Source organism: Vigna umbellata, chromosome 6, assembly GCF_029865625.1.
Source record: "Vigna umbellata cultivar VRB3 chromosome 6, Vumbellata_1.0, whole genome shotgun sequence".
Taxonomy (NCBI): domain Eukaryota; kingdom Viridiplantae; phylum Streptophyta; class Magnoliopsida; order Fabales; family Fabaceae; genus Vigna; species Vigna umbellata.
Window position 1 is genome coordinate 22,925,286 of NC_142170.1, and position 72,089 is coordinate 22,997,374.

General features: G+C 33.1%; 1 protein-coding gene and 4 pseudogenes across 2 annotated transcripts; 3 read left to right on the forward strand and 2 right to left on the reverse strand.

Annotated features, from left to right (window-relative positions):
• Positions 1-5,307: 5,307 nt before the first annotated feature.
• On the reverse strand, positions 5,308-8,558 carry LOC124838882 (protein LIGHT-DEPENDENT SHORT HYPOCOTYLS 10 pseudogene; annotated as a pseudogene). Its single transcript, XR_015780252.1, has 2 exons — positions 7,872-8,558; positions 5,308-5,497 (listed from the first exon to the last, which is right to left on the reverse strand). The product of XR_015780252.1 is annotated as a protein LIGHT-DEPENDENT SHORT HYPOCOTYLS 10 pseudogene (transcript).
• Positions 8,559-23,471: 14,913 nt separating this feature from the next.
• LOC148197005 (uncharacterized) lies at positions 23,472-26,651 on the forward strand (annotated as a pseudogene).
• An 11,940-nt stretch (positions 26,652-38,591) lies between these two features.
• On the forward strand, positions 38,592-40,711 carry LOC148197006 (uncharacterized). The gene is made up of 2 exons (XM_088093569.1): positions 38,592-39,034; positions 40,645-40,711. Exons 1-2 carry the CDS (start codon positions 38,592-38,594, stop codon positions 40,709-40,711), a joined length of 510 nt encoding a protein of 169 aa, XP_087949695.1.
• Positions 40,712-49,223: 8,512 nt separating this feature from the next.
• LOC148197007 (uncharacterized) lies at positions 49,224-50,196 on the forward strand (annotated as a pseudogene).
• A 3,240-nt stretch (positions 50,197-53,436) lies between these two features.
• On the reverse strand, positions 53,437-54,224 carry LOC148197008 (uncharacterized; annotated as a pseudogene).
• Between the last annotated feature and the right edge of the window lie 17,865 nt (positions 54,225-72,089).

Genomic DNA, 72,089 nt, shown 5'->3' on the forward strand with positions numbered 1-72,089 from the left:
TTCACCGGAGAGATACAAAGACCAATGAGATATGAGTCTAAACATATACGGGATTGACACCACTCTCTACCCAAAACCTTAAGGCAATGGGTTAATGAGTCTTTCATCTTTATATAGTGCTCTACTTTCTCATTTCAATCCAATTTGGGACTTAGACTCACACTTGGATTCCCAACAGCATAGAACTTAGTTTTCTTTTAATTAACATATATAGACACGTATGAAACAAGCACATGCAACACTATTAGCACAAACATGTTTTTGCCCTCCAACCGTGACTTGTCGAGTCTCACAACGAATTTTAGAGACTTTATGGAGCCTTTGTTAGTCCTGTATTTGTTGAGATCAGAGTGTCTCCTATGATTGTTCCATCCAACCATCATCTTAATATATGTAATATGAACGTTCACTTAGTTACATGATCAATCACTATGTAAATTCGTGAACGAATCACCATCAAGATTGAACGGTTATAAAAATGGATCATTAATCGTAAGTCAGAACAATTAATTTTAATATTAATCAACTTAGAAATAAAATTTGATTAGATACAATTACATAGTAATTAAATCGATATTAATAAAAAATTCATCTTAAAATCTATAAATATATATTTAAAGTAAGGAGATAACTTATATAAATTTATAACACTATTAATACTTGAATTATCAATGTTGAGTTCACTTTGACATTCAAAAGTGTCTTGATATAAATTTATAACACTATTAATACTTGAATTATCAATGTTGAGTTCACTTTGACATTCAAGTGCCTTGATATAAATTTATAACACTATTAATACTTGAATTATCAATGTTGAGTTCACTTTAACATTCAAGTGCCTTCTCGATATATTTTTCAAATGATTTAGATGAACACTTATAAGAGAAATGAAATATCTTACGTAACATTCAACAGTTGACCTCGACCGTACAACTGTATATATATGTATACCAATATATAGTGTCATTCTCTTTCTCTTATCTCATACATATACCACATTACTAATATGATGTAGCAGATGAGATTATACTGATATGCTCGAAAGCAAGGAGCTTGTGGATTTGGTTCGGGGTGCATGAAGAATATCCAAACTTGTTCTGAATTCATTCTGAAGAAAGATTTCATATACTTGGCCTTATGGTCTCTCCTACATACTGCTAAATAATATTCTGATCGATATAATGTACCCATTGTTCATTCATGACACTAGCTGTCAATCACAATCACAATAATTGACAACAACTTATCTTGAATATCTGATACAGCCTTGAACAGGTTGGATTGATTCTTAGGAGGACTATGACTTGACAACTGGGGAGAGCCATCTCAATGGGCTTTACGTAGATGATGTATAAAATCATTGTCAAATCATTCTATCATACTCTTATTCTAAAGATAATGAAAATTCTATATTCAGAATTTTGTAGCAAACTAAATTATGCTTAACAATCAAACAATGCTAGACAATCACAATGAGATGACTTTAGGTCCATAATTTTCACACAAACCCAAACTAAAGAAAAACAATAAAAATTGAAAGAAAAGGCAGAAATTTGCTATGAAGTAACGGAAAATAAAAAACCAGCAGTATTTTTGTTCAAGAAATATAGCCTATAGTAATTAAAATTTCCACCAGTTGAAGTTATGGAATTGCCTTGTTCATTACAGAACGAGAAAATGGGACCTCAAAGGACCACCATGCACCTTTAACTGGTAAACATCAACCACGAACATGTTCAAATCCTTATCAGTAATATCATTGGTTTTTTCCTCAAGTAATGCAAGTTCATGTATTTATAATTCAAGTGCAAGTTCATTGTTCGAGCAAAGAAATGAGGAGGTACTTACTTCACAACACAATATTATTGGCTTTCTTCATTCTGCGTATAAGCTTCTTCTGCATCTGCAACCCTACAACGAGATCAAAGCTGTGTTCAGATTGAAATCTCAGGAAACTATGCGTGAGAAAAAACACAAAAAGAAGGCCAACTGATATATATTTATATATAAAAGTAGACTGATAATGTAAATATAAATAATAAATAAGACGATGTGAGGTGAAGAAAGGTAAGATTTCCACTGAGTTGAAACAGGAAAAATGATGATTGGGATGAGGAGAATTGCTGTAGTTTCGAACGTAGGAAAAATTCTCAGAACCATTGCCTGAATTATGAATCAGAGATGACTAACCTGTTAAGCCATGGAAGTATATATTAGTAAGTGGGATGGTGTTGTTGATTCTGTCCCAGGCATTGCTTTACCTCGAAAGAATATTATAATTGATCTTAATATGCTAAGTTCCTTTTCTTGATGTCAAGATTCCTGTGCCAAAATTGACATTTCTAGTCTCAGTTCCAAGCATATATGAACTTATACACACACTGTGATGCTGGAGACAATCAACTCTCAAAATTATAAAACAAAAGCATAAATAAAGTTCACCATGATTGCTCTAAATTCCATTGTAAAAATGAAGGTAATACACGTTGTCCTGCACCAATCGTTAGTGTAATCCTTCATCCTGAAAAATCTACTATAAACTGTAGAAATTTTCAATTGGCTCGATACAGAAAGCATTTGAGAGAATCCATGTCAAACTTTTAAAAACATCCCTACTTGACGTGAGTTGTCCCTGTCGAACACCCCTCTTAAATGATGTGTCCGTGTATCCGACTCATAGAAAATTGAAATATGTACTGTACATATTTGGTAAAGTATCTAATTTAAAGGATATTTTTTTTAACACAGTTTCAACCTAATATTAATAAAGACAAATACATCAATTTTCCAAAAATTCATAAATTTTTTGAATAAGTTTATATTATGATTCTAAACATAAGTAACAAATCTTATATATCAACATGAATATTTTGATTATATATGTATTATATATAATGTCTTTATTTATTCTCCTGTCATATTTTTATAATGTGAATTTTTTTAAAGCTGCTGGTAATTTGTCTGAATCTTGATTAAAGTGTCTTTTTCAATTATAAAAGAGACGAAATGTATTATAGATTATTTTCGTACGAAATATTTTCCACTAGTGCATTATATTGACAATGTAATGGACTTTAAAATGTTTGATATACCTAAAGAGATTCATTTTATCAAGTAATTCTTCACTAATTTTGTAAGAAGAGTTGAAATATTTAAGATCAATTCACAATACGTGCAATAAAAAATGAAATTGTGATATTGTAAAAATCATGGTCAAGTATAAAGATTTAAAGGGGTTTTGGAGAGATATTTGGTGTTGTTAATGTTGAACTTGAATAGAAGTCTCTTTACCTTTCTTTGAAGTGTTGTTGGAATCCTTTCACAGAAGGTATTTACAGGTTTATTTTGTTCCGATACAACTACTATATAAAAGAAACTTAGAAGAATATTTTTCAAAGAACAAAAGATTTTACTGTGTACATAATCGATTAAGATACTGTATAATCAATAAACTATTCATGATCAATTACACAAATTAGCTTTTCCATATATAAACGTCGGATCATAGGGCGATGATAATGATCGTGTACATAATCGATTAAGGGACGTATTACAAAAAATAAAATTGAAATAAATATTAGAATTAGCTAAGGTAACTCTAAGGATTGCAAAAGATTTTTTCTATTTATTTTCAATGAATTAAAAATTTACAATAACCTGATATTTTTAAAAGTTTTGTTTTTTTTATTATTTAAAATATTTGTGTTAAACTAACTGACTCTAAATGTAAGAAAATATTTAAAATAAAACATTTTGTTTCGGTTTAACAAACACAAATTTTATATTAATTTTATTTCATTAAATAAAAAAGTGATGTCAGTTTAAAGCGTAGGGACAATTGTGTGTATTTTTATTTTTTAAATATATGAAAATATTTGTAATACTTGAGGTTAAAAAGAGGTTTTATTTAGCTATTTCACAGTGACAAATTTTTTTATTGTAATCCAGTTCTAAATTATAATTGTAAGGTTAATTATTTATATGTTAACTCATCATTTTATTTCAGTAGTTATAGTTTCTATCTATAATGATCTTTTTTAAATGAAAATCTATGACAATAAAAATATACGGTGTTATTGAGAGGAGTTAATATTATTAAATATGTTTGGATAATTTTTTAATTTTATATTTTTCCTTTTCAATAAAGCTTATATTTGTAAAATAATTTTTTTATTGAGATTTAAAATAAGGAAAAAAAGTAAAATTTTATTTTAATTATATAATTTGTGTTAAAAACAGTGAAAAGAATGGTGTTACAACGCAATAATAAAAGAATGACTACATTGACAAAATATAAAATGCTACTTTCTGAAAAATAAAGGAATACAGAGAGAACTTTCCGAGAATTGATGATTAGAACAATCATTGTAACAAAATTTTCAGTAACAGAATAAGATTATATTTATATTTAATCTTTATATAGAAAATTTAGTACTTTCAATACTTTATTAAACTTTGGACTTCAGTAATGTATAATATAACTCTCAATGCTCACAAAATATTCTCAATCTGACCAGATATAAAACTTCGTTTAGCAAAGGTAAGACACAGGCTCAGGTTGATCAAAACAATAAGAAAAGTAAGATTTTCCTTACCATTGGCACACTGAGACTTTGCTAAAACCAAAACTTACCTCTAATACATAGAATCACCCGGAAAACCTAAGCTTTCTATCAATCAAAATATATATATATATATATATATATATATATATATATATATATATATATATATATATATATATTATTTTACTTTAAATTGGTTTTGTAGGTTTAACTTAGGTTTAACTTAGGTTTAAAGTTTATTTTTTAAAATAATATTAAAGTTATAAGTTTGAGTCTATTTTAGTGAAATTTTTGTTTTTAAGAGCTATTCTCTTCTAGTTATTGGAATATTTGTTATTTGACCATTATAGATCATTCATTTATATTTAGTTTCACGCTTGAAATGTATATATGTCTGAGAATGTTATATTATATAAGTAAATGTAAATTTGTAATTATGTTTTATGGATTGAGTTCAAGAATTCATGTTACCACTCCAATTTTGTGTTAATCACAAAAAAACGCATGACAGAAAGTAAATATTATATAGATAAAAAAGATTAACAGAAAAATTATACATTGAAGCCAAATTTATTGAAATACGTCTTACATAGTGCAAGTGATGCATGAAAAGGGGAGCATCTACATAAGTAAACATGCAAATCATGTTTGAATATATATATATATATATATATATATATATATATATATATATATATATATATATATATATATATATAAAAGATACGCTGAGGCATGAAACAACATTGTGTCACGATCGAGCTTTCGGTTCTGCTAAGAGCTTAATTACAAATTCTCGGGTAAACAAATTAAACTGAAAATTTGAAAGTACTGAATGCCAAGAGCATATATAGAGACGAAACCTCCCAAGAACTGGCCTTAAAAGTAAGAACTCCTTCAATTTAATTTATATAATATGCCACATTATCCTGCATGGAGATCAAGGAAAGCGTTTAATAAGCAGATACACTTTCAAAAGCATAGAAGAACTTAAGAATATCCAAATAATCAATTAAGTAAAATAAACAATTTACACTGTATATATATAAGTTACCAAATCTTATGAAATATATGAAAACCATCATGCATTTAAAAGAAAAGCAAAAGAAAACTAGAAGGAAAACACAGTTTCCACAACAAGTTCATTGATGAATATCGAAATGCTGCATTAGTTAGAATGATTATCGTCGAGGTGAAAGGTTTGAAAAGGATATGGACTATTACTTTACATGGTACAGCTGAGCTTATCCGATAAGAACTCTACATGGTACAGCTAGCTGTGTAATAGTTCAAGTGTTCAACTAATAATTCAAACACATGACACTATTTTTAAGCAGTGAAGTGTTTGATGAGGTAGACTATAGAGCTAGCTGGTGTTGTGTGTAATTTGTGAAACCTATGAACATGATATGTGTACGTGAAAATGTAATTCATGACTTTAACTCACGACTAGAAAAAAAGGAAGAAAATGGAACAGAGAAAAAGAGAGAAAGTTGGCCCCAACTGAAGCAGAAGCAGGCCAACATGGCAGATATATATAATCCGATTCAGAGAGCACACAAGTGAATGTTAATTACTGTGTCACCAATAATCTGTGACTCACAGCACAAAAAGCTGTCAACAACAGTTTCATATACTTTGATCAGAAAGACAATCTTGAAAACCCTAACTTGCTCTAAGCTGACACTGAGCAGAGGCTACACTTGATTTCTGCATTATTGTTGTCTTAGAGGAAGCATTAAACTAAAGAAGCCCCTCACAAAGTAATTAAAAAGCTCAATAAACTATGTGTGTATGATTTAATTATGATTAAGCTATAAAAAAAATCAACATGTGCAGTAAGTTTTGACAAATTTGAGTAGAATAATCACTTGAAACCAAGAGCTTGTACCTTCAATAGCATTCCATGTTCTATTTTAATATATAAGATACAAACGTGTGTCTATTCAAAATGCCATTGAAATTCCACTTGGAACAAAAGCCGACAAAAACATGTGAGATGACGGGCAGCACAAAGCTTAAGCATTCGCCTAACCAACAAAATATTTGCTCACAAAATACATAACAAGTACTCAATATATTACAAAACTAACTAGCTTTTTGATAAATGGATAAAATTCTCAGTATCAGATAGTAGCCCACATGATCAAATCAAGGTACATATGGTGAAATTAATAATTAAACACAGTGAAGAAAAGATGAGTAAGGGCATATCAGATCAACTCATCTTGTATGGATATTTTAAATATATATTACAATATAAGTGGGACATATTATATAGAATTGAGGATGGTGGAGAAATGTTTATTCTTAGAACAATACATTCAATATTTAATTAGCATTAGCTTTATCCAACATCTATCTGAAAGATTCCATTCAATCATGTCTTTCTTAGAACAAAATTGTAAATTAGAAGAAGACTTGCATTCCAAAAAGTTTCAAATTTGACATGTTTTATTTGAAACCTAGAACCTTAAATAATCATATATGTTAAAAAATGTTTATTGGATGCTTGGTATAACTTGATAAATTACACACACACATATATATATATATATATACACACACACACACACGACACATCTCACTTGATTACTGCATGTGTCAAAAATCTGCTTAATTTTTAAAAGGAAAAATTAATTGGGAGAAAGTAATCATAAAAGTAAGGAAATCAATTGATGTGCCATAAACTTTGTTTTTGTTGGAAAGCCAACATGGTGATTAAATTAATCTTTTGTGGATCTTAATTACATACAGTCGCCTCTAATTTCGCAACCTAATGAACACGGCATTTGAAATACTTTTGTCCGTATAATGTACCAACACTTAAATAGTATATATTGCAAGCCATCTGGTTCGTGAATAAGAAAAACTATGTATATAAAGCATTAGTTTTTTGGTCCCAGATCCATCCATCAGATTAAAAATTCTAATATCAGTATCAAACTACTCAATAAGTTTTACTTCTTTCTAGCTATATCTCTTGACATTCAAACTCGTAGTACTTATTAATAATAACACACATAAGCTATATGGGCACCCCCTAATGCTTCAAAACATTGTAGTATAGTTTAGGTTGAGATATATGTTATTACCATAACTTGACGGTGGCCATGGCTTACGCATCTAACCAACAGCAGATGACAGAAAAAGAAGCATCATCTGGTTGGTGTTATGATGAAGAATTTGGATAGTTTGTGTGAAATTTTAGATTGAAAAAATTGATTGTTGTTATGTAAAAACAGGTACGTTGAAGATTATACTCGAGCAGAGATAAAGTTGATGATAAAATAATATAATTACCAATAGGTGAAACACAGATCTTCCAGAGGAAGAATATTCAAGAGAAATGGATGGAGGAGGTTGATGATTCTTCAAGATTTCCCTTAGGGGTCTTCTTTTTCTTCTTGTAAGGTATACCTCTAGCCTTAGCTTGGCACTCCCTGACCTCCCTAAGGTAGACACGGATGGAGCCACTAGCAAAAGGGTTAGTCTCTGGAGAGCCTCCATTTTCCTCATAGGCTGCTCTAAGCCTGCCTATGAGGGCATCGAGACTCCCCCAAGCTTGTCGGAGAGGACAAGTGCAGGGTGCTGGTGGTTCAGGCTGTCCAAAGAACATGCACCCTTGGAGGTGAACCTTGGTCTTTCCGAACTGGTCGAGATACCTTAAAAAATCAAGGACATGGTTGCAATTGCACTGAGAGAGAGCAACTGGGGGTCTTTGGTTCTTCAAGTATTGTCCAAAAGTGTTCCAGTCCCTTCTCTTCTGAGACTCATAGCGGCTAAGTGTGACTGGACTCTGCTGCTGCAGCTGTTGGTGCTGGTGCTGATGCTGGAGGTGGTAATCTAGAGGGATGATGCTTGATGAACCTTCTGCACTGTGGCTGCCACTGCTGGACATTGTTGAAACTGTGAAATGGTGAAAGGATGAATGAAGAGAGAGAGAAGGAGGGGTTGGAGTTGGGGCTGGTTTTTTCTAAATAAAGCCAGGGAAAGAGGGAGGTGAAAGGTGAAAGTGAAAGGAATAGGAGAGTGGAGGAAGATAGAGTATTGAGATCACGTCACTGGGCTACTGAGAAGACATTTTATGGGCCATCTTGGTTTATTTCTGTTCATCTCTTTTGTCCTCTTGCATATGGGAAAAGTTTGGTATACACCAAACTCTATTCAACATAAATTATTAGACGCTTTAAGTTAAATTATACTCCTAATTAATCCATATCTTATCGATCATCAGCTTTTTAATTGACCGGAAAGAGTTAATGAATCTCAGTTATACATGTGTTAGGTAAAGCTTGCCCAAGACCATACTGGTTTTAGATTAAGTAGTTATAGTTTCAGTTTTAATCCTCAAAAGATGCAATTAGAGAAAAATAAAGGTGTAATTGATGATGTAACAAAAGAAAAGAGAAACTAGAGGAATTATAATGTGTTTATATATCATTTTCTTGTTTCTCTGAAAATAACATTAACTAGAGAGGGGAAGTCTTGATACTATATATCATGATAAAATTGATGAATCTTGTGACCTAAAAGTAATGGCTTCAAATTTTGAAAGTATTTCTTTATTTGGGGAGATAGAAAATTGTGTCTTTATCCTCTTCTGGACCATACAGGGGAAAAACGTTCTTTCTACTGGGTTTCACTTTAATTACATTAGCTTGCATTAACTATGCGTGTTTTCTCTATAAGCATACACAATTATTGTGTTTTGCCCTTATTCATCCCTAAGCCTTATCTCCTTAACCAAGCCCATTATCATTATTGCTCTCATCAAATCATTCCGATATATAGCTATAGAGCCCGCTATTTAACATGTGTTTAAGTACTAATTATACAATTAATTTTGGCTGGAATTGATATTGAAAGAAATTATGTTCAAGTTAACAGTGAAACTCACTATACTTTGTTCTACTCAGTTAAATTAATCCATCTAATAAAGTTGTATTTTAGCTCTAAACCCTAAATCCACCTAAGTTTTATTAAATTTTTAATATCGCTCACATACATGTAACATGTTCATAAACCTATCTGTGAAAAAACTTGATTTTGAATTAGTTCTATGAAAAGAAACAGTGAAAACTTTCATGTTATTTTCTTAATTTAAGAAGAATGTGTCATACATAACTTTCATTCTAACGCGTGTCACCGGTTGCTATATGCTAAAAAGCATCCTTTGCATTAGTTGATATTTCACTGTGATTAACATATTTGAATCTAAATATTGATAATCTAACACATATTTGAAAAATATATTACAATTCTAAATCCTCTAGCGACATCAGTTGTTTCAGGGTATAGAAATATCACAATTGATTTTATCTCCTACCTAAAGTAATTTTAGTAAAGATATACCTGTTTTGTTTTTGAATAAAATTGATTCTACCTTCAAACAACTTGTCTAAAAACATAAAAATACATAAAAAAAAAGTCAAGGTCAATTTATAAAAAGTTTAAACATTTTATAATATAAAAGATTCATAAATTCATTATTTTAATTAGAGATAATATTATTTTATATGGATTTAATTCCAGTTTCATTATTTGCATTGTGTATCTTAAGTTGAATGTCTATAAAATATATATGGTTAGAGATGATAATAATGGGTGTATCATGTAGGATGGTATATATACAAAAGAAATAAAGGAAAAAATAAATATTTTAGCCTGTTAATCTACTTAGTTCCGTTTCACATAATTTGATTCGGCAAGAGCTGGTTAACATAACTTATTATTTCAATTTAACTACTTCTACTTATTTTAAACTTAACAAGAATTTATATGGATCTACTATATCTCACTCGTTGTCACTTGTATATTCCTAGACACATGAATAATCCTTATATTACATGTCGGTTTTGTAGGCTTGCTCATGCTAGTGTTGTAGGATAAAACTAGATTTAAATCCAGCACTTAATACATTACTTATTCCTCAGCATAAAAAAATAATCTAAATTTAAAAAAAGCTACTTTCTAGGATTTGGAAAGTCTTATCCGAAGAAAGAAAAGACTTGAGTAACATATTTCAGGTGAAGATAATTATTAAGACATCTGGGTGGGCATTATCGTTATAATCCGCAACACAACACACGCCATGTTATAAATTAGAAATACAGTATTACGCATGTTGTCTTCCAGAAACAGATTTTATAACCGGTTATTAGGGAGCACCTCTCTGGAACTTTGCATGCATGCCACAAGATACTTGGTCGTACTCTTTTGGAACATGCAAAGTCTTTTTCTCATCAAATATATCTTTTTTTACCCTACAACCTTCAGTTTGTTTTTAATGTCTTCTATTAATACTAGGTACATATTTTCTGTCTGTACATCTTTCCACATCAGGCATGCCCAACAGATTACTTGTCCAAATGCTTCTAATTCACTTCAAGATATTAACTCCACTTTTTAACTTTCTTAACATACTTAGGTTTCTGGATTATGTGATATTCTCCACCTAGTATTCCTATTAATTACAATTGTTTTTTCTTTTCGGTTAATGTTCAAAATTTTCAATATGCTTATATTGTTAATTAATTAAAATAGTCACATCCAATGATACTTTCACAATTTATTGTTTCACCTAAAACAAATCATTATAATTTGATTTAGACCATATATATATATATATATATATTGACAATTAATTACAATTTCTTTTAGACCATATATACATACATACAATTAATTACAATTTGTTTACATGTCTTTTTAATTGATGTTTTTATGTTAGTCTCCTTGATATTTCAATATATTGACATTTTAATATGTGCAAAGTTCATATATTTTAAAATTTGAGGTGAAAACATAGTTTATATCGCATTTATGATAATCATAATAAAAATATTGAGTTACTAAATTAATTACAGTATATATATCTCAAATACAAGTATAATAACATCTTGGAAAATATGAAATCAGAACTCTATTTAGTGCCATGAACACCTCAATAAGTTAATGAAAAAAACTATATTTATAAATTATTCTTAATATTAACTTAAATAACTCTATTAACAAGTCATTATGTATGTCTATGGCTTGATCGGGCCATGAGATTTTGATTAGACTATAAAAGTACGTTCAAGGTTGGAGTAGGAGAAATCTCTTTTTGATTAATCATCTAGCTAATTTATTATTTGTAGCAAATTTCGGAAATTATATTAGATATTAGTTAAGGTAAGTGGGTCAATTTTGGCATTAATCCTATTGTGGTTTATGCGGTGACATATAATAAACAGATATTTCTTTTCTCACTTGCCATGATTTTGTAGGGAAGGAAACTGAGGTGGACATCAAATTTGATGGAGATGACAACCGACCAATGTTGAGAATTGGGCCCCTTGTAGATGCTCTTGTCAAAACTCTAATAAACTAAGATTATATTCATTCAATCGATAATTAGAAATTATCAAACAGTTTGAATTAACTCAAAATATATTAGACTCACCTAGAATTTGAGTTTTTTTCCATCTCTACTATTTCCAAAACGCCTTTCTAGAGCCAAACCCCAGCCCTTTTCACGTCATGCCAAACGTTGAATTTCTCATTCATCAAAATGGGGTCGTCGTATAATTGTAGGGTACCCTAAAATTCGGAATCCTATAGAGTACCACAAGCATATCCATGGAAAAATTCTAGTTCAAAATATTTGTTTCATGACAAATCTTTTCGTCCATTGATGCTTACAACTCAGCCCATTAGAGCATTACATCAAGAGCAATTTAATTAGAGTGTATGTGTTTGCTTATCAAAAAAGGTTTATTTTGTGTTTGATATGATTTTGGACCGTTTCCAATTATAGAAAATTATTTATATAAGTAACTATTACTTATAATTGTTTAGTATTCGCATTAAATACAAAATCTTGAAGAAGGAGAGAATGGTTATGAATCAAGCAATTTGTCAATAGAATTTTCCTAAACAAATGTGATTATTGGGTACCTTAAAATTGAGTTGACATATGAGTTGTTTGTGAAAGCATGGATGATGTTTTTAGATGTATAATTAAAGTGAAACAATAACAATCCATAAATTGTAGCATGTCATGATTGAGAATTAAATAAATTTATTACGTTAATTAAGATTTTTTCTATAAAAAACTATACTTAAATCCTTGCAGTCGGTGTCTCTTTTACGTGTTCTACGGAAAAGACCCTTATTATAGGTAGTGCTAATAATTCGACGAATTATGTTCTTTTTGTTTAAATGGTAATTGGGGAAAAATGTATCCTATATTCTTAGGTATGTAGGCAGAAGAAAGAGAGAGATAAGAAGAATTTAAAAATAAAGTAAAAGAGAAGGAAGAGATAAAAGAAACAACGACTCCTTAAGTCAGGGACTCGATGGATATACATTACAACGACGTGTTTTCAGATTGAGAATCAACAAAATTACTTTGACTTTGGCTAACCTAGTTAGTTTTTTCCCCCTAAAAGTTTATATTTAATTTAATCTCTTTATTTAATTCAAATCAAATTTGTGTTTTATGTTTATCTTTATTATGTAAATTTAAAAAATAAGTATTTTATTATAAAAAGCTTTCAACATTATAAAATATAATATATATATATATATATTATATATATATATATATATATATATATATATATATATATGAAACAATATAAATTAAATTATAGTTTCATAATTTTCAGTATAAAATATAAAGTAAATTAAAAGTATTTTAATAATTTAAAATGAAAATAAATATGGCGCAATAAAACGAATATGAATACACTCATTTAAAATAGGACTTCATAATTGTCCAAAGCAATATAACCGTCATGCAGAAGGCTGTTCATAATTGCCCTGGTTAAAAAAATCATTGCAAATTAATTAAAAATTATTATTAGAAATATAAAATTAACTTTCAAATGTTATATCAATCAAATTCTAATACTATTATAGTTGGTTTAATCAACTCTAACGTAGAGAAAAAAATAATTTTAAAAAATATTAAAAAGTGTAAAATTTTATTGTTTACTATTTAAAATATATTATCCCCATAAACAATACATAGAATCACTACAAGAATACTCATACTAAAAATGGAAGGCCACGAGCCAAAACCAACGCTAATAATAAACTTGTGTTGGTTTAGCGACAACAACATGAGCAATGCTAATATCACAGAAACAAACTCACTTTGCATCAACTAAATGAGAACGAAGAGTTCCTGTGTACTTATCATTGGCTAGACCAACGTAACACATAAAATAATTATCACACATAATCCATGTCCAAGATCTTATAAGTAGTTAGAAATTAAGTTACATGGTCATTACATTCTAAAATACACTTCATTTCTATTTTATTAGAAATCTCAATTATAAACATAGTTGTTGAAAAGAAAAACTTAAAGACTAAAACATTATCCCAAACTTTTCTTGATATTGACCCCTACCTCAAGCGTCATGCATATTTTTCAATACTTGTACCATCATCTGCTCTCATAAAAATCATCATTACAAGTGGAAACGACCACATAAAAAAAGTGAGTTACCGTAAAACAAAAATATTTTATTTTAAAAAGTAAAACTTTTTCAATAATCATTTCTTTTAATAAACCAATAAAAAAAATACAAAATAAATCAATTCTTTATGAAATCAGAATGCACAAACAAATTCAGAGTACATATCATTGCAACACATTGTTCATCTGTTTTTAAAGTTCATCATTCAAAAACACAAAACTTACCTCTACGACAGACCCCTCGATAGTCTCCCTTGTGATAATGGTAGTCTTTGTCATGCAGGGACACCAGCCACCCTCAGGTTAAGCACGCCTTGCTCACGACACTGCAAAACGACTGTAACAAACAGACGTTCCACGACTGATGTGCAATGGAGAAAAGGGAAGAGAAATGTGCGATTGGGGACAAAAAACAATCGAGATTGAGGAATGACAGACTTTAACAACAATTGAGGTTTGGGTAGACCGAATATCAATGGTGGTTGGGGCAGAACAAGAGGTTATGAACCAGGAGGGGGAGATTAGGAAGAAAAGAAGTAGGGGAGATTGGGGATGAAGGGTTTTCGAGAAACTGAAATTGGAGGAGGGAAATCCTAATTTCTAATTTTGTAAACTCCAAACACATACTAACAGTTACAGTCCCTCGATAATGACTCGTGTCCTTTACCGACAGTATTACCGGCAAGTATATCTGCCGGTAAGTTACCAATGTCATTACCGATGACCATAATCCCATGAGGAATATTCTTTACCGAGGGCATTACTAACGAAAATATCCATCGATATGTAATCATTCCATATTTTATCGGTAAATTCGTCGTTAAATGTGTTTTACTGAAGGACCAGTATCCGTTAGTAATAATTTCTCGAAAATTCACGTTTTTACTTTACCAAAAGTGAAATATTCGCCCAACGGGCAACCTCCCCAACTAAAAAATAAATATATCACCCTCACATGGTAGCCTTTTCTTGGCCAAAAGTGGAACACATCGTTCTTTCATGGGAGCCTCCCTGACCAAAATGGAACACATTGTCCCTCAAACAGCAACCTTCTCGTCCAAAAGTTGAACACATTGTTTTCACATACCTGTCACAAATAACAAAAACATACTCACCTTCACAAAACGCATCCTTTGAATGCATGTACCCATACTCATGCAATTTCATAAAATCTCATCTTCATAACTTTAAACAATGCATTGAAAATACTCATCAAACTTCAATACATCATTCTTCTTAAATTCAAAACACATAGAAAATAAGAAAACAAAAACACAAGAACACAAAAATGTAAGTTCCCCTAGTTCTTTTTGTTCAATTCTTCTTCTTTTTTCCTTTTTGAGGCTCAACCTTTATCCTTCTTCCTATATTTGAATCTTACTCTTACTTTTTCTTCAAATCTATTTAGTCGTGTTCTTTCTCACCTAAATGTAACACCAACTCACTTGTTTAATATGTATATTTATGGACTTCACTCTCACATTTAAAACCAGAATACTTTTAATTAATAGATTTTAGGTGATCTAATAACCATAAAATATTAAATATAACTTTTCATACCTTTTTATTTTTGTTTCTTAGATAACCTCTTTAAATCTTTTGTATATAATGAAAAACACATAATAATTAAATTTGATATATTTTTAATAATTTCGTTTAAGAAATAACTCTCGCATATAACTTGTTTATATTATAATTACTACTTTATCTATATATTTTAGGAAACTTATATTATAACTAGTTAGAGTAAACACATGTTCTATTGTGTGTATGCATTTTTTAAATATCTATAAATTATTTAAATTTAAAACATAATAATTGAAAGTGTAAAATTGAAAAAATAAAAGGTGACTATAGTTATAGATACATAGTTATAGATATATAGTTATAAATATAGCTATATATAAAATATTTTAAGTAATATTATGTAAATAATTATTTTAATTATGAATAATTATTTAAATTCAAAAAATTAGTTACTAAAATAATAAAATAATAAATAATTCTTTCATATTGAGTAATCATTTGATATATCTTTTAAATAAAATAAGTGTCTTAAATAAACCATAAATCTTTTTAAATAAATAAAACAAACCACCTTAAAAATATATTTTTTAATTATTATAATTTTCAAGGTTTTATTTTTAAAATGAGTTTAAACTCACGAGTCAAATTGAATCTCCACGAGTTTAAGTGAAGTTAAGTTGAAAAATTATATTTTTAATATAGGTCAAATAAATCTAATTCACTTAAGTAACAAAATAAAAAAATTTAAGTTAGATTGAAGATAGATCGACTTACAACAAGAACACTTTATCATTTTTTATTATAATTATTTATTTTAATTATGTAAATTGACAATTGAATTTTTTTTAAATACTAAAATGGTATTTAATTATGTTCAAATTATTTAATATTAATTTATATTTTTATCAATTAAATAGGTTAACATTTTAATTTTCACTATAAAAATGTTTGGTAAAATAAGTAATTGATTTGATTATACTATTAAAATATAATAGTGAAATCAATTCACTTTTATTTCAATTTAATAAATATATAAAATGTTCAAATGAATCAACTTACCTAAAACACGAAAGATGAAAACCGAAATAGAAAATGTTTTACTTAAAAAAAGTAAATTAAGTTGAATTAATTATTTTTAACTCAATCTATATCAGCCACTCAATCTAATATGATATTCCTTCCTCTTCTCTATCATATAACATGTATGAATTTTATACTCAAAAGTAAGAACGTATTTTAATGGCGCTAATTAGATTTTTCTTACATGATAATAATCGATCAAGAGACAAAAGAATATTATGGAGAATTGTCAAATAAGGCAATTTCTCAAACAATTGGATCGAATAAATGAGTTGAGTCAGTATAAACACTACTTCTCAAATTCTAAAGATATTTTCTCCCTTTTACTGCATAACATTTTGTTTGCAAAACATAACTTCACATCATTCTACTTTCCTAATTTGTTGGAGCAACTTTGGTCCCAAAAGAGTTCATTCACCTACTTCAGCCATAGGAGTCTAACTCTAAAACTCTTATAATGTGTCATAGTATGTTAAGGTGAAAATCATTGTTGTAAGATATATTTTTATCTTAATATCTGTTTTTGTATCTTAAACCCTAATAATTACTCACAATCTTATTTGGAAATTAATGGTCTCACAATTATATATAACATTTAAATTGAAATCCATAAATTTTTAATTGACTACATCTTACCATAAAAATGACACAAATAAAAACTTTATACACAAGACATTAATTAATAAATAAATAATAGCGTATCATAAACGCATATAAAATCTCTAAATACATCATAACACTAACCACTTGTGCATAATAGGCTTTCAAATTCGCACAATAGGCTTCGGTTTATACAAACCCGGAGCCTATCAAAACGCGGTGACATTTTCGTAGTTTTGGTGAACTTATATGCTTCAGTTCATTAGGAACCTAAGCGTAAACCTTATATTACCTCGGTTATAAACCCAACCAATGCCTAAAACCCCATCTGTCCCTCTGCAAAACTGCTTTTTCGCTTGACAACGTTAGTAAAATTATGCTACTGCCTCGGTTTGTCAGAGAACCGAGGCAGAAAGACCCTAGAATCCTCTACATCTCTGCAACTCACTAAGATAACAGTCCTGTCAAGTTATACGACATTGGTTCATTGCAGAACCGAGGCAGTAGGTCCAGTCTAAGACCAAACAGTTCTGATTTTTGAGCGTTCTAATTCGTTTTGTCAACCCTTTATGCCTCGATTTATTGAGACCCGCTGTCAAAAACTCTTTTATGCCTCGATTGGGCTGCGAACTGAGGCGTATAAGTTGAAAATAATTTCTTTTAATGCCATTTTTTTTCTATGAGCATCTTAGGCATCGAGTTGTTAGCCCGTTATATTGATAATTTACAACTTATCTCCTGGATTTCGCATGAAAAGAAAGTACATGATGTTGTCAATGTTGATATCTTGTCCAAAGTAGCCTGGAAATGACATAGATGTTTATCTCAAGCCACTAGTTGAAGACTTGAAGTTGTTGTGGGTTGATGGGATTGAAATATTTGATGCCTTTGCTTATGAAAATTTCATGATGCATGTCATGTTATTTTGCACCATTAATGACTTCCCAACTTACGGTAATTTGTCGGGGTACAACGTGAAGGGTCATAAAGCATGTCCTATATGTGAAGAAAACATTACAGCTCATCAATTAAAACAGGGAAGGAAGACAATGTATATGCGTCATCAGAGATTTTTACAATCTAATCATCCATATCAATGGTTATAAAAAGCATTCAATGGACATAAGCGAAAGACGATGCACCAATTCCATTTACTGGCCTTGAAGTTCTTGAAAAAGTTAATAAAGTGCATCATGTATTTGGGAAAAGATCCAAGAAGTCATCTGTAACGACCCATTGGAAGAAGAAATCAATATTCTTTGATCTTCCATATTGCTCAAAGTTAGATGTTAGACATTGCATAGATGCGATGCATGTAGAGAAGAATGTGTGTGATAGCTTGATTGGTACACTACTCAACATTCAGGGAAAAACAAAAGATGAAGTGAATGCTCGTTTTGATTTGGTTGACATGAAGATCCAAGAAGACTTGGCACCAAGGGAGATTGGTAAACATACTTATTTGCCCCCTGCATGTTACACAATGTACAGACAAGAGAAGATAAATTTTGCCTTTGTTTAAAGAGTATCAAGGTACCACAAGGGTACTCTTCAAATATCAAGAGCTTAGTGTCAACGCAGGACTAAACGCTTGTTGGACTAAAGTCTCACGATTGCCACGTCTTAATGCAACAATGGTTATCGGTGGAAATTCGTGAAATTTTTCCCCAAAAAGTTAGGCAGACCATAACTCGATTATACTCATTTTTCTCGTCAATTTGTAGTAAAGTCATCGATCGTACAAAGTTAGATGAACTTCAAGGCGACATTATTATCATCTTGTGTCAACTAGAAATGTTTTCCCTCCATCTTTTTTAACATCATGGTGCATTTACTTGTTCATTTGGTCAGAGAAATCAAGTTGTGTGGACAAATATACTTAAGATGGATGTATCGTATTAAGCGTTATATGAAGATTTTGAAAGGGTAGGTCAAAATTCAATATCGTCCAGAAGGTTCAATGATTGAAAGGTATATTCTTGAAGAAAGTATCGAGTTTATTCTGATATTTGACTAAAGCAAATCTGATAAGAGTTTCTCGGGCATCATGGTTGAATATATGTTCTACAAGTAAAAGCATTTGAGGTGTGAATGTGGTGACGAAAAGTCGTGAAGAATTGATGCAAGCACATATGTACATATTAAACAAAAATGATGAGGTGATTCCGTTTTTGCAAGCACACAAAGTTGTTGTGAAGGACAAGTATCCAAGACAATCAGAGAAATGACAGTTGATGGAGCATAACAGAACATTCTTGTCCTGGTTCAAATATGAAGTTTTCATCTTATTTATTGTGACAAATATATGACTGAGGCACCACATTCAACAGGGGATGAAACACTAGTAAACAAAAGAGATATTACCACGTCCGTTATACATCGGTTCATCAGTAACCGAAGCATAAAATGGCGTGGTGACATTTTTTGAAATTTCTTGACAGTTTAGGCCTCGTTTGTTTCCGAACCGATGCCATAGAGGGTATATGGCCTTGGTTGTCTACAGAACCGAGGCCAAAAACCACTGCAAGAAATTGACAAACTAGTCAGTTGTCTGATGAAAATTCCTGTGCAGAGCTTTTGGCCTCGGTTGTCTGCATAACCGAGGCCAAAAACCACTGCAAGAAACCGACAAACCAATCAGCTATTTGATGAAAATCCCTATGTAGGGATTTTGCCTCGGTTGTCTGCAGAACCGAAGCCAAAAACCCCTGCAAGACTCCACATCTGCAATCTGTTGTCATAAAGGTGGTAGTCAGACCGTCAGGGATTTGGCCTCAGTTCTCTTGAGAACCGAGGCCATAGAGCCTCATCTGAACAAATTTAAATCTTTAAATAAAATTTAAATTTTAATAGAGGATTTGGCCTCGGTTGTAGCGAGAACCGAGGCAAAAAAGTTGAAAAATATTTTCAAAATTTCCATTTCATATTTATTTTGAATTTTTTTTAAAGAGAATAGGCCTCAATTATGCGGAGAACCGAGGTTGTATCCCCTTTATCGCCTCGGTTTTAGTGGGAACCGAGGTCATATCATTTAGTAGGCTAAAAAAAAGAAAACGCGAAGGAACAGTGTCGTCGTCTTCGCGTAAAACAGTTTCAGCGCATCCTCTCGAGAGCTGCCATTGCCTTCTTCTTCCATCTTCACTCATTTTTCACCATTTAAATTTGGATTTTGTTGTTGCCATGGCCATCGTCAAAGTTTAGGAAGCTTTTTAATCGATCAAAATCGTTCCAAACATCTTTTTTGTTTGGTTTTTACGATTCTCTTCCTTAGAGGTAATTTTTAGTTGGTTTTTGTTATTGCGTTTTGATGTTTGATTTTGTTCGTAAAACTAATATTTTTTTTTGTAGGTTTGAATTTTGCAGAGTTGAATTTTCTACCATTCGCGGGTGATCCTTTGTTATTGGCCTTTTCACACTATCATGTTCTTATATTAATGTTTAAAGTTTACTTTTTAATAGGATCATATAATTTTGTATGAATGTATGATTGAATATGTGATTGGATGATCATATAATATGTGTATAATTTTGTAGGATTGAAAAATTTTGTATGATTGCATAATTTTGTATGATGGTATGATTTTAAAGTTTAACTTTTTAATTTTACGTAATGTTATTTTTAAAATTTTTTATGTTGAGTATGAGATTATGTCAATGCTTATTAATTCTATGATTGTATGATTGAATTGAATTAACCTTAATTTGTTGTTAAATGATCAATACAAAATTATTTTTTGTATTGTAATTTTGTAGAATATTTCAGAATATTTACGTGTGGATCGTGTGGATCGTTGATGACAAATTTATGAACACCGAAAAATGGCACCACAAACTTGTTGAACAATCGGCAAGTGTGACCAAATCGTTTCAAGTAATAAACTCGGTAAGACCAAGTATCGTTCTCCCAAAGGACTCACGACCTAGTTTAGTTATGTGATTCGTTGATTATTTAAGACTTTAAGAACGAAATAAGTGGAGTTTAATATGCAAAACAGAAAATAAACATGTATGCATGAATGTGATCAATGGCTAAAACAAAATACAAACACTTCAATGGAATATATGGATGAGTATGTTGTTGGGGTTATCAATTTCATCTTATCCACTCTCATATACTTTAGGAATTCAACATTCTTTTCATCATTGTTAATGCCACTCTCTAAATTACCTTGCAAGAAGGCCTATCCCTAATTACGAGTTCATACGATTCCTAGCATTCCTAATAATTAGTTCTTTTAGTGCAGGAGCTTAACGACAACCAATATACTATTGGGAGAAATTCCCCGGATCTAGACTTCCCCGTACGTTCCCGTATCGACAAAATCAATAATCATGCATTGAATGAGTTAAACAAAGCAAGCATTGAGCAAAGAGGAAAAACCCTAACTAATGATGAAAGAAAGCATGTATCTCAAATAAGATGTTTAAACACTAATTCCATATATGAGAGTTTCACAAGACTACATTGATTCCCCAACAACAATACAAGGTTTAGTTCACCATATTCATGGTGAAACTAGATGAATAATAATGAAAGAATGAAAGATAAAACCCTAGAAAGGTGAAGAGGTAGCCTGAGCATCCAAGATCCTCCTTCAAAGGGGTCGAAGAGAGAGTGTTTGCTTCGTTTCTGCCAAAGATACAAACCCTAGGACGTCCTAAAGCTTATATACTATTCTAAAATTACAGAAAATTTAGGCCCAAGCCCATAAGTGTGCCGCTCAGTGGTAAAGTACCGCTCAGCGGTAAGTGCGTGAGTTGATTTCTTCCCCTCAGCGGCCATTTTGCCCCTGAACGGATCCCCCGTGAGCTTCTGAGTGCCGCTCAGCGGTAAACTGCCGCTGAGCGGTAGTTGCGGCTTCTCCTTTTGCACTTTTTGATGTCTTTTCTGATTTCATCTCTCTCCTTCTTCACTTCTTTCACCAAATTTACCTTAAAACCTGCACAAAAACACGGAAATCAAGCATGAACCTGTCCAGCTCTCTTATTTCTGAAAATATGAATAAAAGCATGATTTCAAGCTAGTTTCTAAGTGTTAAAGGTTGCTTTTAGTTGATAAGTGTGAAAAGGAGTTATTTTTATACTTATAAATGAGCTCAATCTTGTAATTATTCATGTTGTTCCTCATTGAAAAGTTGTAATAGGTAGTAGATTGTTATGTAAAATATTGTACAGGAAATGGTGTATTATTTAGACTCTGTCAGCCAATTTTCGCAAAGCGAAAGCCAAAATTCGCACTGTCAAAAGAAGAAAATTCGCATAGCGCACCAGTACCTGTGCGCTGAGCGAATAACATCAGTTAAAGTGCATCAGTTAAGAAAATTCGCATAGCGCACCAGTACATGTGCGCTGAGCGAATTAATGAATTTAAGTGGCTTTAAAAGACGTGACAGAGCGACAGAAACAGCTCTTCTGATAGAAGTTCCGGACAGAAGAAAGAAACGAAAAAATCTCAGGAACTTTCGGAGACTACTTCAAGGCATCAAGACACCATTGTTGCAAGGGATTGCTTCAAATGTGTACATTTTAGATGACTAGGAGTGGTTAAATTTCTCTTTCGTTGGGATTGGATGTAATGAACTCACTGTGATGCAATTTTCCTGTTCAATATATCGTTGTTCGTTCATATACTCTTTCTTGAATTTATTATCATTGTATGAAAATATAATGTTATTTGAATGTTTTGATTACTGGAAAATAACTTTGAACATGAACGAACGTAGATAGAGCACTTAAGTGATTTGGGATCTAGGATAGACTCAATAACTTGATCATTCGTAACATCGGACTTAATGCAAATTGTATATTAAATTGACTATGGGATTATCATTTTAATATATTAATTTAGAACTAGTTGCTAAGGAATTAGGACTAGTATGCCTTGATGTGAATGTTTGAATGAAGTAATGAAATATTGAACAGAGTTTTATATTCATATGATTCATGAAACCCAATTCCAACGAAGTTTCTTTTAAATATAAATTTCTTGCACACCAACTGTTTGATAAAATACCAAAAATAGTTTCTTGTGTTGTTTTGTGCATTTTGATGTCTAATTGAGTTATAAAAGGAAGAATTGTCATGTGTTGCACAAGTCCCTTGGGAGACGATACTTTTACTTATTCACTGTATTACTTGGAACGATTTGGTATACTTGCCAAAAAGTTATCATTAATATCAATTTCAAGCATGAAAATAACAGTTTTTCAACTGTTATCAATCGTATGGATCGAAATTAGATTAATTTACCACACATTAATGCTAAGTACGAGAGAGGGGTAGAGGAATTTATACAATTTGTGCAACGTAATGAGGGTAGAAGTGATGATGATGTGAAGTTTAGATGTCCTTGTATGATTTGTTTGAATGGGAGAAAGTTGAATGCAACCCAAATTAGGGAACATCTTGTCTGTGATGGTTTTCTACGATGCTATACAACATGGATATGGCACGGCGAAGAAATACATTTTTCGATTGTCTCCCAAACTAAAAATGTTATTGATTCCTCCATGGAAGTAGATCGACCGGATGTAGAAAAATTAGAGGACATGATCCGCAATGTTGGCACAGCAAATTTTGCCAAAGCTCATGTGTATGAGACGATGTCTACTGATGCGGAAACACCTTTGTATGTCGGTTCAACTAAGTTCACACGGTTGTTAACGGTGTTAAGGCTCATGAATTTGAAGGCGATCAATGGATGGACTGATAAGAGTTTCACAGAATTGTTGATGTTGTTGAATGAAATGCTGCCAGATGAAAATACACTACCCACTCGTAATTAAGATGCGAAGAAATTCTTTGTCCGATGGGTATGGAGTATAAAAGGATACATGCTTGTCCCAATGACTGCATTTTATATAGGAAAGAGTTTGAATTTTTGAAAAAGTGTCCAAAATGTGGGTTATCACGATACAACTCAAAAAACAATAGTGAAGATAATGGTCAGATAGAAAAAAATGGATCTGCTTTGAAAGTAGTTTGATACCTTCCAATTGTGCCCAAACTTAAGCGTTTGTTTGCGAATCCAAAAGATGCTAAAACCCTTAAATGACATGCAGATGAGAGAAAAATTGACGGGCTACTTCGTCATCCAGTTGATTCAAAGCAATAGAAAAATATTGATCAACAATTCCCCCAATTTGGTCAAGAATGTAGAAATCTTAGGCTTGGTTTAGCCACTGATGGAATGAACCCATTTGATAATTTAAGTACCAATCACAGTTGTTGGCCAGTTATTTTGATAATTTATAACTTATCTCCTGCATTGTGCATGAAGAGGAAGTACATGATGTTGTCTGTGATGATATCTGGTCCAAAGCAGCCTGGAAATGACATTGATGTTTATCTAAGCCCATTAGTTGAAGACTTGAAGTTGTTGTGATTTGATGGGGTTGAAATATTTGATGCCTTCGCTTCTAAAACTTTTGTGATGCGTGCAATGTTATTTTGCACCATTAACGACTTCCCAGCTTATGGTAATTTGTCAGGATACAGTGTCAAGGGTCATAAAGCATGTCCTATATGTGAAGAAAACACTGTATCTCAGCAATTGAAACATGGACGGAAGACAGTGTATCTACGTCATTGGAGATTTTTAAAATGTAATCATCCATATCGAAGGTTAAAAAAAAGCATTCAATGGATATCAAGAGAAGGAAGAAGCACCAAATCCACTTACTAGCCTTCAAATCCTTGAAAAAGTTAATAAAATACATCATGTATTTGGGGAAACTTCTAAGAAGTCATCTGTAACGACCCCTTGGAAGAAGAAATCAATATTCTTTGATCTTCCATATTAGTCAAAGTTAGATGTTAGACATTGCATAAATGTGATGCATGTAGAGAAGAATGTGTGTGATAGCTTGATTGATACACTACTCAACATTCAGGGAAAGACAAAAGATGGAAGGAATGCTCGTTTGGATCTGGTTGACATGAAGATCCGAGAAGATTTGGCACTCAGGGAGATTGGTAAACATACTTATTTGCCCCCTGCATGTTACACAATGTCCAGACAAGAGAAGATAAGTTTTTGCCTTTCTTTAAAGAGTATCAAGGTACCACAAGGATACTCTTCAAACATGAAGAGTTTAGTGTCGATGCAGGACTTAAAGCTTATTGGCATGAAGTCTCACGATTGCCACGTCTTAATGCAACAATTGCTACCGGTGGCTATTCGTGGAATTTTGCCCAAAAATGTTAGGCAGACCATAAACAGGTTGTGTTCATTTTTCTCGTCAATTTGTTGTAAAGTCATCGATCCTACAAAGTTAGATGAACTTCAAGGCGAGATGGTTATCATCTTGTGTCAGCTAGAGATGTTTTTCCCTCCATCTTTTTTTGATATCATCGTACATTTACTTGTTCATTTGGTTAGAGAAATAAGTTGTTCGGACCGATATACCTAAGATTGATGTATCCTATTGAGCGTTATATGAAGATTTTGAAAGGGTACCCCGAAGGTTCAATGATTGAAAGGTATATTTCTGAAAAAAAGTGTTGAGTTTTGTTCAGATTACATGACTTGAACAAATCCAATAGGAGTTCCTCGCACATCATGGTTGAATAAATGTTCTACAAGTAAAAGCATCCGAGGTGTGAATGTGGTGACCAAACACCGCGAAGAATTGTTGCAAGCACATCTTTATATATTGAACAACACAGATGATGTGATCCCTTTTTTGGAAGCACACAAAGTCATTGTGAAGAATAAAAATCCAAGACAATCAGAGAAATGGCAATTGATGGAGCATAAGAGAACATTTATGTCTTGGTTTAAATCTGAAGTTGACAAAGAGCCATATTCTTCTTAAACTTTGTTGTGGATTGCAAATGGTTTAATGTTTGATGTCATATGTTGTACAGGTTATGAAATCAATAATTGCACATTCTATACGAAGACTTTAGATGATAAAAACATAGTACAAAATAGTGGAGTTAGTCTAGAAGCTGAGTCGCTCCAATTTTCCACATCAAAAGATCAAAATCATGTACTTGGATCAATGAGATATTATGGTATAATAGAAGAGATATGAGAGGTTCATTACACTAAGTTTTCTGTTCCATTGTTCAAATGTAAGTGGTTTGAAAATAAGAGTGGTGTGAAAATAGATGAATCAGGTATGACACTAGTTGATTTTCGAAAGATGGGTTATCGAGACAAACCGTTTATCATGGTACATCAAGCATCTCAAGTTTTTTATGTCAAAGATCCTGCGTTTGATCATTGGTATGTCGCTCTTCAAGGCAAAAAACAAATTGAAGTTAACGAAGACAATCTGATTAATATTCAAATTGCTGACAACCATTCATTAAAAACAACCACAAATTTGGATGACCACCCTTTACTTGACGATGTACATGCAATTCGGTCAGATCATGATGAGAGGATATACATATGACCAATCCATTTATTTATGTATGAATTTCAAATTTGTGTATAAGTTTTTTATTAATATTACATAAATCTTTTATTAATATTTCATATGACCCCTATTACATGTTTTGTTGAATTATATGATATTACATAAGTCTTTTATTAATATTTCATGTTGTTATTTATTTTGACAGATATATGAATGACTACCCACATTCATTAGGGGATGAGGCTCCCTCATCCAAACCTATTAGAGGAGCCACTAGCTTGGAACAACTGATTGTCAGAAAAAATAGTGGTGAAAGGACACCTGTGGATGTTAATGTGATCACAGGTGTGACATCTGGCCCAAATGCAGATGCCTTCAGATCATACCTTGGAGTACTGGCCTGTGATAGGATTAATATGCTTACTTCAGCTTTTGAACATGTGTCGGAGGTTGATGGAACATTATATGGAATGATCTATTTGTACTGATACAACTTTATTATGTTTATTGTAGACAACATTTGACATTCCAAATGTCACAACACTTAAAAATAAGTGTTTAACATCTATTGCTGAGAAATTTCGGGGTTTTAAGACTAAGTTGATATCAAGATATATATTTGGAGTAAAAAAAAAATGAGTCTCCATGTAAAAAATATAAGGCCATTGATGAGGAGACTTGACGCCTCTTTGTACAGAGTCGGACATCAAAGGAATGGCAGGTTAGTATAGTTGATATTATTCAATTCCTCATTAACAAATATATATCATATGAACTAATTAATTCAATATATGTGACAGACAACAATAAGCAAAGCACAAGGAATAAGTGCTCAAAATAAGAACCCCCACCTATTATCTCGTGGTGGGTATAGGAAGCTTGAGGAGAAAATCCTCAAGAAAAAGGCAAAAGGTAGACCATCATCTGAGGGTGGTAGCCCCTAGCCTCCTTCTCCACCTTCTCGACATGAGAAGTGGAAGTTGGCTCGTTTAAGATCATCAGGGGACTACTCTTCGGAGACTACACGACAAATATCTGAAAGAATTGTAAGTTATCACTATTCCTAAAACAATAACAGTTTCATTATACATACTACATTGAAATTTTTAAAGAAAAATGGTGCTTTTTTATTTTACAGAACTCCTTGGTTGAGCAGAGCTCCCAAGGTCAATTCACTCCAGAGGGTCGCCAGGATATTCTTACCACTTCAATTGGACAACCTGAGCACCTTGGACATGTGCATGCGACTGGTAGTGGAGTAGGCATTCGAGATTATTTTGGGAGTTCTTCGCGTCAGACTTCATATGCATACAGCGAAGAACAAGAACAAAGGCTGACACAAGATATCTCAAAAAAGTTTAGGGCGGAGCTTAGGACGGAGCTTAGGGCAGAGCTTAGGGCGGAGCTTAGGACAAAATTGTATGATGAAGTCACTATAGAAGTGACTGACAGAGTTGTGCGCCAGTTCCAGCAGCAATTTGAGAGTTATGGGATGCGCCCGCAGCCATCTCTAGTACAGGAACCTATTGTGCCTCCTACAGGTAAAATCAATAAAAATTTATGTTCAATAATTTATTATTTTTATAATCTAACCTTTACTCTAACAAGGAGAAGCGGGAAAGGAAGTTGTTCAGCACCAGCCATCCAAGGGGATGACACGGACGATGCTAGTCCATGTCTACTAGTTGGAGCGACGAGGAGTGACGAGGTTAACACAACTTGTACTTAGAAGAAATGTAGGTGAGAGGACACTTTTCATTATTGACGTAGTTACCAGAGGAGCTTGCGACGGGGAAAGAAGAGATTAATATTACACTCGTTCAGTTGTGGATGATGTAAGTTTATGACCACTTATTTATATAAAATTGATTTATCAAGTTACCTATATCAAATCATTTCTTGATTTCAAGTATATGTTCGGTGTAGCTAACAACATGCGGCTTAATGATGTATATGGGTTCATTGACCCCACATGACTCATGAAGGAAATAAATTTGATGACATCCAAGCATACATCACCATTTGTTTTGCAATAGGAAGGAGCTATATTTCATCCCTTATATACTTGGGTAAGTCAACTTTGTTAACTTTAAAGTTTCACTTATGATTTTAGTAGATAAAAATTAAGTTATTACCAATTTGAGGCACCATTTCAACTCTATAATAGTATGTAGATATTAGGATATAGTAAGTTGTTAACTTTATACATTGGATTGATTTATGCTTCTAAGTTCATTTATGATTACATTGAATTGACTTATGCTTCTAAGAAGTTGATTTATGATTACTTTGAATTGATTTATGTTTTAGTATAATTTTTATTGAAAATATATGTTTTTGAATTGTTTTGCGTTGTTAGATATACGCAGGTCTGGTTCTGCAGTTGGGAATGTTGCTGAAACACATCTGTTCTTAAAAAAAAAGGGAAATACGCCTCGGTTGTGACCATAACCGAGGAAGAAAGCACTATATGGCATCGGTTCAGGTCAGAACCGAGGCAGAAAGGTTGACGAAAAACAAAAAAAAGACATTAAAAACACTCTACTGCCTCAGTTCAGGTCCCAACTAAGGTAGTAGCGTCCAACATACTGCCTCGGTTCAGTAGGAACCGAGGCGAAAAGTCTGTCCAAATAAAAAAAGTTAAAAAAGGAAAAACTCTACTGCTTCAGTTCAGAATCGAGGCAACATCTACCTTTTTTGCCTTAGTTTAGAACCGAGACAAAAAGCCTACCCCTTTTTTCCTCGCCTGTATATACCTCGGTTGCAGAATCGTTGCCTATAGGAGAAAATAATCGCTGTTGTTTCCCTTTAGTATACTAGTGAACATAAAATCATTGAGCTGACATTGTACCTAGATGTATATATACATAAATATTGAAAAGTATTTGTTCCAAATGAATTCCACTACCCCCACAAATATGCAAGTTGCTTACATATTTCAACTCTAACATAATCACTATGTCAGAAATGTCTTGCACTGTCATGGAAAATGCGACATAGCCACGAAATGTAATGTAACCAAAATTATGTATTCAAACTTGTGAGAATTGTTTAAGAACTAAAAATTAACAATTTAATTTGACTATTGTACTAAAAGTAGCACTACCTCCTCAATTGATTATATCAAGAACCTCAAACATTACATTATTCAAGAAACATATCATGAATATAGATAATTATTTTCTTCCCTTCTACTAATTAAGATTAAAGTGTATTCCCTCGTAATTTTTAAATTTATCTAGCTAACATTTGTGAATTAGGTGAGTTTTGTATTATTCAATACTATCTTTTTTATGTCATAATAGCATCTCTAAAAATATATTTATATCAAATTTTAATTTCTAATTTTCTCTATCCTACTATTTACACTTTTTATTTGTTTTTTTTCTCTTAAATGTCTATTTTCCTGTAAACATATATATTATCGAAAGTGATATCTTTCTTTAAATGTAAAAAGAACGAGACTTACACTACAGGAATAATATATTATAGAAGCGGTTTTCTTCTGGCGAAATTTAAAACCCATATAACTCTAGGCGGTTTTAGATGAAAACCATTATTTTTATTTTATTTTTAAAATTTTCTTACGGTTATAAAGAAAACCGCAACTAACATTTATTACTTATTTATTTAAATAATAAATATTGCATCCCGTAATCATATATTCATATTTTAAAACTTTGTCTTTTTAACTTATCCCAAATCTCTTAACAAAGCAAAAAAAAAAAACCCTAGCCGCCCTATTTCTTTCTTTTCCTCTATCTTCCAGCTTCTTCTTGCCGTGGTTGTGCGATTGAAGATCCTTGCGGCAACTCTAGCAAGCCAGAGCCCTTGTGGTTTCATTCGTCGAAATGGAGATGATAACGCGTGCCTTCAGGTTGCGCCAATAGATGAAGAGAAGACCACTGTATACTGGCGACGGAAGCGGCGAGGGAGGAAAATAGGACTTGCATTGCGACCAACAAATATTGCCGGACGGGAATAGGTGGCGGTGGCTGACTTTGGCCGGCAGACAATTACTTTCTTTCTCTCTGTTTCTATTTCTATTTTAACCTTTCATCTCACCACCATTATCATTTACTAACCTTTCTCTTTTTCTTTCCTTCTTCTTGATTTTTGTTTTTCAATTTTTCTTTTTTCAGGCTGGGTTCAATGTGTGGAACGAGAGAATGGGTAAAGTGTCGCCAATGACTCTGCTCAGCTTCGCTGCTCCAAGCCTTCAGGTTTGGCTTCTACTTGGGAAAATGTTGCTACACTTGGAAGAAAAGGTGGCAGTGTTGCATGCCAGGAAGAGAGCAAAGGCCCGTGAAGAGAATGTCGATAAGAGTCCTACGATGCTTCCCTATCAATTTGGTTAGTCACGATGTTGGTTTCGTTGAGCCCCAAAACCCCTCACCTCGATTCCCTTTTTGAATCCAAGCTCGAATGTCTTCCCATGGAATTGCTTGTATTTTTCATTGGATTCAATTTTTTGGAGTTGTTAATTGCATGTTTGTTCATGTGTTGAGGGTTTGATTTGAGGAAAATGGATGGGTGTTAGTTTTCCTGGAAGAAAAAAAAGTTTTTATATTTATTTTTAGGATTTAATTAGATTAGGGGCGGTTTATCCATATACCCCAGAAATTTCGGAAAAAAACCCGCAGACAATCACTTCTGACGCTGGATTTCCCAATGGTTCTCTCAACCGCAGGAAATGAATTTTTTGGGAGTTAAAACCTCCGGTATTGACAAAAATAACCCCTAATAATATTCAATTTTTTTTGTAGTGTTAGAGCTTTTTTTTCATTAAAAGAAGTCATAATTTTAATTTTCTTTTTCAAAATTTTCATCTTATTTGAAAACTTCACAAGTGTAGTAGTATTAACAATCTCCCAACTATTCCAACTAAAATTAAAAATTTTTATTACGAAAATGTCATTTAGTAGAATTAGTTTAATGGAAACATAGTCCAAAGAATAATTGACGACGACAAAGTTATAATAGAATCATGATCAAAAGTATTTTTACAATTTACATAAATTCTATGATAATGATTCAAAGTAATTGTCGTATGGTCTTTATATTCTTTCATTGTAGTTCTAACAAACAATTTATTTGTGTTTTCACTTTTTCTTTCTCTCTTTTTTTTTTGTTTCCCTCCACCACTATTTCTACATTCAATTAATCTTGCCTTGTGGCCATTGTGGGAAACCGTTGAAGTGGTATTGAATTCTATTTTGATTATATATTAATTTGTGTTATTGATGAGTTCTTTGAATACATTGGTATTCGTTCAAGAGATGTCTGATTCATAATATATCGTATTATTTTATTAATGGAAAAATTCAAATTTTAGAAATTATGTCACTAAAATTTTAGAAAAATTATGTAAACTCAAAATTATGGTAAAAAGCATATAAATACTTTTTGGATAAAAATTCTATCAACCAACATGAGTTGGAGGTACTATCTCCAAAGCATCCGTTCTCCATGATTAATGATTTAAATAAATGAAGCTGATTTAGGATGTCTTAACCTATATATTACAAAACACCAAAAAATGATATTAGAGTGTACCCACAATAATAACATTACAACCATATCATTATAAATGTTCTTTAACATCCATTTGGAATCATAGAGGTAATTCTATGGTGTAAAGCTTTTGACCTCCAAAGTAAAATAATTGAGGTCAAAGTGTGTGTAGCCCTTCTATTGTTGTCCCTGATCACAGTTTCTTTGACAATTGAATTTCACCTTTGTAATTTCCATTTGATGTGAAATATGTAGGATGGAATTCCTCCCATTGATTGTAGTGTTGGCATCTTATTCAAGTTGGCTAGCTAATAGAGATGATTTTTGTGCCTTTAGTGTCTTCCTTTAGTATTGTATTGCCTTACCTACATCATTATAGTAGAACTTTCCCAATAATTTACATAAACCTCTTCTATATTCTCATACCCTTCCTTACCACTACCACCTTTGTTCCCCCTAAATAATACACATACAATATTATACATCTTTTTCAGCTTAGAGTATATTGTTTAGAGACCAACATTTTTAATACTAATTTAGGGATGTACTTAAATTTCATTCACTATTTCTTTGTGTTGTTATCTTATTGATTGTATACATATAAAAAAAACAAATATCTAAATATGAGAAGTGTTCAATTATTGAATTTGTGTTTTAACCAAACCTATGTTTTAACCTAAGGCAAAAAAAAGGTTTATTCTACATTCACCCTAACATTCTTAAAAATAATTTTGTTTCTCATTTTTTGAATTTCCTAGATAATTGCAACCCACATACATTTTCATATAATATTATCTTTGTTACTAAGCTTTAAGGTACTACATTGTTTTGAAGTGAGTGATTGCATGATTGTGTTGTATTGAGCTTGTCCCTATCCATCGATTACATATTGTTGATAGGGGGAGCAATATGAGTGTTGAACCCACTCCTTGATGTGTTTATTTTTTATGATGACAACAAATTGACTGTAACAACACAGATGTTGTGATGTCATTACAGAAATATGTTTCTATGTGATGAAATTGATATGTGAATTTGGAAATGTTTATTGTTGATAATGCATATGTTGACATGTTGTTGGTAGCTTATGATGTGTTAATATTTTTGTATGCATAGTGTATGTTATGTGTAATGAAAATCACAAGCACAAAAGCATATCTGCATGAGATAATCAATTACAGTTTTGTTGTAATCAATTAAGGTTATCAAACAACTTATGTTTTGAATTGTGGCAAAACAACAAGTTTTGAATCGATTACATTAGTTGTTAAATTGATTAAAACTCGTGACTTTGCATATATCATTTTCAAATGTGCTGTGATGAGTTTTTGAAGAGAAAAAGTTTTCAAATTTTGTTAAAGTGTTAAGCTTAATCGATTACACATTTTATGTAATGAATTAAGTCTGTTATCTTTTGAAAACTGTTTTGAGCTTAGTCATAAGTGCTATAACCATCATATTTTTAAATATGTTTGACTAGCATTAAATGCAAATTGATTACATTAATTGTGCATTCAATTAAGAGCCATGTTAGTTGGAATTCTGTTACACCTAATTTTTATGTAGCCGATTACATTACTAACATAATCAATTACTTTGCGTTTGATATGATGAAAACTATAAATTGACGCATTGCTTGTAATTGAATAAAGACTTTTGATCATTTATACACTTTGATATATGATAGTGTTTATTTAAGAAAGATTTACAGATTACATAGACGCTCCAAGAATCAAGAAGCGAAGAACTTGCAGAAACTTTAAGGATTCTTGAGAGGAAATTTGAGAGCTTGACTGACTGATCTTATTCGCACTGCTAAGGTGTATTTGCTGTGATAAAAAAGGTTTCTTCATTTGTTGATTGTGTTGTGTCCCTGGTCGTGCGCGACAGGAAGAAGAGTGAGGAGCTCTTGGACTTTGAGAGGGATTTCTCAAAGGGTTTCTGTAGCAAGAACGTGTGGTTCTGTGTGTGCAGTTGTTTTCTTTTCTATATTTGATTGTGAGTGGGAAATGTGTTTACATTGTGAGGGTGTGTTCACTGTAAAACCTTTGGTGTAATTCTCAAATCATTATAGTGAAATATCCTTCAATATAAGGTTGATTGGAAGGGTGACTGAATGTAGGCATTGAGGTCGAACCAGGATTAAACATTGTGTTTGTTCTTCTTTCCCTATCTCTTTTACTTTAAAATGCATACGTATTTACTTACATTGTAAGAAAGCTTCAAGATCATTCTATTTTTGCAAAAAGATTTTAAAAGTGTTCATTTTTATAACTCACCAATTCACCCTCCCACCTCTCTCTTGGTGTTGAGAAACAAGCCTCTTTATTTCTAACACATATATTCCATACTCTAGTTACAACCATACAATTGAAAAGTAGATGACTCATAGTTTCATCCTCCTCCCCACACATCACATAATCATTGTTGACTACTAGGATTCTTCTATTCATTAAGTTCTTTTTAGTTGATATTCTATTCAAAATTAACCTTCAAGCTATATATTGAGTTGATGGCACAACCTTAAATTTCAAAAGAAATCTAAAGATCGCAATATCTACCACTTATCGATTACTTTGTGGCCTTTCATATGCTGATCTGATTGTGCTCTTCTTCACCACACCACTTTCATTCATTCTCTATATTCATATTTATAGACTTTAGTTCTAACTCTACCATTTGGATTGATAATTCTGGCTTTTTCCACATGCCCTTTTCTATTCCACACACCATTCCCATTCATTACCATTCCACCATCCTAACTCCCTCACTATAGCCCATTTATTATGTGTATTTAGATATATCCTAGGGAATCTAATCATGAGAGGAAATTCTCCTAGCCACCTATCTTTCTAAAATCTTATCTTAATACATATCCCTAATTTCTACTTCACATTCACACCAAACCAATTCCTGTTTGCCCAATTTCCACGCACTTCCCTTAAATCCCTCCACCACCTTGATTTATGTCTAGGGTTATCATTATCATTCAAGTTTCTCCATAACCCATATTTGGATTGTACAACTTCTTTCCAATAATTTATATATGATTCCCAACCCCATTTTCACTTAGCTAATAAAGTAGTATTGAACAACTTAATGTCCCTCTATGCACCTTATATTTTCCCATGCTATCTTCCTACCCACTCCCTTCCATCCCTCAAGATATACCTTTGCAACTTTCTAATGGCGATACATATCTTAACTGACACTTTGAAGAATTAAAAGTAAAACAAAGGGATGACTGCAAAAATAGATTTAATTAGACATGTTCTACTAGCAAAAGATAGGATTTTATCATTCCACCAAGTGAGTTTTTTCTTAATCTCATTTACTTGGAAAATTAAGATCAATTTTGTTTGCTATAACAACACATTCTTCATAAACTTGAAAAAGATCAATAATTTGTAGAGGACATGTTATAGTTTTTTTTCCCTTGAGGATTGTTAATCCTCCATACTCAAACAACCATAATAGTAATGCCAAAGTAAAGAAAGATTTTTCCTTTGGTCATTAAATAGGATTAGAAACTTTCAATCTTTAAAAAAAATATTTAGTTTGGAGTCTTTAGATAAACCTTGACTTAAACAACAAACACTAACAAGGTCTGGAAACCTTGACTTAAACAAAAGATCTTAGTAAGGTGTGGGAACCTTGACTTAAACAAGAGATCCACCCTAATAAGGTGTAGAAACCTTGACTTAAACAAGAGACCTTAACAAAGGGTGGATACATTCATAAGTTGTGGGAACCTTGACTTACATACGAGACCTTAGCAGGGTGTTGAAACCTGGACTTAAACAAAAGACCCTAGCAATGTGTGGAAACCTTGACTTACACAAGAGACCTTTGAAAGGATATAGTTTAGAAATTGGGTTGGGGGCCAATGTGGAAACTAAGCTTAGGGGCTAGTGTGGAAATTAGGCTTGGGGCTAATGTGGAAATTAGGCTTGGGGTCATTGTGGAAAATGGGCTTGGGGGATAGTGTGAAAACTAGGCTTAGGGGACAGTTGGAAAACTAGGCTTGGATGTTGGTGCCATGCAAATATTGGGCTTATATGTTTGTGTAAAACAAATATTGGGCTTATATGTTGGTGCCAAGTAGATATTGGGCTTAAATATTGGTATTAGGCAGATATTGGGTTTGATGTTAGTTCCAGGTAGATATTGGGCTTATATGTTGGTGTTAGGGAGAATTAGCCTGAAATGTTGGTTCCACACAAATACTAGGCTAAAATGTTGGTGTCAATCAAATATTGGGCTTGGTAGGAAGGATTCTAGAAATTTAAGTTGACCTAAGTGTAAGTCACTCGCCTATATAGGAAGCTAATGTAATGGGTGCATGTATGTATTGCATGAAATACCTTTAATATAGTTTTTTTTTTATTTTTAATTCTCTTTTTTTGCATTATTTGAAAACCTTCCAAGTAATTTAAAAAATTGAATTGGTTACCATTTCATCATTATTATGAACTCTTGGAATCATTCAACTTTGACACTTTTTCTTGTTTTACATTTTTGAAGTCAACTCTTTAGTCTAATCAGTTTCTTGAGAAACCCTTATTTTGTATCATTTCTTTTGAAGTATTGTTTGAACAACATGCATGAAATTACAAAGGGTCTTTGAAAGGTAAAGAAGAGTAACAAGGATTGATTAATGAGTTTTCATAATTTGAAAGTTAGGGCACAAAATATGTTTAAGCTTGCCCCAATTATTGATTGTATGGAGAAAATGGTGGGGACTTTAGAAGTTGGCCCAATTTGAGGATTGAGATTGCCTTAGAGTGAAAAATGTATTTGATTTGCCCCCAATAATTGACGACCTGAAAAAATTGCACCAATTTGGGGATCTAGATTGGCACACAAAATTGAATTTAGCTTGTCCCACTTATTAATGACATGAAACAATTGAAATGATGGACAATTCACAAGTTGTTCCTAGTGTGACCTTGCCAGCCAACTCGAGATATTTCCTTATTTTTGGGATGGATAAACGACTAATGAAGCAACTGTCTCATTTTAAGTTTTAAAGTGAGGAAGGTGGATCATGTTAGGAGAAAGGTTGGCCAAGGTTTAGGTTCAACTAGGAGAGAAATGGTTAGGCACAAAGATGGAGTTCCATGGAGAATGACTTGAAAGAATGAAAGGGATTCCCCTTATTTGATTGATTGGTTAACCTTTGTAATTTTGGAGCTTTTGGAACATGTTAATAAAAAAAAATTGTTGTTAGCAAAATAGATGGTGTTTTGATTATGATAAAAACCAGAATGACTTTGACAACAAGTCCAAGAATTCAGTAAGAAAAAGATAGTGGAAGACTTGTAATTTATGTATAAAGCTTTTGTAATAAGTTTAGATCTAATATGTAGGACTTAGCTTAAGAGTAGAAAATGTGTTCCGTAAAATCACTGTAGTGAAACATTGTAGCATTATTCACATGAATAGTAATACTATTCACGTGAATAGTAATATTATTAACGTGAATAGTGACGCTCAACGGCAAGGGTATCGAGCTCAAAGCGAACATTGAAGAAACTAATCGTTGGAAAAACTAGCCGTTTACAGTCGTTGGAAAACTAGCCGTTTATAAGTGTTGGAGAAACTAACCGTTTATAGCCGTTGGAGAAACTAGCCGTTAAGTTTGTCTTTTAGTGAATGGAAGTGTCTTTGGCTTAAGTCTATAAATATACTCTCATTTCTTACTCAATCAACATATCCAGAACTCAGAAATTATTGTCAACTCTTTGAGAAAGCTAGAGATCTTGTGAAACTCTCTGGAGGCTTGGAAAACTTGGTATTGGTGGAGCTATTGAAGTGTTGTTGCTGTTGCTGAGGAAAAAACCTATCATCCTTTGTTTGTCAGAGAAGGTGTTCAAAGATAACAGTCATCATTTGTTGGCCAGAGGAGGTGTTTTGAGGTAGCTGTCATCCTCTGTATGTTGGAGGAGGTGTTCATCCTTTGTGAAGATTCAGAGGAAGTGTTCATCCCTTGTGGTGTTAGGGGAAGTGGGGTTCATCTCTTGGTGTGTTCAAGAGAGGTGTTTTTTAAACCTTTAAACTTGTATCTGTGTGATTGTATGTTTATTGGTTTTGTGATAGTGAATCGTTAAATTGTGTTTAAGATTAGCAACTGGATGTAGGATTGGTAAGATCCAAACCAGTATAAAATTACTTGTGCAAATCTCTCTTTCCCTACACTCTTTATTGTTGTTATTATTATTTGTTAAGTAAGAGAGAAGAAAAATAGTTTGAAAAGCACAAGAAATCAATTCACCCCTTCATATTGGTTAATGTCCAATTTCCATGCAAACCCATTCCACTGCAGCCGTTCTGACAATTGGTATGAGAGCTTGCTTTGATAGTCATTCAAATGGCGGGACAATATCAAACTTTTGTAAAGGGTGTTTCTATTAACAGACCACCACTACTCACAGGTGAAAATATGCATTTTGGAAAGTTAGAATGCAAATATTTATTGAGTCTGTTGATGACGATATTTGGGAAGCTGTTGTGTCTGGTCCTTTTGTTCCTACTAACAATATGCAGCAACCAAAGCCTCGTGATCAATGGACTGTTGAAGATAAGAAAAGGGTTCAAAATGATATAAGAGCTCGTAATTTCATTTCATCTGCTTTGACTGTTGATGTGTTTTACCGGATATCTATTTGTAAGACTGCTCAAAAAATGTGGGAAGTGCTGAGAGTAACCCACGAAGGTACAAATGACTTAAAGAGAGCTAGAAAGAATACCTTAATCCAGGAATACAAAATGATCAGGATGAAGCAAGGAGAAACAATATCAAATGTTCAAAAATGCTTCACCAACATCGTAATCCATCTCATTGGACTAGGTAAGTCTTTTGAAGTTGATGAGCTTAACATAAAAATTTTGAAATCTTTAGACAGGTCCTGGCAACCAAAAGTGTAGCAATGTTTGAGTCACAAAATCTTAACACAATAACCATGGCAGCATTATTTGGAAAGTTGAGAGAGCATGAACTTGACCTTGGAAGACTAGATGAAGAAGAAGCGAAAATTAAGAAAAATACTCTAGCCTTCAAATCAAAAGTAGAAAAGAGAAAGAGCAAAATGGAAGATGAAGACTCCGAAGAAGAAGAAAATTTAAGTCTATTAATCAAAAGGCTCAACAGGATCATGAAATCAAAAGACAAAGGGAGATTCAAAAACGAAAAGAAAGAAAATCAAGGATCTTCTTCAAATTATAGATGCTACGGTTGCGGAGAAAAAGGACACTTAAAAGCTGACTGCCTAAATCAAAAGAAGGGTGAAGAAAAAAAATTCTTCAAAAAAAAGAAAGCCTACAACGAAACAATTTCTGACTTGAGCGATTCTGATGAAGAAGCAAACATCTGTCTAATGGCGGATGACGACACTACTGGAAACCAAGTAAGTACATTTAGCGATTTAGACAATTCTAGTCAATATGATAGTGAAGATGAATTGCATGATACTTATGCTGCTTTATTAGTAGAATTTGAAAAATTAGATATTGCTCATAAAAAGTTGAAAAAGGATTATAAACAATTAAAATCAAAATTTGAAAATATGCTTGAAGAAAATGAAAATTTGAAAAATAAAATTTCATATTTAGAGAAAGAAAAATTTGTTAGCAGTGATGAATGTGCATCTTGCATTAATTCGAAGAAACTACTAGAAACAACCAAAGGAAATTTAGTAAAAGCTCTATAGAAAAGAATATGGTTGCTAAAAATAGGTATGTTCCTAATATTCCGTGAATGTCTTCTTTGTTTCTAACATCCACTTCTTAGATTAATTAGATGAAGCAAGTGGATGCGTGTAGTAGGCTATATGCACAAAGTAGAGTAGATATGCATGCAACAAATGTGTTTTTTCTCTTATAACTTTTTTTGTTTTTTAACGTTGAGCATTTAATGACATTTAATGCTTGTTCAGAACAACAAAGTGTTTTTTATATTTTCTATTGTTCGAGTAGTATTTTATCTTTTAAGGTTTTTTACTAAGATACCAAGCATTAATGAGACTTCATCGTTGGACAAAATGAATGGTTTAACTCATGATATCGACTAGTTTATTGTAAACACTTAAATATTATGCTTTCTCCAACTAGAGCATTTAACGAGTTGTCTTTCACAAGTTTTTGGGATATTAATTGACACTTTCAAATGGCTTACCAAAAACGTTGTCTCGACAGTTTTACATTCTTATCTATTTGAGAGTTTTGACCAATTACCATTTGGTATAGTATAGCTTCTACATTTAGCAAGACTCCCATTAACGCTTTAACTAGGGAATTGTTTAGTGTTGCATCTAGGTTAAGCCTAAGTGTTTTTCTAAGACTTTCCTAGGTTACTAGATTTTCAAAGTATTTAACTTATCACCAATGTTTCAAATATTCCTATATTCTTGTGATAACTTATTCATATGCTCATTTCATTTAATATTGTTTTGTTAAACTTTAAAACATGTGAAAGTGTTTAGACATTTTAGTCTTATAGACAATTTTGTCTGAACAGTCATGTTGCTGATCGAGGTGGGAGAGCCATCATTGAGAAGATGAGTTCAAGATATGAGCTTCAATGAGGAGGAGCTTCGAGTTGATTTGAGACCTTGTAGGAACGAAGGGAAGTGACAACCGTGCGGTCTGAAGCGTGCATGATGGTCACGCAATAGTACAACACCAAGGTTCGACTAAGGGGTTTTATTGAAAGAGACTTGATATGGCGAAAGACCTGCGAAACATGGAAAAAGCCAACGCATGGGAAGCTAGCAAGTAATTGGAAGGATTGTTTAGAGTAGTGGAATACTTGAATAACGGAGCCTATGACCTATGTCACCCAGACGGGAAAGTAGTGTCGCCTATGTCACTTGGACGGGAAAGTGGTGCCCAAATGGTATATGTCTCACTTGAAATTTTATTTTAGTTAATTAATTGTAACAGTTTTAAGTCAATTAATACAATGAGGTGTTCCTAGAAAAACTCCAAAAAATTTGCATGAGTAGATGCTTTTGTATGCACATATGAGGTTGGTGAACGACGAGTTCATCTGTGAACCATTGCCAACCTCTCAGAGTCGATGAACGTTAAGTTCATCCATGAACCGATTTATGCTTAACGTAAGAGGTTGGTGAACGACTTTGATAATGGGTCGATGTCAACTGTCTTGAACACCAAACTCTAGATAAAAAGTCTAAAGAATCTCCAAATTGTCTTGCAATACAAGTCTTCACTTTAATACTCCTTTATAACGTATTGGGGGGTGTTAATTCTCAACAGTGCAATAAATGCGATTAGCTACCTCCTTACCTTAAACCTAGATTTCTAGGTTTCAGACTGAACTTTTAATTAACATTGATCTAATCACAACCCAAGAGTTTATATACATACTTTACCTATAACCATATTACCTATAAACATATTTAATTTATAAGTTTGATCAATATCAAGGGAATTACTGATCGATCAATGATTTTTTATTAATGATTGTTTGACTTTCGGAATCTGAGTATGGAGAAATTAACTACCCAATCAACTAAAGACGGTCATATGATACACACTTTATTATTCATCAAGTGAAATATGATCAATGTCTTTAAATTCTTCTTTAACACATAATGAAATTGAATTTTGGTACTGAATATCAAAGTATCTTTCTTTAGTTTTGACATCATATATGCACGTCTTGTTGACAAATGTCATGACACAAGAAAGTAGTATGTGATTGATTGTTGAATCTTTATTTGAACGTTTTGAATTCAGCACAAAGAGCTTAAAGTTTTTGTTTCCTTGTTGTTGCAGATCTTAATATTTTTTATTTGTTCAATTTAAATATTCTTAAATATTTCTTTGTTGATATTGATTTTCAAGATAGACAACCAATCAATTACATGAAATAAATAGTTTTTTTAAAGCTTTGTAATTTAGTGTATCCTATTCACTAGTGCAGTTAAGAGAAACGACAACGATTATTTTCGCTCATAGACAACAGTTCCGCAACCGAGGTATATACTGGTGAGGTAAAAAGTTTACCATTTTTTGCCTCGGTTTTGAACCGAGGCATAAAGATGTATGCTTTTGCTTTGGTTAAAATACAACCGAGGCAGTAGAGGGTGTTTCTTTTTTACTTTTTTTGTTCTGCTAGACTTTTGGCCTCGGTTTATTGTTGAACCAAGGTAGTAAAAGGGTTTATTTTTTTTTCCTCTAATTATATGCCTCGGTCTTATGCCTCTGCTCAAGCTCCTTGACAAAGTTAATAGCACCTCCAATTATAGAAGCTTGATCAACCTTCAATGGCCAACCAGACCAAACAACAAGAGACAATATCTTGAGAACATGAAAAAATGTACAATCCGACACTTACATGTATTTTTGGTTCTTGAAACTCATAAACCTTTTTTTTATTAAACCAAACAAATTCTGAGATTGCTTATAATGCTACAAGAAGAAAAGCCGCACAACTTGCAGAAACCATCACATACAAAGATCTAACACCCTGCAAATGCATAATTTCTCCATCATCACCATCACTTTCTACAAATTATAGGTAAAAATTCATGAATAATACAAAGTGTAATAGCAAGCATACCTTGAAGGAAAGAAAGGAGGAGGTTGATGATGAAGTGAGTCCTTTGAAACCTATATCATAAGCAATGCTACCATCTGGTTTGAACAATCCAAAGTTTCTCTCAGATGTTGGACCAGGCTTCAAATTCTCGTTAAACAAAGCAAAAATATAAGCTCTCACAACCATCTTAGGCCTATAAGGGGTACCCAAGGAGAGGTGGGAATCGGTGGTAGTTGAACTTGGCAGAGGTGGAAATCAATGACAGAAAGAACAGGGGCGTGGTACACGAGAGTCTTCTTCATCCCCATAGTGCGGTCGCCATGGGCCACAAGGCGGTCCTTTCCAGTGGTTTTCCAGTAGCCCTTCTCGGTGGCGCGGTTGCTCTTGGATCCATTTCCATACTTGTGGTCCATCACGCTGAAGAAGTACCATTCTAAGTCCTTCATCTTCAGCTTCGACAGAGTTGAAAAGCAAAAATAAGTTAAAAAACACTTTGAATCCTTGGAACCAAACCCTATTGCTAATAATTCGACACCACAAAAAAGGGAAAAATGCTAACGGGGAAGGTCCCAAGGCTCGAGCTTGTAGACATATACCACTGCGATGTGGTCGTATCGGGAGAGGTTTTCGGTGATCTTGCGCTTCAGGTTCAGGTAGAACATCACCAGCTCTTCGTCGGTGCAGTGGAATCAGAAGCCGAGACCCACAGGTGCCATGGATTGGATTCAAGAGAGATGAATCGTTGAGAGAGAAAAAGAGTGAAAGAAAATTGGGGATTAGAGCTTTCCGGTGATCTTGCGCTTCAGGTTCAGGTAGAACACCACCAGCTCTTCGTCGGTGCGGTGGAATCGAAAACCGGGACCCATAGGTGCCATGGATTGGATTCAAAAGAGATGAATCGCTGAGAGAGAAAAAGAGTGAAAGAAAATTGGGGATTAGGGCTTTCGTTTATGATTGATGAAGAGGGAGACGGTGGCAGTGAGAATAGTATGTGGCGACGATGTCGACAAACGGCGGAGACGGCGATGGCGTTGGACGACGACGCTGGAGGCAGTGAAGGTGAGAAGAGAGGACGTTCAGTCGTGAGAGGGAGAAGTGGAACAGTGGATTCGCAAAAAAGAAGCAATGAAGCAATGATGAAGCAGCAACGCGAAGAAGAAGAACCGAAGAAGCAATGAACGCAAGGAAGCTTAAAGTGAAAGAAGAAGCAATGAACACAAAGAAGAATGAAGAAGCAGTGAACACAACCAATGAACAGCGCGAAGAGAAAGAAGAAGAAGCAGCAGCAGTGCGAGAAGAAATGAACAAACTCTGAGAATTTTGAAGCTCTAAAGCACCGGTTATGAACGAAACGATGCTTAAATGAAAAATCTGAAGCTTATATGCTTCGGTTAGAAAGGAATCGAAGCCGATGATTGTTTTGGCACCGGGTCTAAGTTCACCGAGGTGGCAGCTCAGGCTTTATGCCTCGGTTCTGCGGGAAACCGAGGTAGTATCACCTTTTCATAAAGTTGTCAGCCAAAAAGCCTGAGTTAGTATCACTTTTCCATAAAGTTGACACCTTTTAGGCACCTGTTCTGCTTGCAACCGAGGTTGTATCTCTGTTTTGCATCGGTTCTGCATGCAACCGAGGCCTATAAGGTCCGATTTATTACAAAACTGTCACCGCCTTGTGATAGACAGCGGTTTGGTGTAAAATGAGATATATTGTGCGAATTTAAAAGAAAAAATTGTACTAGTGATTTCTTTTATTGTTATGTTATCATTGCATATTCTTAAGCTCGCCAAAAATACATTTACACGTCAATACCCTTTCAACCTTGGAAAATTCGGCAACAATGATCAACACAAGAAATGTTGTCAGGAGAAAAAAAAATCCTTCACTTGCCATTTAGAGTTATAAAAGTCCAAACAAAAGATATCTATAATAACACATTTTTATATACACACATCTATAACTTTTTGGTTTAGTGGTTGCCCATTTTATTTGTCTTATTTTAAATTTTTAGTTCATTTTCTATCATTACTGGAAAATTAGATTAATTAGTAATATTTTATTTTAATTTTTTATTTTTAACTCATCTTACTTATACTCATTATTTCATTCATAGCCTTTTTTATAGATATGATTTTTTTTCTATAATTATCATTAGCTATCGAGAAATTAGTGTCTAATTTATTTTTTTAGAACCATGGTAACTAAAATTTTTGTAGTTAATATTCAAAACTAATTTAAATTCTAATTCACAAAATAATTATAATGTTTTATTCATAATAGAGAATATTTTAGATATTAATAATTTTTTTTTATAAATTGATATCTAAATCAATGAATTTAGTAATTAATTATTTTTTATCTCTAAAATTGATTATTATTTAATGGTTTTCTCTATAATATATATTTTTTATCATATCATATCATATTCTTTTTAGCATGTTAAGTATGGAATATTAATTTCTTTTTCTATAAATCACAAGTAAACTTAAAAATGTATTATGATATTCGCATGACTAAACACAGTAAAAGTAGCTGGGAACGAAGTGTGAATAAGTAAACATTCGTAGGAAAAGGGTTACATAATTTCACTCTTAGCCTCTTGGGAGTCAAGGTCTTGAAATTGGTTGTATTCAATTATGACAATTACTTTTAAGGTCAATTATAGCATACAAGATCATCAGCTCCGATTTTTTAAATTTCTTTTTTCAGAGCAATAATAGCTGAAATCGTGTCTAGAAAAACGTAATTAGGCCCAGATGATTTGAAGGAAAAATTAGTGTAAGACTGTATGATATTATTTTGTTGTCACTCGTATTCTATTTGATAAAATAATAAAACGAGGAAATGTAAAGTATGTTTACAAAATACACTTTTTAATATTACAAATAATTTTTTTTTAATATTACAAATATATAGAATTTTTTAAATTATAATAATTATTAAAAGATATGGATAAAGATAAACTCCAAATGTAATTTAATAGAAAAATTGATTCAATATTTTATTATTATTATTATTATTATTATTATTATTATTATTATATATATATATATATATATATATATATATATATATTATGTTTTAGGGTTTAGAAGTCTAAAAAGGTATTGGATGCTTAACAAATATTTTTTATTTTAATTTAAAAATATAAATGAAATGTAGAAAATAATATTTAAAATAAAGCTATATATTAAATACATTGATTAATTTTGAAAAAAAAAAACTATAATTCGCCCCGGGGTTAGATTTCTCATTAAGTAAACCAAACTCATTTTCTGATCTACTCTATTATTTTACTATTAATGTGTCATGTCACCTGGACTCAGAGGTCGATCAAATCTCTTCACGCATGACTTAAGTTGATAAGGTATTTAAATTTGCTTTATTATTTTGACTTATGGCAACATTATTAACGTATTTAGGTATTAGCTACTAAAAATAATTAGATTACGTTAATAAGATTATTCATGTGTTAAACATTAAAGAATTTAATAAAAAAAATCCTTTAAATTTAGGATAAATTAATTATTAAGTGTTTTTAATTAATGGAATTTGAGATAAAGACTAAAATTAGTTGTAAATTATGGAAAGTAGAGAAGAAATTTAAAGAATATGTGAATATTGAAATATGATAAAGTGATTTTGTTTTTGGGTGGTAGTTTTGGTTTGTTAATTATGTATATGAAACAAGTGTGGGCTAAATGATGCCAAAGTTGAATTAAAGATGAGTTGTTTTTGTTTACTTAGGGTTCTTAGATAATCATTGATGTTGTTCTACATGCATGCACTTAGCACTCGTGCTCTTCTTCAACTTTGCTTACAATAATGGCTTGCTCAAAGATTTATGACACCCAACGTGTATCTTGTCGGTCTACCTTTTAGCCAAATTATGCCTTCAAATAATGGCCCTCCACCTCTATTCTCTACCAAAAACTACTTTAACTGTCTTGGGTGAATGTGGTCACATCCATTCAACATATCCCAAAAAATAAACTCTTCATTCTCAATGGATCACAATCGTTGTCATTCTATAATGGTTAAGGTGGGAAGTTTAAAGCTTTTGTTTGGTGCATGGGATGAGAAGTGGAATGTGCCATATTGGAACAACTTTTGTATCTCAGAATAATTAAGGAAGCTAGGTGTTCATTCCTAAGAAAATGTCTTCCCTGGGAGGATATGCAGCTTTAAATCCTACGTTCACATTTAAGTTCAAACCTAATAAATGTTGGGAATCAAAGTGTGAGTCTAAGTCCTACGTTGGATAGAAATGAGAAAGTAGAGTGGTTTATAAGTGGGAAGACCCATTAACCCATTGCCTTAAGGTTTTGGATAAAGAGTAGTGTCAATCTCTTATAAGGTTGGACACACATCTCATTGCTCATTGACTCCCCGGTCAAAAACCTCCCCCTTGATACTCTCCTATAAATAAAATATAACAATCAGATGAATAATAATTGTATTTTAGTTTACTCTATTTTGTTTTGGTTTTTTTATTTCTATTTTTTGGTTTAGTAGTTCGCCATAGACCCGATAATCCACATGGTATATTAGGCATATGAAAACCTCCCAACCTTATATTTATATTTGTGGTCTAGATTGACTAGAACCACTTAAGTTCTAAACTATTTCCTACTTTAGATTTTATTAACTCGTTAATGTATAATAAAAAACTTGAAAAAAAAATTCATTTAAAATTTTTTCTTAAGAATATAAAAATTCTTTCTAGAAAAAGTTTTAACATTAAAAATTCATACTAGGACCCATTTGGGCCTAACCCAACTTAGTTGAATATAAGTTCACTTCGATTTAGATGAATGTGGACTTGCCTTGACTTGAGTGAATATAGGATTATCTTGATTCGGTTCAACATGTGTTTGGAAAACTCTTCTCAACCAGCTTGACCTAATCTTGATCGAGTTGGGACATGGCCTAGCCCAACTCAACCTGGGTTAGCCTTAACTTCAATGACCGTGGACTCATTCCAACTCGACTAAATATATTTTACCTTGACTTTAGTCGACTTGGCCTAGATCAACTTGACTCAAATAGTCCAAATCCACTTGGCTTGACCTGGATCTCGGTCGATTTAGCTCAACCTAGGTTCGAACCAAATCAGCTTGACTTGAACTCGAGTCAGTTTAGATCGATTTAGACTTAGTTTGAGTTAGTTTGATTTTGACCTAGACTAACTTGGCCTGACCCTGCCTAAGGTTGGCCCAATTCTATCTTACTTGGCTCTAGCTTAATCTACCACTTCATAACTTGAAAATAATCTCTTAGAATGTAGTATTGCCCATGTAAAACGAAACAAAAAGCATCCACAAGATAGACTATAAAAGGTTATCATTATTGATATTTTTGAATTTTAAACAATTATTTTATATTTAAAAGTAATTTTTTTGAATCTGGCTATATTGAAATACTTTATCCAAACAATAACATTAAAATTCACTAAATTTGAATTTCTTCATTTAAAAAAATATTTAAAATGTGAAACAATTTAAAATGAGATCAATTAAAATTTAATGTATTTGAATTTCTTAGAAATTATTTCCTATTCAAACACAATATGTAATTCAAATACAATATATAACTTAAATACAATACATATTTGAATACATATTGTAATAAACTTAATAATTTCTTATTTAAAGAACAAAGACATATTCTCTTGGTCATTACTGCAAGATCTCTTATTTTGGTTGTCATCGTCAATTTCTTTCACCTGATACTCCATTTAGGAGTATAGATATTAAACCATCCTTCACATTTCTCTACTCTTGATATTTGGAAATAGGGTTGCACAGTTAACAATTTATGTTGATTAAAAGAACAATAAGATATTCCTGAATATGATAGTATATATATAATTGGAAGAAACAAAGTATATTAAAGAGGTTGCTATATTGATGTTATGCACATATAGAGAAATGTGTACATGAACGTGTTTAACATAGTGTGGATATCAAAGGAAAAACTAAGGATACAAACAAGACTTATTAGATGTTGTAAAAATATTCTATCGAAAAGATCTAAGTTCCACAACTCTAAATGTTGAACACCTAAGAGTTCTGGAAGAAAATATACATGTGTTATTGAGTAAATTAGAGAAAATATTCCCACCAAGATTTTTTTTTATTCCATGGAACATCTTCTAATTCATCTACCTTATGAGGCAAAAATTTGGTTGTCGAATCCAATATCGTTTGATATATCCATTTTAGAGGTATGAAATTATTAATCATTATTACACCATTTGTTGTTTATTTATTCAATATTTAAAATGAAACATGTTTATATTTTTTTCTTAGGTTCTTACACTCCCTAAAAGGAAAAGTAAAAACTAAAGCTAAGGGGAAGGGCTCTATTTATGAATCTTACTTGGTTGAGGAAACTTCTATATTTATCTCATTTTATTATCATAATCATTTTGACACACTAAGGACTATGATCCTCACAAACTTGAAGTAGGAGAAGATTCTTCATGTATTCCTTCTATTTTAATTACCCAAGAATAACAATTGAAAAATCCATGACGTATTATATGAACTAGATGTTGCCCAATTATATGTTCTTCAAAATTGTGAAGAGATCCAACCATATATTAAGTAAGATGATTTTTACTCCTTTTGCATGCATGTTAATTATGTTAATTTGTTTGGTTTGAGTAATTGGTTTGTACTTTGCAATATTTATTTTGAATATTTAAGAGACATTAGTCTTACAGCTTCTAAAGCTCAAATTGATCGTCATCCTATTTTACTACATCGTTCTAATAATATGTAGGTTTTTCATTTGCCAATTATACAAATTTTACTCTCAGATTGATAGTGTATAATGTATAATCTTTTATTTAGGTTATCGGTCTAGAAAATAATATTCAAGATCCATTACTGGTTAATTTTCCATGCGGTCGTAAGAGAAAAGTTGAATCATTGTGTATCTATGTTATCAATGGTATAAAATTCACACTATTCTTTGAAGTGAAAGAATTAATTCCTCTAACTATGGTGTTTATATGTACTAGGAAGCAATGGTTAACTAAAGGTATATTTCTATGAAATATTGTCTAATGTTATTCAATTGGAGTATACTAGGTTGCCATTGATTTATTTATTCTCTTTCAATGTTAATTGTTTAACAATACTCCTAATATAGGAACCAAAACAGTTAATAAGTATGGAATTGTCTAAGTAAAACAATTACAGAGATGTAATAAAGCATATGATCCATTTATTTTTGCACAACAAGCAGAGGAAATTTGTTACAACAAATATCTAGAGGGGTGCCAAGGTTTGTTGGGTGTAATTAAGACAAAAGCTTGTAGTAGAATCATTGATTATACAGTAAGTTAGATTCACCATGAGAGTCTATACCAAGATTATAAGCTTCTACAACTTCAAGTAATGCTACATGTTGATCCAGTCTTCATTCATGATTCTTTTATAACTTCGACTTCAAGTGAAGGCATGAATTCCTATAACTATGGTGTTTATATGTACTAGGAATCAATGGTTAATTAGGGCTAGTTTTATAAGGAATATTGTGTAATGTTATTCAATTGGAGTATACTAGGTTGCCATTTATTTATTTAGTTATCTTTTAATACGAATGGTTTGATAATACTCCTAATATAGGAACCAAAATAGACAATAAGTATGGAATTGTCCAAGTAAATCAATCATGAACATATAATAAAGCATATGATCCATTTATTTTTGCACAATAAGGAGAACAAATTTATTACAACAAATATCGTGAAGGACGCCAAGGTTGGTTGGGTGTAATTAAGACAAAATCTCATCGTAGAATCATTGGTAATATAGTAAGTCAAGTTGACCATGCGAGTTTATACCAAGATGATGAGCTTCTACAACTTCAAGTAATGCTACTTGTTCATTTAGACTTCTTTCATGATTCTCTCGTAAATGTTTATGGTGAGGAACAAAAAATACATAATTAAGCGAGCAACTGAAGACTAAGGATGATGAAGAATACAACTCCGAGGATAAAAGTAGACAACATCGAAGACGATGAGGAGGATGACTCCAAGAAGACGATAAAGACGATGACGAGGATGATGTGGACGATGATGATGAAGACAATAATAATGATGATGATAATGATAAAGAAGATGCTCGTAAGGAGGAAAATGGGGAAGAAAAGGATTTGGGAACACATTATCTTATTCGCACTTCATAAATTGCTTAGGAGGAGGAAACATCTAGTGATTTTGAATTAGAGAAAAACGGGAAACTCCGAAAGGTTCTTACAGAACTCGATCTAGAGTGTCAAGCATGTTGTCGCAAAAATATGAAGTCAGAATTCAAGTTTTGTTTACTATTAAAGATGCGGGCTCACGAGGATGTAAATAAGTGCGATGAGTTAAGCTGCCTACGAGATCATGTTGTTCGCAAGAAGAAGGAGACGACGAAGCAACTGGAAGAAACACTAAAGGAATGTTAAGTGCTACGATCAAAGTTTGGAAATTCGAGCCATATGCTCATCATCGACATGGAGAACATCTCGAAAAATGGTAAAGATGAAGATGAAGATGTAAAGAGGAACCCGGTACTGAGAAGTCGGCCACGGTTAATAAGAAGTTGACAAAGGTTAGGAGAAGTCAACCAAGGTGAAAAATAAGTCGACCCATGAAGAAAGTGAAGAAACCAACGGTTAATGAAAGGAACAAGCTTGATGTGGGATCATACACATGGAAAAGTTGGATGAGGGGAGAAGAATGAAATACAAAAGAAGCATTTAAGTTTAGGGGAGTTTTGTTTAGGTAAACTTAGATGTAATAGAATTAAATGAGTTGTTCATTTATTTAGGAGTTTTGTTATTTTTGGAATGCAAGGATCAATAATTTAATATATTGATTATTGGACAATAATAGGTAATAGTTGTGTCTTAATGGTAGAGTTTATGGCTTGGAGACGAAAAGCCAAGATGTAAGTCTATAAATTATAAGTTTCTAATTGACACATAAGGTAGCGAAACAAGTAACAAGAAAGTGAAAAGTTTTTCACATAAAGGTTTAGTTTTCCTAACATAATGCAAATCCCAATGAGTTTTCCTTCTTTTTTTTCTTCCTTCCCCGCACTAATTAATATTACCTCTTAAACTCAATTTCTACCTCTACCAAGACTTTCACTTTCTTATGCATTAATGTTTATATTTATACTATTATGCTTACAATAATGTTTTAATACATAGTTTTGGGCACTTAAATTACATAATTTAATGTATGAAAATGTAGCTTATGTACCCTTTGAGTGCTTATTAGTTATCCATTTCCACACTTTTACTTATAGTACAAAATGTTATCCATTTCCACACTTTTACTTATAGTACAAAATGTTAGGGAAAAATATTATGACTTTGATAAACTAAGAAGGGTGGATGAATTCATTTTAAAATCCTTTATCTTAAATAACATTTTTCTTTAAAAATATTTTCAACTTGAAAAAAAAAATATAATCATCTTGAGAATTTTATTAATTATAATAATAAGAAACAATGTGAAACGAGAAATAAAGAAAGATAAAGAACATTCAAGAATTTATATTAGTTCAGATTCAATCAATACCACATTCAATTCTCATTTTTTCTCACTTTAAAACTTGACTCCACTATCAACAAAAATAGACCCAATGAAGATGATACCACAACCAAGAGCATATCAAACCTTTATCTACTCTTGAATCACTTCGAGCAGATATATCTTTTATAAACTTTGATTCCAAGTCAACACTATAATTTTTGGTCTATAAAATGCTTAAATTGGTCACTGAAGGTCTTTGTGACCAAAATGGCAAAAAAAAAATTTGGTAAGGAAAACCCTAATCATAAAGTTCTTAGTTCAACTTTTAATTCAGCTATTAAATGGTACCAAAATTTTGGTCTGGTCACTAAAAAATTGCTCACATCCAACAAATAGAGGCCAATTTTGCGATTGAATCATGTTGGTAAAAATGGTCGCTAATTCAATCACTGAACAATCATAAAAAATATTGGTGACTAATCATCGCTAAAACTTGGTCATGTCAAAGCATTGGAGTCCAGTTTTGCAATCGAATTGTGTTGATAAATATGGTCCCTTATTGATAAATAAAAATTGGTCACATAAAAGCATTGGAGTCCAATTTTACGACCAAATTATATTGATAATATGGTCACTTATTTTTTCGCTATGATTAATATGTATAGCAACCAATCTTTTGGTCGCTAATATGTATGAATTCAATTTAGTTAAAATTGTTTTTGGTGACTAAATTCGTGGTAAAAATATGAACATTTATTGGCAAATTTATTTCAGTCACTAAATAATAAATTTGAAAATTTGTAATGACAAAAAATTTGTGGCTAATTTAATGTACAATATTTTTACCTGCTTATAAAAAATTTCTGTAAAATGCCTAAAAATGTTAAAAATTGAATGATGATAAATAATTGTGAACTTCGATATACAATGCATTAAGTAGCAGTATCAAAATTAAAAGTATACATATTACATTATGTAACATAAAACCAAAATGAAAATAGTTTTAAATGAATACACAAACTTTAGAGCCATCTTAATTAACCCAAATAATGGTCTTCTGATCTATTGTCACTAGTATGGTTTATAACATCATCTCAATTGTTAGGAGGATCAAAAGTCCTTGCAAAAGATTCTTCAATTCGATGTGCTCTAAAATAAATTTCATCTGCTCATCTTTTTGGTGTGCGTTGCCCATGAAGCTTTATCTTTCTTCAAATGTTTTCTCCTCGGCAACCTTTTCCAAAAGTTCAACATTTAACTTTTGAATAGTTTCACGCATTTCTTATATTTGATGAACCATTGTAGATTATCTTGTACTAGAATGAACACATGTAGAAATGGTAAATCATTTTCTCAATGCACCAAGTTGATACACATTACCTTTTTCTTTTTCACCTCCAACAACACTAAAGTATATTTCATCATTATCACTTGAGGCAACATGAGAGTTTTGTGAAGATGAGTCTTCAAGCATGTAATGTTGGGCTTTTTCTCGGCGTTGTTTGTATTTCTCCTGAAAATGAGATCAAATGTGATTATTATGAAAAAAAACATATAACAAGAGTTAAATTATAACTTAAAGTTTAGACAGGCTACAAGTTCATGGGTCTTATCATTAACCTATCCTCCAGTCTTTTTAATTTCTTTGTTCTCTCTACAACCTCCCAAACAATTGGTGTTTGTTCAAGCTCTTTAGTCTAAATATATTTAAACACAAGACAAAACTAAATACCTAAGTCTAATATATTGTATTTAAATTAAATATATAGAAAATGTAAAGATATAATAAGATTACCATTTTCTCAAATTGAGTGTAGTAGATATAGAACCACCATAGTAGGTTGTGGCTCCCTTCTCAACATCCCGATTTTTCTTACTAATGATACTTTTGTTTTATAATTCTATAGAACTCTAATGTAGGTCCAAGTTTGTTTGAACAGTTAGTGGAATCCAAGTTCTCCTATCATGACTAGTCCTAATTTTGTTCATAACATTTTTCAAAATATGAGAGTCTTTTGTATAAAAAATGAATCTTATGACTTTCTCTTATTATGGATCCCACCTATACTCTTTTTTCATGAAAAATTAGTTAGAAAGCCATCATAGTAGAATAATAAAATAACACTTTAAATGTATTCATAATGGAAATTACGTTAAACGCTCTGAATTATTTATCTCGAAGTTGAATTCAAATCTTCTTCAAATTGGAACTAGGTTCACCAAATTGTTGATTGATGATGTGTGATATTATAATAAAAGCATATATATAAATAATGACATATTTTTAAGAATAACAACTTAATTAACTTTTACTTACTCTTCTTTTTTAGCATGAAGTCAAGACCTTTAATCAATGACATTGCTAGACTTGCTAGACTTATACTCAAGTGAAAGTGACCCCTACATCGGTTTAGGTTGATTCATAATGGGGTCTGTGAAAAAGGCATTAAAATATGATTCTACAAAATGTCACCATGTTGCTTTTGAAGTGTAGGAAAGTAAGGGTCCCTTAGGTATAGGACATGTAGATTCCATGGTTGTTGGTTGAACAAAAGAACCAGGAATGTTGGTAGTGAGTAAAGCTCTCTCACCAACACAAACACCTCGACCACCACGATTAAGTGGTCTACAACCACCACCTCTACCTCTTGGTATCATCTACATGTTAAATTCATTGCATATATAACATGTGACAAAGTAATCAAATTGGAATAACCAATTATCAATAAACAAATAAGATAATTATGATAAAAAAGGTCAAACTTGATTTTGTTTTTACACCCAAATATATTAGTTATCTTACCTCTCATTCAACATAATTATTACCTTAGGCTCCACCAGACTAACCTTATGATCGATTAAGTCAACCTCATCTATGACTAAGCTCTCCATTTTTTTTATCTAAGATCTCCACACCTTCTGCCAAGCTTTCTAAGCTATTCAGACATCTCATCCAACTGATCGAGTTGGTTTCACGCTCTACCAAGCTACTCTGTCTCCACACTAAGATATTCGAGTTTCCCACCTACTCTATTGGGTATCTTGGCTCTCCACTTGCTCCACCAATCTCTCTAATGAACTCTCCACTTATCTCTTTACCAAGCTTTCTACGTGCTCCTCCGAGCTTTCTACATTTTCCTTTTATCTCTCCAAAGAGCTCTCTAGCAAACTCTTCATTGAGCTCTCTATCGAGTTCTCCACGGAGCTCTTCGTTGACCTCCCTACATGCTTCTCCAAGCTAGGTGAGTTGTCTAAGCACCTCCTCGGGGTTCTCAAGCTTTCCATAAATTCTTTCAAGATTTCATTAAACCTCTTTGGGATACTTATTGTCTAGCCAACAAATCCAAGATACTCGGTTGCCTTACTCGTCTATTTGTTCGAGTTCACCGTACTACTCAAAAATCTTGTAGATTTCTTCTTGCTCTTTGAGCTTTTCATATGCTTCTTTGAGCTCTCTATGTATAATTTCGGCCTATCCAAATGCATCGTTGATCTATCGGAGTGTCTTGTCATCCTATCTATGCTACTCGACTATCTTTTTGAGTTCTCTTTGCTACTCGGTAGTCTTGTCGAGTTCTTCATATGTTTCACCATATTGTTTGGGTTATCTACATATCTTACCAACCTCTCCAAACTTCTCAACTGTGTAGTCGACCTCTCCTTGATACTTAGTAAACTTGTCGAGTTATGGTCGTCCCCTAAGCTACGTGTTATCAACAATAATCCTGCTTCTTCTACAACTTCTTCTACGAGGTTAATTGTCTCTTCCTTTCGAATATTAGATCGACACTCTATTGCAAAATGTCTGACCTTACCACAATTGTAACATCTAACCGATCTACAATCATTTGCATAGTGGTCGTGCTTACCACATTGTCATATTCCACCATGATCTTGGTCTTGAGTGTTCCAAGATTATCCTTTCATGTCAATCTTTCATTTAAGTGCTTGATCAAACAGCTCTCACTTCTTTCTTCTTTGTTGCTTGTGCAACTCTAGGAACCTGACAAGCTTTTCAACAGATTGACAAATCCTTGGATTCTTCGATGGCATCAACTATATTCTCCAAGTCTTCTTTCAATGACCTTAAGATCTTCTCCACAACTTGGTTGGCTGGCAACACCTCTTCGTTTCTGCTAAGTTTATTTGTCATGGTGTCCACCCGAGTTATGTACTTGGCTACTCGTTCTCTCTCCTCCATTCTCAAGCTTTCAAACTCGTCTTTGAGTGTTTGAAGCCAGAAAGGTTTTACTCGGTCAGCCCCTTTATATGTCTTCTCAAGTATCTCCACACTTCTTTTGAAGACATTGTGTTTGCTATCTTCTTAAAGCTAGACTCATCCACAACTTGATACAACATGTACAAAATTGTTTTGTCCTTTACTTGCATTTTTCTCAACACAAGAACCTAGACAATCGTTTGTTCTTCATTATTTGTTGACTCTTGAAAAACTCATTTCCCATACGTCTTGGGAACTAAGAAGATCCTTCATGTATAGACTTTAGTTATCATACTTGACTTTCTTTGTCAATTGAGGCAAGGACACATTGTTTGAGAGGCTAGTCATCTCATTCTTTCTTCCTTTTTTAAAATACTCAAACACTAAGCTTTCTCTAGGTCCTCAAATACTTAAGCTTTCTCTAGATATTCTTTCACTCAAACACTCAAGAAAACTTGCTCGTTTTCCATTCAGACACTTAGGCTCTTAAGCTCCAATGGCAATTTTCTAGCAAAATTAAACCTTCATGTGAAAAAATGTTCACTTTGTTGTTTTGCAACATTGTCTCTCAACTAGACACTTACAATTTATAGACTTACATATTGACTTTTTTTCTCCAAACCATAAATTCTACCATTAAAACACAATTATGACTTATAATTGTCTAATAACTACTACATTAAACTACTAACGTTTACACTCTAAAACAAACAAAAGTATTAAACAAATAATACATTTAAGTTTACCCTAACACATAATACAGAGTAGGTGTAAAGTGTTTATGTGTTTATGTTATGTCTTTGCAGTAGTGGGAAAGGAGGATATGAAGTTGGAATCAAGGGAAATTGAGTTTCCATGTTCAAGCTAATCAATTTTTTTATCAAAAATATTAATTGTTAATATATGTTAGTATAAGATATATATAAGTGGAAGACTAACATGTTGGCTAATGTGACACGTATTCATTACAAACACTATAAGAAAATTGATATTACTGATAAGCAAAATTCATTGGTAATGAATAAAATATGTCGATAAATTAAAATTATCGACGGTTTACCGATGGTTAAAAAGTTGTCAATAAAAGTATCATTAGTAAAATTTACTGACAGAAGTTTTGATCTGTCGGTATTTATTACTTTGTTCATCTTCTTTCTTTTCCATCCTTCTTCTTCTTTTATTTTTCTATTTTTGTGAGTTTTACCACCAACAAAGCACTCATAGCCCCTCAATAACCACTAGTTCAACAAATCTAACCAATTTATTTAGGTTAATGAAAATCATTGAGAATCATGATTCAAAAAGAACGAAAATCATATGAAAGAAAGGTGTTCTTAGATTTGTTTTTGCGAAGAAAATGAATCCACCACACCAATCTGTGTTCGCATTCTCATATTCGAGAAAGGAAAAGAGAGGAAAGAAAGGCGCCAATGACGTTCCCAATCACTAAAGAAGCGGTGTGAGCAAGGACTCGTTGGAGAGGTTGAAACACAAACATATTAGAGAATGGAAAGGAGAAGATTCTCGTCAATGGTGTTGGTGGCCTGCCTAATCACTGGCATGTTGAGCATGGTTGATGACGAAGGACAACGACAAAGGACAACAATAGTGTTAGATTTTCACGTTCTATATTCGCATTTTGTTTTCGCATTCTATTTTCGCATTCTGTTTTCGCGATGTTTATTAACCAAAAATAAAAACATATTGACAGTAAATGTGAAATTTTGGTGACAATTTTGTCACTCTTCTTATCAATAGATTTATAAAATCGATAATCAAGATTTCATTTATCGACATATTTTTTCGTCAGTAATTACTAATAGATTTTTTATCGTCGATAAAATATGTATTATTAACGGATTTACCAACAAATTTTTCTATCAATAGAATTCATTGATAATTAAAATTTTAAAATCTATAATAAAATATGTTGTAATTCAAATTTATCGATGAATTTATTTCTATTGATAAATTTTCGTAATTAACTTGATGAATTTTTATAGTGAAACTAACGTGAAAATAATTCTAGAATTAAAACTAAAAGAACAAATATTGATGGCTTGTGCAGGGGTTGTATATCTTAAATGTTTTTGGAGGACACTATCTTCCAATGTATTGCTAGTTAGATAAAAATCTATGGACGACCCATTTTGTTAATGTAGGGTTGAATTCCAATGTACAATTTGAACTAAATTATGTTTTATTATATTTATGTAATATTTTTGTTGATAAAAAAATAATTAAAGACGTGGCAATATGTACTTGACAATATTTTATGATGAAATAGTATTTGTAAAAAAGAAAACGTAATGCTTTTTTCAGGTTTTGATCCTTTTAACTTGGTGATTTCGTCACTTTATGTGTCGATGAGCTTTTGTGTGAGATAGTTGGTTGAATGTTCAGTAAGAAAAGTATCTATAATACAACTAATCACCACTCCTAAACAATCGAGTACTTCTATTCTTTTTTTTCAATCAGCAACTCTTAATACCTAAACATGAAAAGATGCTGTTGTTCGTAAAAAAATATTATATATATATATATATATATATATATATATATATATATATATATATATATATATATATTAATTAGACCACTACATATTTTTATTAGATCATGACTTTTTAGGTGAAAATTTTACTGTGTTTCGTATTATGTTGGCTGCAACGTAATTCTTGAGGAAATTTCAAAATATAAAATCGTCCACTAATTGTGCATCCTGTAGCTTAAGTATAACATTAAATAAACGTGAGAAGTTATTGTATAATCCAAAATTATTATGATCTTGACTAATTTCCGTACCACATATAGTTGAACTTTATTAAAGTTTAACGACGTCACATATACTTCATTCACTCCAAAAGTTTAGTCTTTTCAATTTTTAAAACCAATAATCTGTTTTCCATTTTTTTTATGTTTTTTTAATCATGCCACTATAATTGAGAGTGATTAACACAGTACCACTTATACTTAAAAAACCACAAAATGATTAAAAAAGTTAAGGACAAACTATTAAATATTTATTATAATTAAATACTTTGTAATTGATTAAATTTAAAAGACTGATTTTTTTAAAGGAATAATGATAAATTTTTATAAATTTACATTCATTTAGCACATATTTTAAGAATAAAATAATTATAAAAACTAAATTTATATTTGAGAAAAATAAAAAATAAAGAAAAATAATATTAAATGGATGTTAAAATTTTGTACTTAAAGTAATTCTTTTATTCTAAAATGAAAGATTTAGTGATTATATGTAAGTTATGTGAGATCTTATAAACTTCTTTCTTATTTGGATACATACAATAATAAAGATTGAAAAAGATAAATATATAAATTCAATAACTTTTTATATGCCATATTATTATAACTATTTTCTGTAATTAAAAGTATGATTACTTACATTAAAACTGACTAGAAATGTATAAAATTTGTGTCGAGTACAAACAAAATCTCATATCGAATAAAAGAAGGGTTGAATATGAGTTTATATACACATAAGATATTTTCATTGGTAAAAGGCCTTTTGGAGTGGTACCAAAACCAAATAAGGACTTCGTCCAAAGCGGATAATATCTAACTAGTATGAAGATACGTGTATATTCAACCTCTTAACATTCTGAATAGTAATCTCTCATGATATCCAAACCATGCAATAATTTCTTGCTAAAAACACTATTTACTGTAAAAAGGTGTTATTAGAGTGAATTTTATTCTTCCTTGAATTGTTGCATAAACCACTCATGTGAGTCTCATTGTATGAAGTCTCATCATGATCAGTTTGGTTATTATACACCATAAAGGATGAGAATGGACAGCAAATTGATTCGTTCATTTCCTGTTAATTCTCACTACTCTTTATCTCAAACTGTAGCTCTTTGCCGCCACACTGTTGCATCACACTAATCTTTCTTCACCCTTTTTCTCCAAACCCTAAAGTTATATAACCTTTCTTTGTTAGGGTGAATTGCACATAAATCTCACCCTATTGGTGCTTTCACCCTTCTCTAAGTTGTTCTTCTTTCAAATCAAAGTCCAGTCCATAAAGTTTTCTGTATTCCTTTCCGTTTCTTTCCTCTCAAGTTTTAGGGCAAAGTGCTTCTCTTTCTTTTTCATTAGGGTATCAGCTTGTTGCAAGTTTAGGTTGAAAACAAAGTTTTTCTGTGCACTTTGGACAAATATATCGTATGATATGCATAAAAATGGCAGCAACTTTTGATTTTTGTTCTCCATAAGGTTTTATGATATTTAATGATCACTGTTATTGTCTTGCAATTTCTTGATATATACCTTTACGAGTTATAATTTTTAGGTCGCTCTCACAGTTCAAATCGTTTAAAGCAGTCATCTTTTAGAAAATTAATAGTGTCTATCATTCACCTATTAATTTCATCTAAACTTTATGATAATTTAACTTTGAACGAATATCTGATAGTATAACATTGTTTTAAATGCGTGCCGAGTAAGCTAATTTATTATAAAGCAGAATTAAGTACCATCATTAACGAATACTATTTAAGATATTTTCCCATAAAGTAATATTAAAAATTAAACAACTTATTAGGAAAAAGACTCGGAAGGAAAATGTAAGCATTATAGACCTGTCAAAAGAATTAGACAACAAAAACGTCAATAATGAAGGCTACCCTGTGATGATTCAAAATTTGGTTTTGAATATCTTAGAAAATAACTTGCTATATATTCTTATTTTAATTAATTGTATACCAAAGCTCCTCATCACATGTTATAATGTGGAAAATATGGGTAAGAAACTTCTAGGTATTATTTTACTAAAAAAAAATATATATTTAGATATACTTAATAAAACTCAGATTATATATAAACTTGTTTAAGATCAAGAAAATTAGTCCTTAATATTTGTGTTGTGCATTAATTGTGTAACCTATCCCTTTGACTATGATATATGAAATTTTTGATATTTACTTTTTTTCTTTCATAAATATTTGGTAAGATAAATAAATGAAAGAAATGGTAGAGAGCATTATATAGCATTAGTTGTCTTACATTAACAGAGGTGTTGAGCATTTGTTAAATGATGAGAGAGTTGTTTGCTGTTAGGTGACAAAGAAACGTGGAGAAATATAATGATAGCTTATCTAAAGATTCTCGACATACAAGCATGATTAATTCTCTTTATAGTAAGAGCAGAAAGTTATAGAGATTTTGCAATTTGCTCTTCTTTCTCAGCTCCCCACACACTTTTTTTAATCAGTAAAAAAGAATTTATTTCAAAAGGAGAGTACTAGAAAGTGCTCGTAAACAAATGGTAGCAATTGCATCAAAAAGCATCAAACTTCATCACTTCCCTCACACCACAAGTTTCTCCCTTGAACGTGGATGACTTTGTCATTTTCCTCACCAACAAAACCTCCCTCCATTACATCCAACGGAACTTTCAATGTTACTGTTTATTCTCCCGTCTTCTTTTTTTCATTATCACTCCCAAACTATTGTTAACTCTTAAGCTTTACAACCCCCTCTCTCCAGCTGTTAACCTAATTGTACATAGGTAAGGCAATATAGATTTTTTTATTAACAAAGTAATATATAATAAAATATTTTAAATAAAATACTTGAGATACACGTAATTGCTTCGGTTTAAGGGATCGAGGTTAATTTTACTTCTTCAAACGATTTCCAAACTTCAAACTCAGGTCAAAGTTATTCTTTCCTTCCACAGTGGTTATCGTTTGGTCAAATCAGAATACTATCTACATACAACACTCCAATGCATAAGTTAGTGTATGCTTGATAATGAAAATAATAAATGTGCATTAAATCTAACCTACTACAAACCTGTATTTAGAGATTTCGGAGTAAATTTCTGATTAATGATAACCTAATTACGATCAAAATCATGGTCTAACTTATATATTATTGTAATTACCTTTAATGTTAATTTCTACTTTTTAGGCCGATCTTTGACTTCTTGACCGACCGTAATCACAACATACATTAGTGGACAGTTCAATTCTTATGCTGACTTCATATTATACAATAATATATATATATATATATATATATATATATATATATATATAAATAAATAAATAAATAGATACACATATATTAATCTCTCACTCCACGATAGGTAATAAGACCCCTGATAGGTCTATCCTTTGAACCCTTCTTCCTTTAATGTTGTTTTGATACTGGGATGTGCCTGTTTAGTGAAGTATTAGTTATCCCTCTTGTTTTGTGTGTCCAGCTATTTCACACCTATGCTTTAACTCTCTGAGTCAACCCTTCCTCACCCATAATTTTGTTACCTTGAATTGATATCATGTTATAATTTCTTTGTGATTGACTTGTGTGATCTATGATTTTTCTTCTTGCATTTGCACTTTATAAACCAACAAAGCCTCCAAATATTGAAATTTTGACTTTCCCTTTCTTTCCATATGCTACACTATGTAATATATTGGACTAAAATACCAATATGAATAACTAATATTGGAATATTTATTTTTAATCCACCCTCATACTTTCATTTGTTCGACGATAAAAACCTCTTCTGCATCAATCTTTCTATTTTGATAAATCATAAAATTTTTCTATTTTTATAGAGTCCAAATTATTGTTAACCACACCCTTTTAGATTATGTTTCCTTCTTTATTAATAAACTTGTCATTAATTTCATTCTAAAATCTTAAAACAATAAATTTATAATTTTTTTCTTTAATATATTGTTTACCTCAGTCATTTCCACTCAACATGAAAATTATGAATTAACACATTATATCTCCTTTTCAACATACAAATCTAAAAAGCACACTCAAACTTCCCATAAGATCAATCACAAATTGATATGCATCTTATCACCTCTATACGTGCCCAAAACATTAAAAAAATCTATTTACATGATTGTATATCATATGTATAACAAAAAAATTGTATGGGAACATAGATACGTATAAAAATGTATTGGTGTAGGGCTATAAAATGATATATAGGATTCTCTTGGGTGTGAGAAATATCTGGATTCATCATTCTGTGTATTTGTTACATAAAATAGAGATGAAGTGATAAAAATGAGAAGACAGTTTAAAGAGAGAAGGATGATATATGTAAATTTTGTTATCGTGGCTAAGTAAAGAGACAAGAGCAAGGTTGTCGTTTTGAATTCCTCGGTTTCCACAGAAACATGGTGGTGGTGCATGTTGTACTGTGAGAATATTTTGGGTTGGCTGGTAGCTCCTAAACTGGTCTAAAGATACTGAACCCCACAAATCTCTTTTCCCATTTTGTTAGACAGTGAAGGGGAAGATACTTAGCCCCAACAACAGCATCCCCACACTTCACACACCCGTTTTTGATCTTTTGTGTGAACATGATTAGACTGAAAATCGGGTTCTTGTTGCCATGCCACTATTTGTCTCTCAGATGCTTCATCAATATGAGGCCACTGCTCCTCCTGGCCCTTCTGCTCCTTTCTTCTTTAATTACCTTTAGCCCTAAGCTACAACTCACTTTTGTACTCTCTTTTCTATTTTCTTCTATCATCCACCAAATATTATCTTTTCTTCCATCAATGATATTATATTTTCATTCTAATTTATCTTATACTCTTTATTCATCAAAAATCTCACGTTTAATTCTTATAGCGTATGACCGTTTGGTTAAGTAGAACAAGACGATTCTACATGTCAGGAATTCAGTCAGTTTGAAAACGTGAACAGAACAGTTTCACTGGTTAAATCTTAAACATGGTTTAAGATTAAGCATGATAATATTAAACCAAAATATGATCATTATATCTTGGACCGTAATTAGATCGGAATTAATCTGTAACTACTATGTAAATAAAGGTTTGAGATATTGTGGTAAATTGATTACATTTAATATGCATGTATTGTTAGATTACTGAATTTATATTTGTTTTCACATCAGAATATCTCTTACATATAACTTCCAAGTTTCCCTACACGGTAACAAGAATGAATTAAGACTAACGGTGTGACCTATACTAAGAATTGGACGAACAAAGTTAGGAAAATTATTAACCTCAACCCCAATCGAAAAAATTCTTATTATATGTAAAATTTCTTGAAACAATTGTTATAATCGTATTAATAGTGAAACTAGTATCTGATTAGAGATACATAATCTCTCATGTGAGATCAGAGTTATAGTATTGCGTGTGAGGTAGTACATGATAAGAGTAAAAGATAGATATGTGTGTGGAATACATTGATTAATGAGTTTTTATATGCTTACTAATTGACCATCTATATGTATAAAAAGTGTTTAAGAGTTTATGTTAATAAGGGTATGCAATGAAAACAAAAACTAATTAAATATTGAATTCAACGTCTGAAATGAAGATTGAAATTGAAAAAGGAGAGTGGTTAATAATTACGAATTGTTCAACGCCCTAAATTTCAAGTTTAAGTCAGAAACCAATAAATTATAGGGATATTTATTTGATAAATTGCGATAATAACTATGCATTTTACTTTGATTGATGAACCTGATGAGATGTCATCCATGTATAAAATGGATTAAAGCATTGGTTGAAGATTAAAACCGGATTTAGAACGTAAGCCACATATTTTTACCATTACATATCCAACCAAATATACTTTTAACATTTATCCTTTATCTAAAGTTATCAAAATTTATTCTTCTTGTATTGTCCGACCAAGTTTCTCTTTCTCCCACACATTTATTCCACCACCATTATCTTATTCGTGAATAAATTATATGGAACAATTATATCTTGTTTAATCATAAATAATACACTAGTTGAAAATAAGCATATAGTAAATTGTAATTTAAGTTTAATTATAGTTTTAATCCTTAAATTTTGTAAAATTCTCAATTCTATTTTTTTAAACACCTTTTATCCTTCAATTTCTAATTATCTATATTTTACTTTTCTATTTTAGAAACATTCATGATTACATTTAGTGTTTAGTAATTAAGGGTGTTAGGCTTAATAACTTCAAAATTAAAATAAGAGACATTTCATTCATTAAAATACAAAAATAAAATGAAACAATTAAACACAATTACTAAGGTATATATATATATATATATATATATATATATATATATATATATATATATATATATATATATATTAGATTATTTTTTCTAATAATATGCCTATGAAGTTGCTACCATTTTTTATAATGTAGTATTATGTGTTTTACCACAATTTCACTATGTAACTTCAAACTAATAAAAAACAAGATTTTCTTTTACTTAAAGTCCCTAACTCTATTTCCCAACAGTGAATCACATTTTGAATTCTTATTTTTTTAACAGAATAATTACATCTTTGGACCAAAATTATTCAACTTATATATAATTGCACTTCCACATGATAACAAATAACACCCCCTTTATTTGTAATACTTTATTTCATCTTTATATTACTACTAATGTCCTCCTTAAATGAGGCATTAATTTAACAAAATTATGTTAGGATTTGATCATTTGATAAAATCACTCTCACCTAAGACACATTTCTTCTCTACTTTACCCTTTTGTCTTAATTATGATTTATAAATTATTAAACCAAATACGCTTAATCATTTAATATTAATTGTAAAAGTAAAAAAATAAATAAAAAAATAATTATGAGTAAAAACAAAATAATAGATTTAAAATCACATCCTAGTCCGATTTTTATAAAATAGATGAACAAAAATTAGCATTTATAACTTCAAATATGATGTTTTTGGGGAAAGAAAATGAAGTTTTATAAAGGGGCATTGGTGTTACCTTGTAGGGTCTACTAAGAATATATTCGTATCCTGGATTTGGACCCATAATGATAAGGCAGCAACATATTCGTAGGACAGAACCCTATATGTACATACATAGTACTTATTTCATTTCATGGATAAAATTTTAAAAAATTATATTTTATATTCGAAGAAATTCTTGTACTGAAGGCAATGTTTGGTCCAAATCAAACTCCTATTTATAAGAAAACTATCTTCATAAAAAACTCTTTCAAACTTTCAATTAATTACTTCCGAGAATCCAATAAATAATTACGCATCACATAATTATGATTTTATGACGTACACACATATACATACATATATATATATATATATATGTATATATATATATATATGTATATATATATATATATATATGTATATATATATATGTATATATATATATATATGTATATATATATATATGTATATATATATATATATGTATATATATATAAAGCTTTTAATGAATAAAATAATTAATAATATTATATGTGGTTCGTATGAAAATTTACTATAGGATACCTAACCCTCCAACGGTCAACCAATAACAACCACTGAAGGTTACTATAATGACGTTCGATCACACAGCTTGGTCGATCACTTGATAACCGACCGTAATAGCTTACGACAGCCACATAAGCGATGTCGCGACATGAGACATACGTCCGACACGTCATCCACTTAGGTCGACACGAATGATGATCGACATACAGAATGTGACACCGTGATCTAGCAGTTAAGCAGTTACACACCTTGACTGAATAACGCCGCGAATCACGACCATATATCGTGGAAATAATTGACTCAGTGTCAGCGCACAATTCGACGGTTACAACTTCCACTTCAGTAACTGACCGGATTTTCAGGTAAACGGTTTATTATGTTAATTTAAATATACGAAGCACACCAGAAAAAAGGTACGTTTTTCCCCTAAGAGAAAATTGATTGAGATTTTCATATTTCGAACAACACCCCTGTTGACTTGAGCGTCGGAGTGCCTTTGCAGGTACCCAGCCCTCTTTGCTTACGAAGATTAGAGGAGAGAGAGAGAAATACAACACAGTGAAGCCAGCACCAGAGAGAAAGGGAGCAAGGTTGTTAGGTTCGTATCTTGGTCTCCACATCCCTACTGAAACATTTTGGCGCCCACCGTGGGGCCCGAGATTACTATCCCAACAACGACCACCAGAACAATGGAAAATTCCGATACGCACGATTTGATCAGGCAATTGCAAGCGCAACTTGAGGCACAGGCACAAACCATGCAGGAGATTCAGCGTAAACACGCAGAGGAGATGGCGGCACTGCGAGCACAGATCCCAACGCCAGAGTTATCTGCTTCCAACAGACAGGAAGATAACGATGCCAGCCATCATGGGGAAGCCTCCGAACGGGCCGGTGGAGGAAGGAGGGGGCCTACTCCTATGCGCCTCACTAACCTGCTTCCATTCACAGAAGTCATCATGCAAGCAAGCATGCCGGACAAGCCTCCTCCAACTCTGGAACGCTACAATGGCTCTGAAGATCCTGATGACCATCTACGCAATTTTATAGATGCCATGGCATTCTATACCGATAGCGATCCGGTGATATGCAGAGCTTTCTCCTTATCCCTCAAGGGGGAAGCTCTGGAATGGTTCCATAAACTTCCCCGATATTCCATAGATTGCTTCGCAACCGTCGAATCTTTATTCCGGAAATAGTACGCGGCCAATAAAAAACCGGCGATGACTGCTACTGAGCTTGTCCATACCAGACAGGAGAAGGATGAGACATTGAAAGCTTTCATGCAGCGGTACATCGAGACAGCCCGGCGGGTGCCGGACATAACTCCTACTTTCATCATCAGCAATCTGTCGTCCTGCTTAAAGCCGGGGCAATTTTCGGAACAATTATATGCTGACCCTCCAGCATCCATGGAAGAATTACAATCTACTGTGGCAAAATTCATCCGCATTGAAGACCACCGTAACGCCAGAAAGAAGCACCACCAAGATGCCCCCAATCAGGAGACAAGAAAACCAGCGAAACGACCCCCCAACGACTACAGGCCAGACCGAGTACCTCGGAAGGAGTCGGGGTGGACATCTAAATATGATCGTTACACGGCCCTCAACGCACCAAGGGCGAGGGTACTGGAAGAGGCCTTACACGCCGAACTTCTCACCGTGCGGCGAAAAGTCACTCCCAAGAATGCGGATAACAGCAAAACCTGCCGGTTCCACATGAACCATGGGCACGACACGGAAGAGTGCAACATGGTAAAAGACGAGTTAGAACGACTCATTCGGGCAGGTTATCTCTAGAACTATGTCAAGGAGAGAGTTTCCACTAGAGCAACAACTCCTCGCCGAAGAGACCCTCCTAGGCGAAGTCCCCAGCGATCACCCCCCAGGGACGATCGACACCGCAGGCGGTCGCGCAGTCTGCCTCGACGCATAGAGAGAGAACGCTCAGTCCGAGGCCGCATCGACACCATATCTGGTGGTTTCGCTGGGGGAGGCGTGTCGGCTTCGGCGAGGAAGCGACATTTGAGACAATTGAAGTCGGTCCATATGGTCGAGCGGCAGGCTCGGTCGATCCCCGACATTACGTTCACGAACGCTGACTTCCATGCACCCGACCCCAACCATGACGATCCTATGGTCATCACGGCTAACATAGCTCGTTATGATGTCAGCAAAGTCCTCGTCGATCAAGGAAGTTCAGTCAATATCTTGTACTGGTCCACCTTTCAGAAAATGGACCTATCCGAGGATCTCATCGCCCCGTTTAACGAGCAGATTGTCGGATTCTCAGGGGAAAGAGTAGACACCAGGGGATACCTTGACCTACGGACTCGGCTCGGAACAAGTCGAGAAGCTCCTGAGCTTCGGGTCCGATTTCTTTTGGTCGAGGCAAACACGTCATACAATGCTCTGCTAGGACGACCTTGCCTGAATGCGTTCGGGGCAATAGTATCTACTCCCCACCTCGCCATGAAGTTCCCGACAGATCATGGTACTATTTGTACCGTCAGAGCCGATCAGCAAACAGCCCGACAATGTTATGTCGCCGGGCTAAAAGTCACCCCTTTTGTTCCATCCAAAAGGGCAAGAGGAGTCGAGGCAGCAGCAGTTGACTTAGACCCCCGGACCAATGTAGACGAACGTCTTCATCCGCAAGGCGAAGTCAAACTCCTATCCCTGACGAGTGACGCATCTAAAACCACCAGCATTGGCGGAGACCTTCCCTTGGGCGAGGAACACGCCCTAGGTCATATACTGCGAACCAATGCAGACTTATTCGCATGGACAGCCGCTGACATGCCAGGAATCCATCCAGGGGTTATGGCTCACAGGTTGTCAATCTTCCGGGAGGCACGACCAGTCGCCCAGAAGAAGCGAAGGTTCGGAGAGGAAAAGCGTCAAGCCATCCAGGTTGAAGTCGACAAGTTGATGAACGCCCGATTCATCAGGGAGTTAACGTACACTACGTGGCTGTCAAACGTAGTTATGGTCAAGAAGTCGAACGGTCAATGGCGGATGTGTGTCGATTTCACTGACCTCAACAAGGCATGCCCTAAAGACTCGTATCCCCTGCCCAGCATCGATCGCCTCGTAGATGGAGCTTCGGGTCATGTCGTATTAAGTTTTCTAGACGCTTACTCGGGGTACAACCAGATCCCTATGTATCACCCCGATCAAAGCAAAACAGCCTTCATCACAGAACGCGCCAATTACTGCTACGAAGTCATGCCGTTTGGATTGAAAAATGCCGGGGCCACTTATCAACGCCTCATGGATAAAGTCTTCCATCATCAGATAGGACGTTGTATGGACGTGTATGTTGACGACATGGTCATTCGCAGCAATTCTGTGGAACAGCACCTGCAGGATTTGAAGGAGGTCTTCGGCCAACTCCGACGGTACAGCATGCGCCTCAATCCTTCCAAATGTACTTTCGGCGTCCCCGCCGGAAAGTTCTTAGGATTCATGCTCACACGTCGAGGCATCGAAGCCAACCCCGACAAGTGCAGGGCGGTACTAGACATGTCTTCTCCAAAGACCCTGAGGGAGGTACAACGTCTAGTGGGTCGCCTCACCGCCCTATCCAGATTTATTCCAAAGCTGGCTGAACACATCAAACCCATCCTTAGGAATTTGAAAAAGGGTTCCCCGCAACACTGGGACGATGATTGTGAGACTGCATTCAACACCGTCAAACACATCTTAACCAGTCCTCCCGTTATGGCTCGGCCGGACGAGGGATCCGACTTGCAGCTGTATATCTCAGCTTCCCAGCATGCCGTTAGTGCAGCCTTGGTACAGGAAGCACCCTCCCTCAAGTTAATATATTTTACCAGTCGTACATTGCAAGGGGCAGAGGAGCGATATTCTCGAATTGAGAAGTTCGCATTGGCCCTTCTCACCGCCTCTAGACGACTTCGCCCGTACTTCCAGAGCCATCAGGTGGTAGTCCGCACAGATCACCCCATAGCCAAGATCCTCCGCAAACCAGATTTGGCAGGAAGAATGGTCGCCTGGTCAGTCGAACTATCTGAGTTCGGACTTCGTTACGAGCCACGTGGGTCTATCAAGGGCCAACATTTGGCAGATTTCGCATCTGAGCTCATACCTACCCAAGAAGACTCAACGACAACGTGGCTACTCAGCGTCGACGGCTCTTCCGACAAAAAGGGGGGAGGTGCCGGCATCGTCCTAGAAGGGCCTGATGGTTCAGTTATAGAACAAGCCATCATATTCAACTTTCCAGTTAGCAACAACCAGGCCGAGTACGAAGCCCTGATCGCCGGATTATCCCTGGCCAGAGAGTTCTCGGTCGAGCATTTAGAGTGTCGAATGGACTCGAAGTTGGTCGTCAGGCATGTGAATGGAGTCTATCAAGTTAAGGACAATCAGCTGTTACGTTACTTCCACACGGTTCAGACCTTACTCCGAGATTTTGCCGACATTAATATCCTCCATATACCCCGGGAGCAAAACGCAAGAGCAGACCTTTTGTCTAAATTAACTCATTGTAAAGAGCGAGCACAGTTATCCTCAGTCATTCGGATGACACTCGACCGTCCTGTGGTGGAAGCTTTCGTCACCAATGTGTCACCACCTATGACAGACTGGCGACAGAACATCAAACATCTCATGGAGCGGCAGGAGAAAGGAGATAACATCACCGTGGCTGATTCCAAACGCATTGCGCGTTTTTTGTGTATAGGTGACGACCTATATCGTCGCGGCCACAGCACTCCTCTGCTGAAATGCATCTCAGAAGAGGAGGCGGACTATGTACTGCGTGAATTGCACACCGGAATATGTGGCTTCCACTCTGGCAAACGCACCCTGAGAGCACGCGTACTCCGTGCATGGTACTACTGGCCTACGCTCGACCACGATTGTGAGGCTTTCGTCAAGAAGTGTTTCTCCTGTCAAGCACATGGTCACGACATACGTGCACCTCCCGAAGATTTGCATAATATTGTTTCTCCTTGGCCATTCGCCCAATGGGGTCTCGACATAGTGGGACCTCTGCCGATCGCCAAAGCGCAAAACAAGTTCCTCTTAGTGGCGGTCGATTATTTCACAAAATGGATAGAAGCTGAGCCACTATCTGTCATCAGCGCCCAACGAGTGCAGAAATTCATTTGGCGTCTCATCTGTCGGTTCGGTCTCCCTCAGAAGATCATCACCGACAATGGTCGCCAATTCATCGAACGCAAGTTGGAGGATTTCCTTAGCAATTTAGGCATTAAGCATGTCACCTCATCAGTCGAGCATCCTCAAACAAACGGCCAAGCCGAGGCCGCAAACAAGGCAGTTCTGACAGAGCTAAAAAAGCGACTCGGTGACGCCAAGAGTTTATGGGTGGAG

Excerpts from the sequence above, each read along its gene's own strand:
- LOC148197006 (XM_088093569.1), top strand. The coding sequence starts at position 38,592 with ATGCAAATATTTATTGAGTCTGTTGATGACGATATTTGGGAAGCTGTT. Across the intron at positions 39,035-40,644 it reads ATTTTGAAATCTTTAGACAG|TCATGTTGCTGATCGAGGTG; the intron begins GTCCTGGCAACC and ends TTGTCTGAACAG.